We start from the raw sequence: 71,625 nt of genomic DNA, 5'->3' as shown, positions 1-71,625 counted from the left end.
AATTACATGCAAATCCTATAAGTGTCGACCCAAATAAGATAAACATATAAAAGTTTTCTGTAAAGCAAATTTAATCGAACAAACTCACATAAGCAACTTAGAATCACAATTATAGAATTCGAAAACTTTATTTAAACATAGAAATTGGGCTTAAACTTTGCCCTAAACGTTAGGTTAACAAGAAACAAGTTCATACGAAATCAAACAAGGAAACCAAAAAGGTTACAAGGAAAAGGAACGAATTACACCGTGAGTGGAGATGGAGATGGAGAACTAGATGGTTGGATCTTGAATCTTGGAAGCAAGCCTTCAAGGTGGATGATGGAGGATATGATCTTCACGGCTCCTTCTTCTTCTTCCTCTCCTTGCTTGAAAATGCAGAACTTTGCAACTAGAAAATGGAGAAGGAAAATGGAAAGGAAATGGAGAGACAAAGAAGATGAGATGGATGAAGGAATTGGTGACTAAGGAAAATGGAGAGGAAATGGTGAGACAAGAAGATGAAATGGATGAAGGAATTGGTATAGGAAATGGTGACTAAGGAAAATGGAGAGGAAATGGTGAGACAAGGAAGATGGAATGGATGAAGGAATTGGTGATTGAGAGTGAGAGGAGAAGGTGTTTAAATAGGGAAGAAAAAGAAGAGTGAAATGATGAGATGAAGAAAAATAATGAAAGTGGAGTATGAGAATGGTTTGTAAAATATGTAAAAGATGAGGTAATGATGAAAGCAAAGCATGAAGGTGAAGAAATGTGGAAGTGATGATGATCTTTTAGGGTAGAAAAATTGTATCCAAGGAAAAAGAAATGCTTTCTTCATATGGGTGGGAAACATGAATATGTGGTGTTGAGTTGTTTTCAGGTCAGTTTCTTCCCCTTTATTCCTTCAATTATTTCTCCATCAAAACTTCAGAATGAGCCTTCGACTTCTTCATAAAAAATGTTCCACTATGAGTGTATATCATCCTCACAAATTTTCAGAGCTTTATTCCATGTGGTTGGGCCGGAAATGCTGCTGGACCTCTTACAGGTCCAGTTTTCCGGTTTTGCTTCTGTAGAAAATTGGGCTGATTGTTTGAAGGCCTTCCACTCATATTTTTCTCTGGCACTCTTCATAAGAAATGATCCTTTGGGTGTCTAGAATGGATCTGGAAGGTTTCAGCTCATTTGAAGTTCATTTGGTCAGGCGGCCGCTCCTTCTTCCTTGCTTGGCTCTGATTCTCCTAGCCGGAGTAAGAAAATATTTAAGGTTGACTTTTTAGTGCATTTTCATTCTTCTCCATCATTTCTAGGTAATTATGGACCTAACGCTCATTTCACCTTCATTTACTCCAATGTACCTAAAAATAGAAATTGAATTAAAATCGATTCAGTTAAGGAATTAACTAAGCAAAATGTGAGGAATTAACTATTAAAATATCACATTAAAATGCTCCTATCAATTTTCTTATAAAAGGTTTTGCCAACGAAACATTCTAAAAGATGTGTTTTTTTTTTTTAAATCTAATTTTCTTATGGGAGGTTCTTCCTGAAGATTAATTCGTCGGCAACTCATGTCTGTTGAAGGATATCGACATAATGTGTGCCTCTACAAACTAGGGTTTAGAGTTGTAATAGGAATGTGTTATAGGTATTCAATTGTAATCAGATTCTATTACCTTTTTGGGTACCTTGTAACTCCCTATTTAAAGGGCTCATATTATCAATAATAAACACAATTCCATTCTCCTACAACACATTATCAGCACGAGCCCTAACCCTAGCTTTTGAAAAAAAAAAACTTTTCTCTCTGCCTCACAACACCAGCCGGTCGAACCAGTCGCACCTCCCTACTACCCAGCAACGATCTGCCGCAAGCCTCACCACAGTTACTGCCCAGCAGCCCTCCGCATAGCCCGCGCACCAGCCCAACACTGCAGCCTACCGTCCTACAGCCTCTGCACACCGCAGCAGCCCACCTGCCAGCCCCCTCTGCACACTGCAGCCCTCCTGCCGCTCCCTGCTCCCAAGCCGCCAGCAGCCTAGGCCGCGAACAACCCAGCACTAGCACCTCCGATCCCAGCAGCCTCCCTCCCACCGGCGAACTGCAGCAACCTCCCTCCCACCTACTTAACAGTTGATCGCTGCAGGAGGAAGAACAAAGGAAAGAAGGAAGAAGAAGACCGAAGGAAAAGAAAGAAAAAAAAGAAAAAAGAGAAGGAACTAGGCCCAAGAAAAAAGAAAAGAAGAGGGGACCCGGCCGGCCCAGAAAAAAAAAAAAAAGAGAAAGAAAGAAGAAAAAAAAGGAGAAAGAAATAAGAAAAAAAAAAGGAAAGCCCAAAGAACAGACGACCCAGAAAGAAAAAAAAACACCCCTGCTCCAACACGCGCGTGTCCTCAAGCCAAGAACCATCACGTAAGTTTTTGTGAATTAAGGTTGTTGTTTTTATGTATTTTACATTCTTTTATTTTCTGCAAATATTGGAATATATGTTGCCAAATGGTTTTTAGTATTTAACAAAGCGGAATTGTGGGGATTCACGCTTAACGAACTAAGAGTGTTCGTATGAATTAAGAGTGTTCATAATTAAACGAACTGAGAGCGTTCGTATGAACTAAGAGTGTTCATAATGCTTGGACTAAGAGCGTCCAGTAGCATCAAATTGTGACCATATTAAAACATCATCGTTTGGTCTAATCCAAAAGAGATTCTTGGAAATTGATTTCTTGGTAGCATAGCTCGGAAATTTTATTGTTTTTAGTTTTCGTGGAAGTTTAACTCCGAAACTAATATATCTTCTCTTCTTATTTTTAGGATGTCGAATGAACCTATACTCGACTTTCCCATGCTTGACTCAACAGGCTCGGATTACCACAGTTGGGTAACCGATGTTGAGAACCATCTCACTTCAAAGGGAATATTACCCATGATCCAAGCACCTAACTCGGATCTTGTGTTCGTGCGAACACCTACAAAGCATGCTCAAGCAGTTATCTTGATGCGACGCCATATGGACAAGGCACTCAGATTGGAGTATATGTCGATTAAGAAAGCAAGAGAGCTATGGGTAGCGCTAGAAGAGCGCTTTGGCAATGTCCAAGATTCCCTCCTCCCTGACTTGAAGGTTCAATGGAACAACCTGCGCTTTGCTGATTTCAAGTCTGTTGCTGAATATAATTCAGAAGCTCTTCGCATACAGTCCATGTTGAGGTTTTGTGGACAATCTGTCACAGAGCAAGAGCTAATTGAGAAAACTCTTTCCACTTTCCCCGTTTCAGCCATTGTGGTATCAAAGCAATACCATACTGAAGTCAATGCTGGACGGATCACGAGGTTTCATCAGCTTATCAATGTTATATCTGTAGCAGAGAAACATGATAACATACTCCTGAGGAATTATAATTCAAGGCCCATTGAAACTAAGAGCGTTCATGAGGCGAATTATAATGCACCCAAAGGAGGGCGCAAGGAGCGGTACCCTAAGAATGGGGGACATGAGGGACGTATGGGCCCATATAACCTCCCTAACCAGGAAGGAAACCGCAAGTTTGATGTGGATACACGTGGTGGTAATGCCACACATAAGAGAGGGGGTCGTGGTATCCCTAGCCGTAATGGTGGCGCCATGGGTCGTGGTGGTGGCACCAACCCTCCTAGGAAATGCCCGCAACGTGCACCTCAATTAAAGGGAGGCAACCACAATGATGAGTGTCATCGATGTGGATCAATTGAGCATTGGTTCAAGAAATGCAAGGCAAGCGAAGAACTAGCTGAAAGATACAGGGCATATAGGGACCTGAGAGAGCAAGAAGTGTACCTTGCAGAAGAAGAAGAAGATGGTGGAGATGTCAATCTCACCATAGAGGACTTCAAAGCTGAAGATAAAGTGCACAAGGATGCAGCAGACTTTAATTAGATTAGTCCTTTTATTTTACCAAGAACTTTTGTAATGGCAATTTGCCTTAGTCAATAAATGACAATTGTATTAACTCTTTCTTATGTGGCGGACCCAATAAAATGTGATGTCTAGGAAAGTCGTTGAGATTATTGGTACTTAAGAGAGCCTCGCTCCACCAACATCTCTCTCTACTTTCCTGGTCATATTTGATTGGAGTTACCAAACGGATAGAGTGACTACAATGTGTCTTACTTTGATTTTATTTTGGATTAGATTTTGGAAACTTTGATGTAATCATTGGCTATTAATAAAGTGTCAATTCTTTTACTTAATATCTTGGACATACCTTAATTCGAAATTTATTATATAAGAGCCAATGGTTTTCATGTGGAAACACATTATGAGAATGGAAAGAGTCCCTTTGCATGACCTCTAATGACTACGGACATAAACGAGTATTAGAGAAACTTATGTGTCGCTCTAGTGGGTTGTATGCAACCACTATTTGAGTTATTGAATCCAACTATGTCATGAGAGACGACTCATGGAATTTTGACACATATAGGCTTTGACATGATGATCCGTGTATTAAAGACTTTACACAGACATCCATTTTCAGAACGAAGAAAAGTAAGAACTAAGAATTGGTTCGAGGAGCTGCACATGCACCTCATGGAGCCATGATTGTGCAAAGACAGGTCATACATGGCCGGCGTCGCCTACCCCCTGCTGCAAATACATGGCATTGACGCCATAAACTCCTCTCTCTACTTCTCAAGTCTATTATGACATTATGGCTTAACCAAAACCTTCATTGGTTGATTATAAAGCCCATGTTTCGTTCTGTAAAGCCTGTTATTTAGGATTTAGACCATCCTATGCAAAGGAGATTGAGGAAATAATTCCATTCTTACAAAGAATCTAAGGGAATTCTATGGCTTTGATCAACCAACTTGCGGACCATATAGATGTTTTATGGTGTTGGTTGATACGCAAACACGCTGGTCACGTGTTGTGCCATTATCCACTCGTAATACTGCTTATACTACACTCCTAGCACATAACATATGGCTATGGGCTCACTACCCAGATCATCCCATTTAGTCAATTTGACTTGATAATGCTAGAGAGTTTACATCGACAATTTTCGATGACTATTACATATCATTGGGTATTGATATCAAGTATCATATTCCCATGTAATGCGCACCAATATTTCCGCTTGGGTTATGCAATATCGCATGCAGCTATGCTAATTCATCTACGACTCATAGCAGCCACTCAACTTTTATTTGCGTTACAGCTAGTGACTGTGTTCGAGTCTAATATCTCGTTTTTATGCATATTTGAGTGTGCGGTTCATGTGCCAATTACGCCGCCACAGCACATCAACATGAGTCATTGCAACGAATTCATATATATATTTGTTGGACATGAGTCTCCAACTATAATTCCGCTATGTAGAACCCTATTTCGCTGGATTTGCGAATTGTCACTTTGATGAGATAGTATCGTTAGGGGGAGATTAGAACGTCAATGTTCAACAGGAACGACATGAATTGTCGTGGTCAGTCCCCACTCTGTCTCATCTTGATCCCCTAAAAGTGACGAGATCACATATACCTGCTGCAAACATGCATGCAAGGATTGATGTCCCCACAAGAAGACATGGTGCCACCCAGAGAAGATGGGTATGGCAACACCACCATGGATGGTGGTATGGTGACGCCACAAAGGTGGCATAATGGCATCCTAGGCCATGGGTTCCGCTAGAGAGAGTAGGACACCCATAGGTTCGATGGATTCTCGCCCTAAGAAGAGAGTGAGTTTGGCACAACTTGATCCATTGATCATTGATACTCAAAATCCGTCTCATGAGCATATTTTGGATTGTGGTTATGTCCAATAGACATCGTTGGGGGACGCCTCAATGTTAGAACCAATCCTGAGAATATAGATATCTCTACGAACTACACTAGTGTACTGTGTACATGAGGACGTGGAGTTGTTGAGACCAATGACATCGAACCTTACTCCATTGAAGAATGCCAACGTAGAGAAAATTGGCCTAAATAGAAAGATGCGATCCAGGTTGAATTGGATTCACTAACGAAGAGGAAGGATTTCGGGCCTGAACCTCCTAACATAAAACCTATTGACATTAATAGGTCTTCGTTAGATAGTGTGATGAGAAAAAGAAATGGTAATCTCGCCTTATGGCGCAAGGTTTCTCACAACGCCCTGGAATCGACTACGAGAAGACATATTCTCTTGTAATGGATGTCATTGCACTCCACTACCTTGTCAGTTTGGTAGTTTCCAAATAACTGAACATGCAGCTTACGAATGTGGTCACTACTTATCTCTATGGGGATCTAGATACGGAATATAATGAAGGTTCTTGTGGACTTCATTTACCTAAGTCAAGTGGCTCTAGACCACGGAGCGTATTTGCAACGAGGTTGAAATGCTCACTAAAATGACTACTTGATTGGGAAGAGATATGATGAACTATGCCCATGCGTTTCCATGACAAGTTCCGGATTTGCAATCTTCGCGGTTTATGTTGATAAACATAATTGGAAGTTTGGAACCCTTGAGAGTTAAGGGAAACCGCTGAACACCTGAAATCCGAGTTTGAGAGGAAGGACCTTGGGAGAACACGGTTTTGTCTAGATTCAAAACTTGTATACCGTGTCAATAGATGCTTAGGCATTTTGATAAAGTCAAAAATGCACTCCCATGGTCATCTGTAGTCTTGGCCCTAAAAGGGATCCGTTTCGTTCCAGGGATGATGACGAAGACGTGTTAATAACGGAAGTTCTTACTTATGTACAATAGATGCATTATTGTACTTAGCACAATACAAGACCGGACACCTAAATTATTATGAACTTGTTGGCTAGACATAGCCCCACGCCAACGCAACGCCATTAGATTGGTATAAAGACAATCTTTCGATATTTGAGAGGTACGATTGATATGGGCTTGTTCTATCCCTATAGAGAAAAGAGATGACGGAAGTGTGGGATCAGACCCCACAAGGCAAAATGCCACCTTCCGTGCTCCTCCTCCCCTCCATCAAAATGACAACAAGCACTTCTAAATACTGAAGTGAACCAAATCCGATAAGAGGATAATGTAGCGGACTTATTTACTAAGTCGTTACCAAAATCCACCTTCGAGAAACATGTGAAGAGCATCGGATTGAGAAAGTTATCCGAACTCCCATGATTGTAGCAATCAAGGGGAGATATTGACATCAGGGGGAGGCATGATGTCTATATGTTCGATCTCGAAGAGTGAAGGACGTGTTGTGCTCTTTTTGTCCTTTGACCAGGGTTATTTTTGTCCCACAGGGTTTTTGTTACCTGGCAAGGTTTTTAACGAGGCAACAATCAAAGCGTCATCACCAAGTTTGAGCGGCACAAGAGGGAGTGTTGAAGGATATCGACATAATGTGTGCCTCTACAAACTAGGGTTTAGAGTTGTAATAGGAATGTGTTCTAGGTATTCAATTGTAATCAGATTCTATTACCTTTTTAGGTACCTTGTAACTCCTTATTTAAAGGGCTCATATTATCAATAATAAACACAATTCCATTCTCCTACAACAATGTCCTTTTTATGAGAGTCTTTAGTGCTTTAGCAACAATTTTTTTTTTTTAATTTTATAGGAAGCTATCTCGACAAATTATTGGTTGGAAACTGTGTATTTTTTGGGAGGATCTTGTTGACGATTACACGAGGAACTCAACCAAAAAACTTGGATTTAAATCAAGAAAGTTTGTACAGTGTAAACAGCAGCTAACAACTAGAATCCAAGACTATGGCCGAAGCTCTAGGAATTAAGCCATTTCAAGGTTGAGGCCGTGGCCGTGATACTTTCAACCACACCCATCAAGCTACTGCTAGGGAGAGCTCAGCAAGGGAATTGCCTATAGTCCTATGGAAGTGTATGTACATATAGAGTTCCTAGTCTCAGTCTTATACTAATATAGAGTTCCTTGACCATGAGCACTAGCTAGAATTCATTCTACACACTTTACTTCTGCAAATTTTTTCGGTGTTTGCCTGGGCATAGAGTATCGGAATCAACAATCATAGTATTCAAATTGTAGCCTTATGTTAATGCGGTCATTGTAATTGCATTAATATAAATGGCAAGGACCGCCAGCAGAAACTAGCTACTGTAATGATCAAACAGATCGAGCAACCTTAAAGGTCCTACTTAACTTTCAATCTCGAGCACCACCACAAAGTCACAGAGTTTAATTTTCATAATTACGCTCACTACAGGCCTTGAAGACTGTAAAAGCAAGAAAAATATTGCAGAGATGACAAAGTGAACAATCAAGTGGACAAGTGATCACCTTGTGTGGGTTTAATTAATGATGATTAAGATTCTTCTTACTCAAAAAAGGCTGAGCAACATTGTTTTGGCATCAATGATTTGAAAATGATGACTGGTGGGAGTATAAAAACCAGATCAGACACACATTCTTACATATTAAGATGATAGGCTCTGAACTAGAACTGCAGGTTTTAAGTAGAAAATGCCTGAGAATATGAATGTGCAATCCTAATTCATAATCCGGCAACATAACATGCTAGAGTGACTAGCAAAATACCATTACTCTACAAAGAACTAAAGAGACTGAAGTAAACGTCCCATAAATTAAAAGTCCTTAACATGACATAAAAACTATTAGATCGTTAGTAATGTGACCGCTCTGTGTATGATCACTAGTCCGATCGAGCATTAGGCTTTCTTGCTCGCCCTGCTTCGCTTATTAGATAGTTGCTAAGTAGACTGTCTGTATCCATTGTAGATCATCTGTATACATTCAAAAACCACAATTTTTCACTCAAGACCACTCTTTTTCCACGAGTGTCTTGATTAATGTCTAACTTAAAAAGAATCTAGATTGACTGTGCCTTTTGTTAAAATGGGAAATCCAATTGTATCAAGTTATCTACCACTCAAATTTGCAATAACAATTTCCTTTCTCTGTTTTGTTGTAATGATCAGATGTAGTACTTAATAGGTAGAAATTGTTATTGCGCGCTTCTCAAAATACAACAACTCAACTTATCTAACATAGGTTGCATAGAACTCCTTACATAGTGAAAACTCAAATGCTTCCACAAGTTATACTACCAGCCATGGCCACAAAGTTTTAATCGCAAGTCAGTAACTCAGTATACATACTCTCATTCAATGAGTTTTTGTTAAACTGTTGTAGCTACTTTATCTTCAGCTGCTTCTGAATCTGGTTGTGGAAGAAGATCCTTACTTTTACCCCAGAGGACCATATACAGGCCAATTATTATAACCATTGCTCCCATTACCCTGCGTACAAAATCAAAAGCAATATCTCTGTTACTCCTTTGAACTAATAACTCAAAGATATTCCAAATACTGCAATTAGTAAGATTTAAAGAGAGATGCAAACCTTCCCAAGTACAGTATTTCGGACAAGGTGATGGAGCTCAAAATGGCTGCAATGACCATGCATAGGGGATTAAATGCAGTCACAAAAACAGGTCCTCTTTCCTTCATTACCATCCCCTGAATATAATAAGTCACTCCAGAACATATTACTCCCTGCAATACCAAAACAAATCCAGTCCTTAAATACAATTGCATGTGATATACATAGCCCTTAAATACTGCAACTCATAACCAGAAAACTTGCATAGAAATTAAGAACTTCTTACACCGTAAACAGCAGCTAACAACTTAGAATCCAAGTGTATGGCCCAAGCTGCAGGGTTATGCCACTCAAAAGCTAGAGCTGCCACGGTACCTTCCAACGCACCCATCAAACATATCCAAGCTGTAAGGGAGAGCTCAGCAGGGTATACTTTTAGAGTAATTGCCTACAAAAACATCGATTAGTGCTTCAGTCATTACAAGATCAATTAAGTCTCTAAAAGATATATACAGAGGAAGGACATATACAAGTACACATATAAAAAAGATTGGGCCGGGGTGTTAAGTACTTGAAGAATGAAGAAACTAGCCCAGCAGAAACATCCAGCTGCAATCATGAGAGCACCCTTTATGGGATCTTGGCTATCTGTGGAACTTGTAGTTTGATGATGGCTACTGCTTCTTGTCCATGGAAGAGTCAACATGGGTCCATTGACCAGAGTCATAAGCATAGCTCCTCCCACAGTCACTACGGTCCCCAATATCTTTGCCTGGCTGTGAAGTCTTCTAATATCAACCTTCTCAAGCCTACAAAAAGTAAACCAGTACTCGAATTGAGTCACTAATTCCACACATTTGTAGAATATATAGTAAGAATAAATGAATGAATAGAGATCAATACCTGAAAATCCAAGCCATTATGAATGCAAAGGCAGGAAGAACATTGCACATGGCCATTGTAAATGTTGCTGTTGTCAGCTTCATCCCAGTATAGAATAAGTTCCCGTCGATTACAGGCCTGATAGTAATCAGAAAGACAACTTGATTAGTACTTAATAAACCAAAAAAAAGGAAATAGCAATATAAACAGAAGCTTACTCTAATAGGCCGAGTAACACAATCTTGACAAAGACTGAAAGGCTCATCTTTGGCCTTATTTTCCTGCATGATCATTGTCTCATTGGATTAGTGTTTCCTTCTTATCATCTCAACAGGTCAAATGCGAAGTAAAAAATAATAAGACATAAAAAGAGAAATTAAGGAGGGAGAGAAGAAATAATGATTATATGTATATACCTATCAAAGAAAAGGGCAAAAGGAGTTATAAAAACAAAGGCAACAGCATGCCTATAGACAACTAATACATGTTGGCTCATCCCTTGGTTTAGAGCAAATTTTGTAATTATGGACATTCCTGCTAACCCAAATTGCATCAGAATCACAGCCACAAATGGCTTTGCTTGAGTGAGCATCCGAGAAACTGACTCCTTAGGCATACTTAACTATTGTTCTAATTACTCTATAACACTTGCTTAGTTTCACTGTTTAGATATATCTGGATATTGTGAAAAGATATCTAGCTACTGATGATGTGAAAAATGAATGAGGACCTGTGCGCACTACTTATAGGCATAGTAAGCTTGTAAAGTAAGTAGCAATCTTAGATATTCTAGGGACTCCACTAGCCACTAAGTAAGTGAAGAGCCAGCTGAAATTCCAATCCACAAAGAAAGAACCCATTGCACCAAATGAAGCATCAAAACCGGAAAGTATTTTTCCGGATCAATATAAACTATTATGAGCTAATATGATTCACATCTGACTAGAAGTAAAGTCACTGCACAAAGACAATATGTCAATTTTCCAAATGGTAGCTTGAATTCCATTACATCATGTGTGTGTGTGTGTACATATATGAAGAAAAAAAGAGTTTCAGTAAATTAAAGGAGAAGGAAAACTTTTGTTTTTTGTATTTTTCGTATTTTACTTTGACAACTTCTGTTTTGTTCATGCACAATTTTGTTATGCACATTAAGGAGCTAAGTAATCATTGAATAAAACTAAATGGATCATCCTTTCCATGGTCCATTTTGGGAAAGATAAGTAACCCAAGGGAAACAATTACTTTCATTTAGAAACAAAGGAGATTTTTCAATACACATGTATAGATTGCAAAATCTTATATTTGCTTTTAGTAGTAGTCCTTTAGATATATTTATGTACGAGTTCTTTATTCAATTATAGTTATTGCTTCCTTTTATGTGTAGGACCATTCTAAATAACTTCAGGAACAAAACAGAAGTAGTCGGAGTTAGATCATACGCATGCGTGTAGAGAATATTACTTCGTCACGAAATTGAGCAGAATCTGTCAATCAAACTCTCATTATCAATTTGCGAAGATGGAAGAAGGAATCCCATGACCATATTAACAGATGGTATCAAATATGCTCTGATTCTAAGCAGGCCGGGTACATACATCATCCACACACTACATGTTCTAGGTAGACTCGTGTATCACAGGGTAACCAAATGCAGCAATTCATCGCCTCAAATTTTACGTGAATGTATATACATAATCAGAAGTCTTATATTATAGTTTTTCAAACTCTCAAAATCTCAAAATATGGAGGATATAGCCAGTAGAAATGTATTAGTTGACTGAGATAATGGGATTTTGAGTTCAATTATTTAAAAAGGAGAAATTCCACCGATTGCAAACAGTTAGACCTTGTCCAAGGAATTAGTGGCTCTAGATTAAAGTAGCGAAGGGTAATTAATTAACAAATTTTTTTTTAAAAGGGAACTATTTTTTCTTATGTTTATGCTAATTGCTAATTAATTATCTAAAAATGCCGTCCATGTCAGCCTTCCACGGTCGAATTTTTCGTGTTCGTTTGGATCACTATATAATTCAGTATGTAGGGTACCGAACTAATTGTCAGTTATTAGGAATGGTACATGAACCAATGTCTCATTGCACACAGTTAAGTTATATTGGAAATTCTCGAGTGCGTTTCAATTATCGTGCTTTATAAAATTAGCTAATCCATGTCATGCTGCATATTAGATCTTGCTCTAATTTGATTAGCTTACTTTTAAATTTTAATTAATTCCTAATTGAGAAACTAATCTAGTTTCTGAAGCAAACCTTGCATGGTTTTGATAGCTCACAGTTTACGAATCTGGCTAATTGAGATTTATGGAAAACACCTGGAAGTACATTCATCTTTGTCGGATTAGGAAACCCTTAAAGGTTGCTTTTGCCGGTTTGCCCTATATATTGTATATGCGATTCTTGCTATGGAGTCTTAGCCTTCTTCCCGGGATAAATATTTAAGTTGAAGCAACTGTTTAACAAGGTAGTGAACTAGTGCACGTAGTCTGCATCTAATTTAATTTAATTTGATACCTGAATTCTTTGCCAACTCCACTAGCTAGTAGTTGCCGGTTAAGAATGCAAGTACTGCTCTATGTCTTATCGATACAGTTTTTCTGAGTCGTGCTTGCCATTATTATAACCTTCAAAATTAGAGGGTTATCAACGTATAAAACGCATGGCGTACAATATTGACACGGCCAAATAGATGCTTAATTTACTAATGAAGAGTTTCTAATGCAGGGCTTATATATGATTGTATTTTACTAATTAATATGATTGTAACCTGGGGAGCGACGCCGCCTCCAGAATCCAGATCACCACACCGAAGGGACGGCAGGCACGATGGCTTGGAGCGGTTGTGAAAGAGAGAGCAGCCACCGAAGCCGCACAGTGCATGTTGTTGTTTTCCATGATTATTTTATTTGAACTTTTCTTAATTTTAACATTTGAAGTTAAAGACAACATCAAATTCAAGCTCGACCACAACACAATCAAGATAATGCAAGAGGAGCATATATCTAGGAAAAAAATATCAATCAAGCCGAGTCAAATTTGCGCTTAAAAAAGCATAAGATGTGAAAAAAAAAAAAGAGCAGAAGAAATGGATACTTATTGTAGAGAATTTGATAATTGTATTATATTCATCTCACCATGAGGTTTATATAGGATTACATCATGTATACAAAATGCAATATATAATAGCTATACATCCTTCCACACTCCCCCTTGTGCCGCTCAAACTCGGTGATGACGTTTTGATCGTTGTCTCACTAAAAACCTTGTCAGGTAACAAAAACCCTGTGAGACAAAAATAACCCTGGTCGAAGGGCAAAAAGAGCACAACACGTCCTTCACTCTTCGAGATCTAACATGTAGACATCATACCTCCCCTTGATGCATGTCAAGGTCTCCCCCTAATTTCTACAATTATGGGAATTCGGATAACTTTCTTAATCCGATGCTCTTCACATGTTTCTAGAAGGTGGATTTAGGTAACGACTTAGTAAACAAGTCCGCTACATTATCCTCTGAACGGATTTGATTCACTTCAATATTTAGAAGTGTTTGTTGTTGCTGATTGTAAAAGAACTTAGGCGATATATGCTTGGTATTGTCGCCCTTGATGAAACCTAACTTCATTTGCTCAATACAAGCTGCATTATCTTCATAAATGCATGTAGGTTCATCTGTGGTAGACTTCAAACCACAAGTTCCTCGAATGTGTCTAATTACAGACCTTAACCATATGCATTCTCGCACGGCTTCATGTAGAGCGATAATCTCTGTATGATTTGAGGAAGTAGCAACAAGGGTCTGCTTTGTAGACATCCAAGATATCGCAGTGCTTCGCATGGTAAAGACATAACCCGTTTGGGAGTGACCTTTGTGAGGGTCAGAGAGATATCCTGTATCAGCAAAACCCATCAAGACATCGTTGTCATTTTGATAAAAAGGAGGAGGAGCACAGAAGGTGGCGTTTTGCCTTGTGGAGTCTGATCCCACACTTCAGTTATTTCTTTTCTCTCTGTAGGGATAGAACAAGCCCATATCAATCGTACCTCTCAAGTATCGGAAGATTGTCTTTATGCCAATCCAATGGCGGCGTGTTGGCACAGAACTGTGTTGAGCTAATAAGTTCATTGCTAATGAGATGTCTGGTGTTGTGCATTGAGCTAAGTACAATAATGCGCATATTGCACTTAGATAGGGCATTTCAGCCTCTAATAAGTCTTCGTCCTCATCCCTTGGATGAAACGGATCTTTTTCAGGTTCAAGACTACGATCGATCATGGGAGTACTCACAGGCTTTGCTTTATCTTCATTAAAGCACCTTAATAATTTTTGAGTATATGCTGACTGATGGATCATAATCCCATCACTACAATGCTCGAGTTCTTGTCCAAGGCAAAACCGTGTTTTCCCAAGATCTTTCATCTCAAATTCGGATTTCAAGTACTTAGCAATTTCTTTTAGCTCATCTAGAGTTCCAATTAGGTTCATGTCATCGACATAAACTACTACAATTGCAAATCCGGAACTTGTCATCTTTATAAACACGCATGGGCATATTTCATTGTTGACATATCCTTTCCCAATCAAGTAGTCACTTAAATGGTTATACATCCGTCCGGATTGTTTCAATCCATATAGTGAGCGTCTCAATCTTATTGAAAAAGCGCTCCGTGGTTTAAAGCCATTTGACTTGGGTAATTGAAGTCTATCTAGAACGTTCATATATATCTCTGAATCTAGATCCCCATAGAGATATGCTGTAACCACATCCATAAGCTGCATGTCAAGTTTTTCGGAAACTACCAAACTGACAAGGTAGCGGAACATTATAACGTCCATTACAGGAGAATATGTCTCTTCGTAGTCGATTCCAGGGCGTTGTGAGAAACCTTGCGCCACAAGGCGGACTTTGTATCTAACAACCTCATTTTTCTCATTATGCTTTCTAACAAAGACCCATTTATGGCCAACAGGCTTTATACTTAGGGGTGTCAGCGTTATAGGCCCAAATACCTGTCTCTTTGTTAGTGAATCCAATTCAACTTGGATCGCATCTTTCCATTTAGGCCAGTCTGCTCTTCGTTGACATTCCTCAACGGAGCGAGGTTCGATATCATCGTGTTCTATAATTCCTTGAGCAATGGAATATGCAAACACATCATCAAGGATAATAGAATCTCAATTCAACTTCTCATGTACACTAGTGTAATTCATGGAGATCTCCCTATTCCCTGAAATTGGTTCTAACATTGGAGAGTCCACCAATGATGTCTCTTGGACATAACCATAATCCGAAATATCTTCATGAGACGGATTATTTATGTCGATGATTAATGGATCTTTCTGTGCCAAACTCGCTTTCTTTCTCGGGCGAGAATCCATCTAACCTTTGGGCCTCCCACGTTTCCTTGCTAGGAGCCCGGCCTGAGCCACATTGCCATCACTATTAGTGGTGGAGGCTCCATGCCCAATACCCCTAGGGGTGGCGCCATGTCCATGATTTTTAGGGACATCAATCCTTGCAGGCACGTTTGCAGCAGGTATATGTGATCTTGTTACTTTAGAGATATCAGAAAACGCATCAGGCATAGAGTCTGCTACGTTCCGAAGAACAAGAATTCTCTACACTTCAATTTCAGACTGTACGGTTCGGGGATCAAGATGAGACAAAGTGGGGACAGACCACGACAATTCATGTCGTTCCTGTTGAACATTATTGTTCCTATCTCCCCCTAACGACTGGAAGACTGTCTCATCAAAGTGACAATCCGCAATTCTAGCGGTAAATAGATCGCCTGTCAAGGGTTCTAAGTAGCGGATAATGGTTGGAGAGTCATAACCAACATAAATGCCTAATCGTCTTTGAGGACCCATTTTGGTGCGCTGTGGCGACGCAATTGGCACATAAACTGTATACCCAAATATGCATAAGTGTGAGACATCAGGCTCATATCCAGTAACCATCTGGGACTCAGAAAAGGGTTGAGTGGCAGTAGGCCTCAGAAGAATGAGCACAGCTGCATGCAATATTGCATAGCTCCAAGCAGAAACAGGGAGATTGGTGCGCATAACCAATGCTCTAGCGACCATTTGAAGTCTTTTAATGGCAGCTTCTGCCAGACCATTTTGGGTGTGAACATGAGGAACAGGGTGTTCAACCTCAATCCCAATGGACATGCAATATTCATCAAACATTTTTGATGTAAACTCTCCAGCATTGTCAAGACGAATTAACTTAATGGGATGATCAGGGTGGTGAGCCCTTAATTTAATGATTTGTGCTAGGAGTTTAGCAAATGCAGCATTTCTTGTGGACAATAGCATGACATGTGACCATCATGTCGATGCATCAACCAACACCATAAAATATCTAAATGGTTCGCAAGTTGGTTGAATATGTCCACAAATATCACCTTGGATTCTTTGTAAGAATGGAATATTTTCTTTAGTGTTCTTTGCATAGGATGGTCTAGATCCTAATTTCGCTAAAGAGCAGGCTTTGTAAAATGAAAGATGGGCTTTAGAAGCAACCAGGGAAGTATCCGATTGAGCCACGAAGTCACAATTGACTTTAGAAGTAAAAAAAGGAACCAAGGAGGTATTGGTGGCGTCAATACCACTTTTGGGCCACAGGGGGTACGCGGCGCCTGCCCTACCTTGGATTGAATTTTGGTTATGATTTCTTTTCATTTTGAAAAATGGATGTCCGTGTGAAGTCTTTAATATACAGATCATCATATCACCACCTGGGTGTCCCAAACGGTCATGCCAAAGCCTATATGTGTCAGAATCCCATAAGTCATCTCTCATGACATGGTTGGATTCAATAATTCGAATAGTGGTTGCATACAACCCACTAGATAGACACATAAGTTTCTCTAATACTCGTTTATGTCTGTAGTCATTAGAGGTGATGCAAAGGAACTCTTGTCCATTCTCACAATGTGTTTCGACATGAAAACCATTGGCTCTTATATGTTTAAAACTCAATAGGGTCCTTCCAGCCCTACGCGCATATAAAGCTTTGGTGACATTAATACTTGTGCCATTTGGCAACATAAATTGAGCTGGTCCTCGACCATGAATCAATTGTGATGGTCCAGCCATCGTAGTCACAGAAGGTCGACTAGGCGTCATCCATAGAAATAGTTGCCTATGTCGCAATATAGTATGTGTGGTGCCACTATCAACAAGACATTCCAACTCTCCAGGAAACATACTGAAAAATAATAAAGTTCGGAATTAAAACATGTCCATGACATCGAATAATAATATGATACTTTATTAATAAAGATAGCCAATGATTACATCAAAGGTCCTAAAAAGTCTAATCCAAAATAAAATCAAACTAAGACATATTGTAGTCACTCTATCCATTTGGTAACTCCAATCAAATATGACCAGGAAAGTAGAGAGAGATATTAGTAGAGCGAGGCTCTCTTAAGTACTATTAATCTCAATGACTTTCCTAGACATCATATTTCATTGGGTGCACCACATAAGAAAGAGTTTAATACAATTGTCATTTATTGACTAAGGCATATTGCCATTACAAAAATTCTTGGAAAATAAAAGGACTATTCTAATCAAAGTCTGCAGCATCCTTGTGCACTTCATCTTCAGCTTTGAAGTCCTCTATGGTGAGATTAACATCTCCACCATCTTCTTCTTCTTCTTCTAGAAGGTACACTTCTTGCTCCCTCAGGTCCCTGTATGCCCTGTATCTTAAAGCTAGTTGCTCGCTTGCCTTGCATTGCTTGAACCAATGCTCACTTGATCCACATCGATGACACATGTCATTGTGGTTGCCTCCCTTTAATTGAGGTGCAAGTTGTGCATGTTGTTGGCGTTCCCTAGGAGGGTTGGCGCCACCACCACGACCCATGACACCTCCACCACGAGCCATGGTGCCACCAACACGACCAGGGATACCACGACCACCTCTCCCACTTGTGGCATTGCCACCAAGTGTATTTGCACCAAACCTGTGGTTTCCTTCCTTGTTAGGGCGGTTATATGGACCCATACATCCCTCATATCCCTTATTCTTAGGGTTCCGCTCCTTGCGCCATCTTTTGGGGGCATTATAATTCACCTCATGAACGCTCTTAGTTCCAATGGGTCTTGAATTATGACTTCGTTCATAAACTCTTCGCAAGCGTACGAATCGTTGTCAAGTAAGGGAAGTAATTGGACCTTAGTTTATCGTACCTCGGGGATTAGGTGTTGGACCTAACCAAGATAATTGGCGGTAGGATACTAAAAGCACACAAGAAAAAATAAAAAGTAAAATAAGACTATAAACAATCAAGGCACCAAGCCTTGGCAATGCTCGGCTTAGCTCACACCAAGCCTATTCAAAGCCACTAACTTGTAGCCTCAAGATGGGAATACACAAATGAGTTGATGGATTTAATGTTTTAGAGTGGATTTGAACTTAACAAAAAGTAATAAAATGTAAAGCGATTAATAAAAATGCAAGGAAATTAAACTAGAAAAGTGTGAACAATATAATGGGAATGTCGGGTGCTATGGAGGTTCCTTCACCCAAATCTCATGTGTCGGAAACTAATCTAATGTAGATGCAAATTTCCTACTTTGGCGGTAGTTGTATCCAAGGCGGTTCAAGGCTCAAGGACCGAAATTCCCTTTCATGGTATTCCTACTCCGGTTCAAAGGTCGTAGGAACTCACTTGGCATGAATTAGAGCCGGTTCAAGGGTCTCTAATTCACATCAAGAGGCCTAAATATTGAAGAATTAGACTACAAAGCGACCCGCCCGCGCATTCACGCAACGGGTGTAAATCACCATGCTTATAACCCCTCGAATACGAAATTGAAGGTTTCTAGCTTAGGAATTAGAGGGGGTCAAGCCTCTACCTCCATCCTAGACATGCTCAAAATACACACCCTAGAGTTGACATGCATTTTAACCCAACAAAAATAGATATAAGCATCCATCATATGAAAATTGCATCATTACATTAAAATAAACATATTTTACACAAGATTTGGACTAGGGCACACAACCCTAGCCCCCAACAACAAAACTACTCACTACCCATCATTAAACAAACATCAATATACATAATTTAAAGAGGAACAAAGTGAAGAGAAGTAGGAGTAACAAGAACAAGTCACAAATTACTATAAAGCAATTATGGCTAGCCTTGAATTATGGCTCCCCACTTTTACCCAAATTTGATTTGATGAAGATTTTGATGCTTGGGCTTCCCTTTGAATCTTGTGAAATTGATGATAATTAGTGGTGGAGTAGTAAAGAAATTATAGAAAATGGGTTGGTGGTGATGAGTTTTGGTGGGAAGAAGAAGAGATGAATATGGGGTGGTTGGTTTGGTGTTAGAAAAAAAAACGGGATGGGTGCGGCCACTGTTGGTTTTCTAGGGTTCTCTTATGCGTGAGAATAGGATGAATATATATAGTCCGACGTGGGTGGCTGTTTTGTGGTCAAGAGGAAAGATCATGAGTAAGGATACGTGGCTGCTGGAGATGAGAGGAAAAGGAAAATTGAATCAATTGATAATGGAACACGTGCTGCACCTTTCATCTGATGGCAATAATTCAATTAACCAAATGGTTAACCGAGAAGGGGGTCACACGTGCTACATAATGAGCAAATGCATTGCTAACAATTTATATAATTAACTAATCAATCAGAGATTGATTAATCAATTAGCCTCTATTCTCTTTTTTTTTTCCTTTTTCTTTTCTTTGTTAGTGTTGACCACACTTGACCGCTACGATAATTTCGTCATTTTGTAGAAAACTCTTAGTTGCTCCAATTTCCCACCATTTTCTCTTGTTTCCGCAATTCCGCTTATTTCCTACACAATAAATAAAAATAAATTAATTACATAATAATTGGCTTGAGGACTAACTTATTTCTAGTTTTTTTAGATATAATTACACGCATATAAATGCGTATAATCATATTATAATTCCTCACGAGTATGTTATCATGTTTCTCAGCTACAGATATGAGATTGATAAGTTGATGAAACCTTGTGATCTGTCCAGCATTGAATTCAGTGCGGTATTGCATTGATACCACAATTGCTAAAACGGGGCAGGTGGAGAGAGTTTTCTCAATTAGCTCTTGCTCTGTGACAGGTTGTCTACAAAACCTCAACATGGACTGTAGGCGAAGAGCTTCTAAATTATATTAAGCAACAGACTTGAAATCAGCAAAGCGCAGATTGTTCCATTGAACCTTCAAGTCAGGGAGGAGGGAATCTTGGATCCTTGATCGACATATACTTCAATCTGAGTGCCTTGTCCATATGGCGTCGCATCAAGATAACTGCTTGAGCATGCGTTGTAGGTGTTCGCACGAACACACGATCCGGGTTAGGTGCCTGGATTATGGGTAATATTCCCTTTGAAGTGAGGTAGTTCTCAACATCGGTTGCCCAACTGTGGTAATCCGAGCCTATTGAGTCAAGCATGCATGGGAAAGTCGAGTCTAGGTTCATTCGACATCCTGAAAATAAGAAGAGAAGATATATTAGTTTCGGAGCTAAACTTCCACGAAAACTAAAATAATAAGATTTCCGAGCTATGCTACGTACCAAGAAAACAATTTCCAAGAATCTCTTTTGGATTAGATCAAACAATAATGTTTTAATATGGTCACAATTTGATGCTTACGGATGCTCTTAGTCTGAGTATTATGAACACTCTTAGTTCGTTATGCGTGAATCCCCACAATTCCGCTTTATTAAATAATCGAACTCATGTTTGTATATGGAAAATCCTGCAGAAAATAAAGGAATTTAAAAGACAAGAAAGCAGGAACTTTAATATTTAAAACTTGGGCTAAATACTGATTATTACCCTGTAGTTTGGGTCCAAAATCAATTCAGTCCCTGAACTTCTAATTTCATCAAGAACACCCCTGCACTTTCAATTTTGATTTAATAGGTCCAATTTGTTAGTCTTACAACAATTGAGTCATTTAACTTCTTGACGTGACTCATATATGGTCTATGTTTTATGATGTGGGGTTGAGGTGGCCTGCATAGTCAATTTTGGAGGGAGTCCCACTATTAGAAATCTATCAAATGAATAGTTTTTTCAACAAATAATTTAACTATAACTTGAACCCATAACAGAATATTAACGAATTGGACCTATTAGATCAAAATTGAAAGTACAGGGGTATTTTTGATGAAATTAGAAGTTCAGGGACTGAATTGGTTTTAGTCCTAAACCACAGGGTAGTAACCAGTATTTAGCCCTTAAAACTTACTTGTTGAAATTAGGAGCAGATTCACTTCTGAACAGCTCCCACTTTGAATGGTGTATAGATCTCAAAACGACTCCAATAGGGCTGAAATTTGGAGGTCAGATAGAAGAGGCAGAGACGAACAACTTTGATGAAGAATGGATTTTGATCTGAGGTCCAGATCAAGAAGTTTCGGGGAATGAAAACAAGCTGATCTGCACAGGAATTAGCGTGCTGCTGTGCTGCAGGGGGCAGCAGGCGTGCGACTATGCTGCAGGGACAGTAGAAGGCACACGGATGCTTAAGGGCTGCAGGAGCATCGCACGGTATGGCTAGTAAGGGCTAGGACCTTGCGGCAGTTTTTTGTGAAAGAAATTTCGGGTGTTAGGCTTTTTTTCCGGCTAGGGCTTGGGTTAGAGTATAGTGCTGATAACGTGTTGTAGAGAATTGGAAAAATGTATTGTATTCATCTCACTATGAGGTTTATATAGGGTTACATCATGTATACAAAAGGCAATACATAATAGCTATACTAATCAATCGCACATTACAAGTATGTCAATCGCATGCATTGCGAGTCTGTCAATCGCATATATTACGAGTCTGTCAATCGCATACATTAAGCAATACCTATTGCATGAATAGTCATTATCATTCACAACAAGAGCTATTTTCTCCCATCTTGCTTAGAAAGGAAGTGTGAAGTCGGTTGAGCAGCAAGGCATATAAAAATTGAAAAAGAACAGCTGGTGGTAGCTTGGCTTTACACAGCTCTCTGTAAATTACATGTCTAGGGTCCAGAGTACAGGGGTTTCATAATTTAATTTTGGGACCTAGGGCAAAGGCTTAGCTTGATTAATGTACAGACAATGATAGAACAAATAAGAAGAGCACAAAGCCACAGAGATATACGAAGGAATTCAAAACATAAGTAGTCAAGTCGGCAAGAATAAAAAAAGTCAAGAAACTCAATACCCAGAATCACAGCAGCAACTCCAATTCTCCAAATCAAACTATCCCATGCAGCAGCAAGCCAGCAACCACCAGCAAGTCAGTCACTAACCTTCATCGAAACGCACAAATAAAAATTTAGAGTACATTCATGTGATTTCCCCAAATAGGCAAGAATTAAAGATAAAGATAAGAGTATCTGTACCTGTGAAGTTGGGATCCCTAAATCGGACTTCAACTAATCAAGCAGTGCTAGTCACTTACCTACTGAGTAGTGAGCTGCTGTGGGAGTATGTGACCTACAGATAATTTTTTTTCTTTGGGCTAGATGGGCTGAAGGTATATATATATATATACACACACACACACACACACACACACACACACACACACACACACACACACACACACATATACTTAGGGGTTTTTGGCCCAAAAATATTGTTTAAGCTGCAGCCCATAGAGCCTACCACTTGCTTCCGCCACTGGGGGAGTCTTAGCTAAATACATAATTAAACATCTTAATGCACCTTGAGAGCATATGTGATGTTGGTCCGAGACCAATAAACCAAAAGAAAATGAATCCACAAATTTTATGAAAACACTGATTATGTTGAAGAGCAAAGATCTCACATTAGGAAAGTGACAAATAAAATATAACTTATAAGTGGGTGAATCACACTCAATTGTACCGAGACCTTTTGTGATTAAAAGCAAACACTTAACGGGTAGTTAAGTTGGGACAATATCGGTACAATGGTGGGCCACAAGATACGTTTGTCGCTGTTTAACATGGTATCAGAGCGGATTATCACACTGTGCATGCCTCGCGGCCACACGAACTCCATGTCACCCAATATAAGTTTTCCACGTGTATGGCTTGAAAATTCGCCACACTTGCGGGAATGTGTTAAGAATATACAGATCCCACATGAGAAAAATGGGACTTTGCCTATAGGTTTATAAGGGTTTGGGCCACTCCATCCATTGCCAATTGGTTTTAGATGTGAACCCCAGATTACTTTATCATTTTTTTTAACAGAAGAATCACTGGCAAAAGCAGTGAAGCAGCCTGTAGAGGAGCTGTGACACATTCTGACCCGTTCCACTTAAGTTACAAACAACAAGAGTATACAGCAAATGGTGGAGAATAGCACAATAAGGATGTGACATACATCATATACTAAAAAAAAAAAGCATATACAAACCTGTATAAAATGTGAACTTACGCCTTCATGGTAACCACGAAAATTTTCACCTAAGATAATGAAAAGAAAAAGGGAAAAAAATGTATCTGATATCTGTAACCTGACAAGGGCAGTTATGCCCTCATTAGTAAACCGATCCAATTACTTCTTCCTATTCTTGCCGTGATTAACCCTCACAATACTTCTATTAGACTTATCAGCGGCACCCAATGAGAAGCTATTGGAGGTCAAACCTAGGCTATATTGAAATGGTGCAGGGTTTTGCAAGTTGGCTAAACTATTGGAACCCTGAAATGGTGGAGGGTTCTGTGAGTTGGATTGGTTTGGTTGGCTCTGAAACTGGAAGCCATTGGAGGAACCTCCAAATACAAAGGGGGCTTGTGGGGTTGACACAGGCTGCTGGCCAAACACTAGGAATGTTGGTGTAAACTGCGTGGTTGAGGAAGGCTGTTGACCAAAGACTGCAACTGTAGGCGGAGGTGCAGCCATGCTGTCTTCCATATTCATTTGATCATTATTACCCGAGGGAGCTGTAGGGAAGCCAAATATAGAGTTGGAGTTACCAAATGCAGGCTGTGATGGGGTAGTAGTAGTTGTAGATGATGTAAAGGGGAACATGCCGGTTGATGATGCACCATTGGACAATCCAAACACCGATGCGTTGTTGGTACTTGGAGAAGAAACTGTGGATGCTCCAAACAAAGTAGGCAAACTGTTGGACGTAGGAGCAGAAGCGGAGGGCATTCCAAATATTGTGGCTGCACTGTTAGAAGTAGTAGCAGAAATCAAGGATGCTCCAAATGAAGTAGATGTAGTGTTGGTTGCAGCAGAGGCTGAGGATGTATCGAATTGAAACGCATGTGAGAAAGATGTAGAGTTTAATGTGGAAGCAAATTTAGAAGATATAGCAGGTTTCCACCCGCTACTGAATATAGTACTTGTAGCATTACTGGAGCTGCTAGGGTTGGCTTCAGAAGAGGGGGTAGAAGAACCGAGTGCACAGCTCCCAGAAGAGAAAGTTGTATTTCCTGCAAAATTAAATACAGAAATGAAAGCTGTATTTCCTGCAAAATTAAATACCGAACCGAAAGCTGATGAACCAGGTTTAATCATTTAAGAATTCCAAGGAAGAACTTCTTGGCGTTACTGCAAGTTGAAGCAGTTGAGGGTTCAAATTTGAAGCACAATCCAGGTACCATGTTAAACAGCGACCAGCGTGGTTGAGACCCACTATTGTACTAATGCTGTCTCAACTTAACCACTAGTTAGGTGTTGGGTTTTCATCACAAAAAGTCTCGGTACAATTGAGTAAGAGCCACCCACTCATAAGTTATATTTTCTTTTGTCACTTTTCCAATGTGAGATCTTTTCTCTCCAACACGCCCCCTCACGTGCAACCTAACTCTAGGTCTACACGTGAAATCAATTAACAAATCTAATTCCTACATTGAAAAATGATTTTGGATGTAAACCTCATATTACTTTAACATGATATTAGACTCTCCAATTGTCATGTGCCCGAATTTCTTATATTGCCATCGGAAAATTCCGATTGAATTGTTACCATGTGTCTGATGTAGGTCTTGGATTGTTATACTAACCAAGTTGCCGATATGAGACTTGTGTCCCAATTTCCAATGTGGGAATTGGATTGTTAATTGATTTCACGTGCAGAACTAGAGTTAGGTTACACGTGAGAGGAGGCGTGTTAGAGAGCAAAGATCTCATATTAGAAAAGTGACAAATAAAATATAACTTTTAAGTGGGTGGATCACACCCAATTGTACCGATGGATTTTGTGATTAAAACTCAACACCTAACGGGTGGTTAAGTTGGGACAATATCGATACAATAGTAGGCCACATGCCACGTTTGTCGTTGTTTAACAGATTAAAGATAGCCACATAGTTATATTAGAACATTCAACTAGCACACTGCTTAAAAAGCATATTACATAAGAAAATTTTCATTCAAAGTCTAAACATTCGACTCCCATAAAAAAGTTATGAAATCGAAAAGCATGATCATTAAAACCCACCTTTATGTAGTAGTTGCTCCAAGATATCAATGCCAATCCCAGTTTTCTTCCCAAGGAAGACATTTGTGAGGATCGATTTGGACAACAAAGACTCCTTCAACAGCTCCACACCCTACCAAAGCAAAACAAATTACTAACCAATCACTAGTATCAATATATATATATATATATATATATATATATATATATATATATATATGCTCGTTCTAGAGGACCTCCTTACTTTTAGAATTTGAGGATTCTCACTATTTTACACTAGTATGTGATCTCAACCGTTGATCATTTAGGGGGGTGTATTGTATATGGAATTAGTGGAACTTTTAAAGAAATCTATGGAATTTAAAAGTCTTGGTGTATTTAATATAGACTTTTAATAGTCCATTAAAGTCTTGAGGTATTCAATTAGGATTTTTAAAAACTTCATGAATTCCACCAAAATCTAGGGGTATTCAATTAGGACTTTTAAAAATGAATAAAAGTACAGAGGTATTCAAAATATCATTCATACTTATGGAATTAGAAAATCATGGATAATCAAGGACTTTGTAGTGTTAACTATACATACCAAACTCTAATAATTTTCCAACCTCCAGACCAAAGATTTCAAAAAGTCTATCAAAGTTTCCTCTTCAAAAAAAAAAAAAAGGTTTATCAAAGTTCTTCTCTCTACGCACAGAAGAAGTTTGTCTTTCATCATCTCTCTCTTAATTTTTTGTCTTTTCTCTAATCTTTTATGATATCAACCTTTTTTGATACCCAACAAGTTCATTGTAGTTGTTGAATGTGATTTTTTTTTTCTTTTTCAATTGTGATACTTCGAACCCTAATAGCAATAAAAATGATTTATGAAACCCTAAAACTCAAATATTGTGGTCTAACCCTAAGACCTTGAACCATACTAAATTTTATTTTATTAATTAATTATTCTCATTAATTTGAATTTATATTATGGTTCAAAAAAAGGTTGAACAATTGAATTTAAATTGATTGATTATAGATCAAGACATTGACCAATATTGCTACAATATATGTTAATCGGCGAAAACAAAATTGATGAGAATAATTAACCATAAACATCAAGTGATCTATATTGTATATTTATGTTGTTGGGAGATTAGGAATGAGAACAAACTCACTAGACAGACTAACAATCATTTATTTGAGTAATTTCTATTAGAAGATATTGGAACATTGAAGAGACAACAAGTTATTATTTTGTTTTGTGTTTGGGCTGCATTTGTTTTATTTTTTTTATTTTGTTTTTTGTTTTTGTTTTTTGTTTTTGTTTTGTACATCCTAGGAAATCTGTAGAAGTCATTCATAATAAAGTATATGGAAATTATTCTACGCACCGACGGTGCAAGTGACCCAACCCTTATAAAATAATCTCAACCCTTGATATTTTTTATCAACTTTATTTTTAATAAACAAAAAATGTATTTAATGCAATCTAACCATTTATTTGTGTTGGTGCAAGTGCACGGCGGTGCTCTGAATACTCCCTCGTAAGTATATAGATTTTCATGAATCAATAAAAGTCTGTTGCTAAAATCAATGGTTTTAAGAAATCCATAACAGTCTATCAACTTTTTAAAGAGTCTGTGGACTTTTCAAAAAGTCTATCATTTAAAAAAAATCTACACAAATCCAAATACAATACACCCCCCTTAGATTCCTACGCAAGAATTGTGTCTACAAAAAATCAACAAAATTCATAATCATTTGGTTATTCAAAATTGTGTAAACAAATGTGGTGCGTTAGATAAAATTAAAATGAACATTGTGGTAATCAAATGGTTGAACTTTTTTCGATTTGGCTAAGTTTTTGTGGGATTCATATGTATGTGTGTAACTAGAGGATGAATGGTTTAGATTATTAAACTACAAGCTAAAAATAAAAACATCATTTTCAAATTTAAGGAGATCCTCTCTAGATCCTCCCTATATATACTAGATCGCCCTACACACTATGTGTGTGAAATTTTTTTTTTTTTTTTAATAGGGAGTGAGTAGTTTTTTATGGAAGTGGGTAGTTTTTTTTACAGATAGTTATCTGTTTCTCACTTTTACCATTTATTTTTCTTTTTTCTATTTTCTGTCTATTTTATAATTTGACTATGTTACCCCTATCTATTTTATGAGTTGTAAAAAAATTTAATATTTCAAGGTAATTTTGGTACATTTTTTTATATTTTGGCTAACAAAACCTATTATCTTAATAATTAATTGTGTGTGTGTAATAGTGAATGATTTGATCAATGAATATTTAATTTTTTCTTCAATTTTGATTTTGAATCAATTCACAAAATTCTTACACAGGATATATATATATATATATATATATATATATAGAGAGAGAGAGAGAGAGAGAGAGAGAGAGAGAGAGCGACATTACCACAACTATGTCTTCACATAGAAATTTTTACCTTATCCATGGCAAGTTCAACAACCTTCTCTTCAAGAGCCTCAACATCCTTGATATTCAACCTGTTGAGCATAGTGATGCTTGAAATGGTGGACATGGGCTTCACCTCCAGATCATCCATTATCATGTATGTCACAACGCCTTTCACATATCCAGTAGCGACGGCACCAGAAGTTCCTGCCGTTGTAGTCGGCTGACCGACATAAGTAGTTTGGAGGTCCATGGTGCGTGTACACGATGGACATTCCTCGTTGGGATTTTCAGTTACGTACGGGTGGGCCTGGGTTCCGTCATAAAATGCAGGACACAAGTAGAGCACCTTTGGAGCACTTGATTCAACGTTGTTGGCCAACTTGAGGATATTAGGTCCAGTAACTAGTGCCCTGGGTTGAAGCACGATATCCTTGTTTAGTTCGGGTTGCATATATGTATCATCAAGGTTTTCAACCCTCTCATACGGTTTACCAAAGCTACCAACCATCTCACCCTTGGAGAGAAGCCTAATGACAGTACCAACAGGCAAAGAGAGAAGAGTGAAAAGAAAATCCACAAAATCCTTACCGGCTTCAGCAAAGAGAACCTTTTGATTCTTTCTATCAATCAGGAGTTTCAGGCTAACAGCACCGGAATTAGAGGTCGCCATTGATATTAACTTGGAGGAATATTAATAGGGTTGTCAAAGCAAAAGCTAACAAAAGAACAGAATTCAAAACATGGTTTTCATTTCATATCCCACAAAACAGCTTCAGCTTACAATTTAAAGTTCGTAAAAGTAGTCAAAAAAAAAAAAGTTCGTAAAAGTAGATTCCTACACTATGGATTGCGGCCAAGTGGCTAAATCCTACAAATCCTTATCTTGAAGTTGTACTATATATAGCAGTATTGCTAGGAATTGAATTTACTGACCACCGTTGTAACCAGAAAAAAAAAAAAAAATTTACCGACCACCGACACTTCGGTGATACCACCACCAGTCCACCACTTAATTAAAGCTGTCATGTCTTATAGAATATAATTAATTATAGTCAACCATAATTTAGTTATCTTATATTTCAATATTTTATTGCTTATCAATTTAACTATGTTAAGTTGTTTCGTCTTCAGCTTCACTTTCCAACACCCATCTCCAAAACTAATTCATTCACCATTCTCACCATCTTTTCTGGGCTTTTTGTTGGTTCACTTTAGAAAAATTGAAGAAAGGAAAGCAGAGGGTTTGAAAAACCAAAAACATGACTAGGTCCGTCAGTCCGTCAGTCCGTCACCAACCTGCGAAACTGACCGGCTGACTCGATCGTTTCACCAATTGCCGGCCACCGTTTCCGGTGGCTATACATCGGTCTTGACTAACTCGATCCAGTAATTAACTTCTCAACTCAGTCGAGAAAGTTTCTGTGGTATCATTAATTTGGTTTGAACCCACTAAAGAGGAATGGGAATCTCGTTGGGTTCCCTTCTTCCTCTAGTGAAAGTGAAACAAAAATTTGAAGCAGGCAATTATATTAATTCTTCACAGTTCGTTAAGATAAATTAATATAGGGATTCAAACCTTGTCAATATCCATGTCTAGAGGAACCACCCTCTCTTCAAGGTACCAACATCCTTAACGTTGAAGTAGTTGAGCACAGTTATACTTGAAATGGTGGCATGGACATAGGCTTTACTTCCAAATCATCCATTATCATGTCCGTAACAATGCCTCTCACATATATAGCCTCCAACATGGGCCATGGCTGGCCCTTTCTCCGGTAGTCGCTGGTGGAGCAACATACCTTGTCGGGTTGGACATGGGGCCCTGACCCTTCGGACAAATGGCTTTAGGGTCATCGGACACAGTTGTAGGGGTATGGTCAGCTTGACTGCTTACACCCGTAAAACTTCTTAGCACCTGATTCATTATTGGTCAACAAAGGAAGAAAAACATTATAGAACCACCAACTGGTGCCCTAGGTTTTAGAAGGACATCCTTGTTGAGATTTGGCTGCATGTACGTGTGGTTGAGATTTTCGACGTCGTAAAGTTTCCCTAAACAACCAACCATTCCATCCTCATAGAGAGGAGCCCAATGACAGTGCCAACAGGCAAAAACAGAAGAGTGAAGAGAAAATCCACAAAATCCTTGCCTGCTTCAGCAAACAAGACTTTTTTGCGCTCGATAATGAGCATTCCAACTGCCTTATTGTTTTTCCCCGTTGAATCTAAATTCAATAATAGCTTAGCACAACTGACGACCTAAACTGGACCATGTGGAATTACGCACTTGTTTTCTCTATTGGTTTTTTGCTTCGTGGACGAAGGACCCTGCTGGATTTTTAGAAGTGGGTTTTCCTGTGGCTGACTCTTGATCTGATCGAATAGAATTCGTATTACATTTTAACTCCTAGGTAATATAGGATAAGGATAGCACTCCTAGATAATATAGGATAAGGATAGCTTATCTATAAAAGTATGAGACCTGCTACCAAAACTTTCCAACCCATACAATTTAGAAAGTGTCATATTTTCTTAGAGCCTTCAACACCAAGGAGATTGGAGTCCTGATCGAGTTGGTCATTAGTTTGAACAAAACAAGATAAGAATTGAATCAAAGAAATCTGTGAAACGATCCCAATCTTTGATTTCTTCCTAGCTAGCTAGAAAGACTTTCCACAATGGAGAGAAACAACAACAACATGAAGCATGATCATAATCGGTATTATGATCATGATGAATCTCCTCCTCCAGTTGCTGTTGCTACAGTCAGTGATGATAGCAAATATTCCGAGCTTTTGGAGCTGATGGTGAAATTTGGAAAGAAGGAGATGAAAGACGTCGAAGAAGAAACTGGACGAATGATCAGTTTAATAGATTGGCTAGAAAAGTCTCACAAATTGGAGAGTTTGAGAGCAATGAGGGCTCGAGTAGTTGACCAGCTTAAGAGTAGAGTCCCTCGTCATCTTCTTAGTTTCTGGTTTTTGATAACACTCATGTACTCAGAGGACAAACAAGTTATCGCTGCAAAATATCGACAATTCATGTCTTTGAAAGTTCAGGTATCATTTCAAAAGTCCTCGAAGAGTTCAGACACTGTTGAAGTAAAAACCCTAATCTAAAGGCGGCATGGCTATAAGTTGCAAATTACGCTCACATTCAGGACTTCAAGTTTAATTTGATTCTACCCCATGTTATGGTGATTAAGGATGTTATGTGAATCACCCTTTCCCAGTTTCCGTGGCCTGCTTGCAAAAAAAAAAAAGGCTAGGAACTTGTTCTTTGTCGTATTTCTAATGTCCTAGAATCAAACTATTGTTTATTCATATTATCAAGATTGGTGAATCATAGAGGGCACTAGATGCGGTAAAGGATTTCTCTGGTTCACCCAGTGTTGCTTGTTAAACAGCGACAACCGTGGCCCGTGGCCCACCATTGTACAGATACTGTCACAACTTAACCACCCGATAGGTGTTGGGTTTTAATTACAAAAGGCCTTGGTACAATTGGATGAGATCCACCCACTTATAAGTTATTTTTATTTTTCAGTTTTCCAATGTGTGATCTTTCCTCTCCAACACGCCCCCTCACGTGCAACCTAACTCTAGGTCTGCAAGTGAAATTAATTAATCCAATTTCTACATTGGAAATTGGGACACAAGACTTGGTCAATACAATTCAATGCCCACATTGGACACTTGGTAATTTCGATGGCAATACAAGGAACCTCAATTTAGGCTCATGATACGTGCCTACGTGGAGACGCAATTGGAGAAGGACCCGCTCTGATACCATGTTAAACAACGACAAGCATGGCCTGTGGCCCACCATTGTACCGATACTGTCCCAACTTAACCACCCGATAGGTGTTGGGTTTTAATTACAAAATGCCTTAATACAATTGGGTGAGATCCACCCACTTAGAAGTTATATTTTATTTCTCACCTTTTCAATGTGAGATATTTCCTATCCAACATTGCTTGCCTCGTACGGCGGTGCCCCATTTCTGGCGCTACCCACTGGCCTCGCTGGTTGTTGGCAAAGACTGCCGAACGAGCGATGTCTGGGTTCTGGTGGAGAAGTGTGGTGGTAGATGTAGCTGCAGTGGTCTCTCTTCTCTCTTCCTCTCCTCCAGGGTGTCGACAACATTGCCTTGAATAGATGATGCTCTGACCTGGACCTTGTGGCTAGGGGTGCGACCATGGCGTCACTTTCTTGGTCGAGGTGTGTCGCCGTTTAGGTTTAGGGCTTAGGGTCAGAGTAATGCCCGAGTGGTCGGCGTTTGGTTGAGATCTGAGCAACGCATGACGGTCGGGAAGGCGGGATATGGTTTCTCGTGTGTTGGGTCTGGTTCTGGGATGCAGATGGTGCATGGTGGTGGCTTTCGGCTGGGTCTCTAGCTAGGCCTCTGGTGGTTGTTGGAGGGTGGGGTGCTGGGCTGTTGGAAGTGCAGCAAGAAGGCTGGTCTTGACCTCTGGCGGAGGCGTCTAGGCTGGCAGTGGTGGATAATGAACGGTAGGCTGGGATGGTGGGTAAGGTTAGGAGGTGATTTGGCGATGACGTCAGATGCATTACAGTCTTTGCAGACCATATATAGTTGATGTGGGAGGTTTGATTTTGCTTGTACCATTCCGGCGGCGAGCTCATGGGAGACCTGATGGTGGAGGCTTGGAGATTGTATAGTGTCGTGGCAGTTTTCTCTTGTTGTCTAGGGTTTTCGTTTTGGTTATTGGTTTTTTGGTCGGTTCTACTCGGTTACTAGCTACTTATTTGAGTTAGGATTGAGTCAAGTTGGCATGTCTTGATTGTGATGTCATCTCCGGTGACAAACCTCTTGTCGAACAATCGTTGCATGTGGTTTATACATTTTTGGACACAATGTGGAAGAGGGCACTATTTGAGACTCTATTTTCTAATAAGTCCCCACTCATTTGAGTTAGATTTGAGTCAAGTTGGCATGTCATGGTTGTGATGTCTTTTCCGGGGATGAATGGATATATTTTTAATTTACTCATCTAACAAGCCTTGCGTGTTTGTGGTTTCTTACATTTCTGGACACGATTTAGAGCATAGCACTGCCTTTAGTATGATCAAGACTATTTCACTATAACATTCTGCTTTAGTAACTCACTGTGAGACTTTCTCACTTCTTCCTTTGTTTTGCAATCCATTACTCTTCGATTTCTCTATTTAATATCTTGTTAACCCAACCAAATATCATCGTTTCTTTTCCCTTCAGTAGGGAAAAAAAAAAAAATTGGTTTTGAACCCTAGTTTGGGAAACCTCCATCCAATTAATTCCACTAAAGTTTCTGAACCTTTGTGTGTGTGTGAGAGAGAATTAAATGAATCTTGTTCGCAAGACTAAAATGGATGAAAACATCTCTAAAAAAAAAAATTAGTTGACATGAAAGAGAATCAATAAAACTTAGGTACCAAAATGATAATTTACAATATTGAGGTACCAAGTGTTGAATGACTTAACCTTGAAAAGGCCTCCGAATTTTTTGGAGCTACCTCGGTTTACGAAACCTAGGTTTCGTGTTGCTGGCGGAGGTGAAACTTTGCTCCCCAGGTCAGGCAAGGCTGCGGCGCACTCTCGTGTGCGATTACGGTGTGGAGGTGGTGCGACGTTGGGTTGGATCATGTCTGGTTCGGCGGCGGCAGATTGGTTCTGGGTTTATTCCAATCGGGTTTTGTGGGTTGGTTCTCTTCGGACATGCAGTCGATTGTGGTGGTGTTTCCGGTGTAGGGCATGGCGGCAGTCCTTGCAGGTTGAGAGGCGAGGGTTGCGGCGTAGCGTGCTTTTTTTTGGGCCGTGAACTGATCGTGTTTGGTTAGGCAGTTGGGTCTCGGAGTTGCAGACAGATTTCGGATCTGCAAGGGGATCTGTTGCAGGGTAGCAGGCAGAGCCTTCGGTGGGCTTTACTTGAGATGGGATGGCACGTTTGGAGAAGTCGGCCGCCAGAGCTACGAGGAGTCGCTGGAGTACAGACCGGCGGTGGCGGGGTGCACAGGGATGCTCCTCCTTTGTCGGCTCGGGTTTGGGCCTGGGTTCAACCTTGGGCTGATGGGGCAGGGGCTTATTCCAAATAGGCAGGAGTTGACTTGGGCTTGGGCTTACGGGCTTGGGCTCAAATCCAGGCAATCTGGACCCTAATGTATTTGAGGGTGAATTCACTTCTATGAGTCTTCTATGACGTTTCTAGTCTCTTGTTTGTACCACAATTGCGTGATTGGCAAGTGAGGGCTAGTTGAATGATTCTTTTTCGTAGGAGGTGAGGTTTTTTTCATTTTTGTATAGGCCCGCTTAAATGTGAGCGTCCCAGTGATCTTTAAAGGTTTGCTTTAGCTTAGGTAGGTTACTCCGAATTTTCTTGTCGGATTTCTTATATAAATTTTGGCAGACTTCAGCTTTTTTGCTGTCGATCTAATGAATTCAATTTCTATTTCAAAAAAAAAAAAAAAAAATGTTGAATGAATTAAAATTAGGAAATTGTTTGATATTTTTTCTCCAAAATATTTATGAACTTTCCTCTCTAAAAAAAAATTATTTCAAAAAAAAAACAATAAAAATAAAAAGGTGAAATCACCTTTTCTGTTGCATATGTGACGGTAAAAGTGGAATTTTGCTTCTGTGTTCAAAACCCGCACTTATTTTCACTCGGAAACAATAGCAAACAGAAAAAACGAGCAATGATCAAATCACACCATTAGCTTAACTTCTCTTAACTACGAGTGCGCGTTGGGTTGAACAGTCTCAGAACTTCAGAAGGCGACCAAAGTAGCAAGAAATATCAGTTCTTGAAGTAAACTTTCCTGGCTCATGATCATCATCATATTGACGGGTCTCAGAGGTACGTACTCTCCATTCCAATCATCGTTTCTCTTCTTTCTTGAAGAAGCCCAAGACCCTTTTTGTCTTTCTGTTATATCTACATTCTTCTACCCTTTGAGTTGAGTTCTGGGCTCTTCGTCGTTCTTTTCTGGGCATTTCTTGAATAAGCGTACTGTTTTCTTCGTTCCGATCATCGTTCTTCTTCTTTCTTGAAGAAGCCCAAGACCATTTTTATCTTTCTGTTATATCTACATTCTTCTCCTCTTTTCTTTGAGTTATGGGCTCTTTGTCGTTCTTTTCTGGGCATTTCTTGAATAAGCGTACCGTTTTCTCAGCGTTCTTGAACCAAAGCCCAGTGTCAGATACTCAGATATGGATAGGAGTGTTAGAATAAGAGAACGATATGAAAATAGAGAAGAATTATTGGAACTGAATTGCATTCATTGATTGAGCGTACAAAACAAACTAAGCAAAAAATCTGGAACAACTACCCATGACTAACATGAACTGACTAACAACTCCTAAGTTCATGGGATTTCCCTAAAGACTTGGTAAACAAAACAAACTCCTAGTAGACTAGGAATTTTACTTATTCAAAGCTAATTCAAAACAGAAAACACTTAATAATTGCCCCCTTAAACTGATAGTCATCAAGACATCAGTTTAACTAAGAAACTCCAGCAAGTCAATCCATGTGCACCAGTAATATCATTAGTAACTTCTTTCAAGGAACACATGCATACCAAGTAGTCCTCGCAGCCTCATAAATGTAGCAACCTTGAGAGGCTTTGTTAGGATATCAGCAATCTGATCTTCACTTTTACAATGAACCAACTCAATGATGCCATCCTTTGTCAAATCACGAAGGAAATGGTACCTTACATCAATGTGTTTGCTCCTGCCATGTAATACCGGATTCTTTGACAACTGGATGGTAGAACTATTGTCACAATAAACTGCAGTAGCTTCCACTTGAGGAACATTTATTTCTCCAAGCATTCTCCTTAACCATACTGCTTGACAGGCACATGATCCTCCGACAATGAACTCGGCTTCAGTTGTTGACAAAGAGACAACTTGCTGCTTCTTTGATGACCAAGAAACAGCCTCACTACCCATCATAAACACATAACCAGAAGTACTCCTTCTATCATTTACATCCCCAGCATAATCACTATCAGTAAACGCAACAAGTTCTGACATTTCTCCCTTCTTATAAAAGATACCAAAATCAATTGTACCTTTCAAGTAGCGTAACACCTTTTTTGCAGCAAGGATGCGTTGCTCAGTTGGATGCTCCATAAACCTGCTAATAAGGCTTACTGCAAACATTATATCAGGCCTTGTGGCTGTGAGGTATATCAGACTACCAACAATTTGTTTGAAGAACGTGCTGTCAACCTTCTTGCTTTTAGGATCGTTAGCCAACTTCGATCCTAGTTTATGATTTTTAACCAACTTCAATCCTGGTTCTGCTGGGATTGCAACAGAATTGCAGTTCTTCATCTCAAACTTCTCCAACACCTCCAGTGCGTACTTCTTTTGTGTAATGAAGATTCCAGCTGCTGATTGTACTACCTCAATGCCAAGGAAGTAATGCATCATTCCCAGGTCTGTCATATCAAACTCCTCCATCATAGACTTCTTGAAATCATGAAACATCAGCTCATCATTTCCGGTGTAGATTAGATCATCTACATACAAGCAAACAATCAAGTACTTCCTTGCAGCTCCACATTTGATGTACAAAGTATGCTCATAAGGACACTTTTTGAACCCAGGTCCAGCAAAGTAGGCATCTATACAGCTATACCAAGCTCTAGGTGCTTGTTTAAGCCCGTAAAGAGCCTTTTTCAGCTTATAGACTTTCTTCTCACTACCTTTTTGCACATAACCAGTGGGTTGATCAACATACACCTGCTCTTGCAACTCTCCATGCAAAAACGCAGATTTAACATTTAACTGAAAGATAGGCCAAGCATTTTGTGCTGCAACTGAGATCACCAACCTGATTGTGTCAAGCCTCACCACTGGAGCGAAAACTTCCCTATAATCAACACCATACTCTTGCTTGTATCCCTTTGCTACCAACCGAGCTTTGTGCTTCTCCACTTCTCCTTTTTCATTCAACTTGGTCTTAAAGACCCATTTCACTCCTATAGTCTTCTGCCCCTTTGGAAGATCAGTAAGCTCCCAAGTGTCATTTTTCTCTATTGCTCTTATCTCTGCATCCATAGCATTCTGCCATTTCTTTTCTTTGACCGCATCCTCAAAAGTTAAAGGATCACAGTCTGCAAATAAAATCAAATGAGAAAATTGATAATCATCAGAAAGTTCATCTCCACTTACATAGTCAATCATCCATGCAGGTCTCTTCCTGTTTGTTCTTTGAGATTCTGAGCTTGGAGCTGCTGCTTGAGCTTCATGTATTGGCTGCTCATTTGTCATGTCTTCGGTAGGAGAGATTTGCAGCTGCACTCCTACTGTAGGAGGGATTTGTTGCTGCACTCTTAATTGTTCTTCATCAAAGCTCACAGGTACTTGCTTTCGTTGGGTGCTCTTGTCTGCCCAATTTCATGTGCTCTCCTCATCAAAAACAACATCTCGGCTGATCACAATCTTCTTCATGATGGGATTATACAATTTGTAGGCTTTGGATTGCTCACTCACTCCAAGAAATATGCATTTTTCACCCTTGTCATCAAGATTCTTTCTTTTTTGATCTGGAATGTGAGCATAAGCAATGCAGCCAAATATTTTGAAGTGATCAACAACAGGTTTACCTCCATTCCAAGCCTCTTGTGGAGTCATATTTTGAACAGCAAATGTAGGGCTTCTATTCAATATATGAATGCTCCAATTTACTGCTTCCGACCAAAAAGACTTCCCAATTCCTCCTCTTGCAAGCATGCTTCGTACCATATTTACAATAGTATGATTCTTCCTTTCACATACACCATTTTGCTGCGGTGCATGTATAGGTTGTAGTAAGCTGCTTCCGAATTCCATGCAAAGCACAAAAACTCACAAACTCCTGTGAGTTGTACTCACCACCACGATTAGTCCTCAGGATCTTAATAGGTATGCCAACCTCCTTCTCAACTAGAACTTTAAAGCTTCTAAATGTAGCAAGAGCTTCTGATTTTTCTAACAAAAAATAAACCCATATTTTCCGGCTATAATCATCTACAAAAGAAATAAAGTACTTCTTTTTACCATTAGATTCCAGAGAGATGGGTTCACATATGTCAGAATGAACTAGCTCAAGTGGTGCACGAGCTCTCCAGGCTTTTCCTTTTGGGAATGACTCACGATGCTGCTTGCCAACACAACAATCTTCACATACTTTGTTGGAGGGAGCACAGATTTGAGGAAGACCAGTAACCATCTTCTTCTGATATAGAGTCTGCAATCCATTAAAATTCAAATGACCATAGCGAAAATGCCATAGCCATGTTGAATCTTTTATCTCAGTCAAATGGCATGAATGAGCACTCTTGATTCGCAGCGGAAATAGTCTGTTTGGCGTCATCTTTACATGAGCAATTAGACCTCTTTGAGGATCATAAACTTCATAAGCACCTTCCCTGATTGTAGACACATATCCCTTCTCTTGAAGCTGACCAATACTCAACAGGTTACTCTTCAAATCAGGAACATAGAACACATTGGAGATTGTTTCAATATGATCAGCTTTAGTTCTAATTCGAATATCACCCTTGCCCATAACATTTACAGTAGAATTATCACCAAACCTTACAACATTGCGAAATGCTTCATCCAAAACAGAGAAAGATGATTTACTACCGCACATGTGATTGCTACACCCGGAGTCTAAGTACCATGTGTTTGCTTCAGGCTCCTCTTTCACATGCAATGCCATCAGAAGTGTCTCTTCTTCCTCTTCCTTTTTCTCTGCAAAATTGGACTGCTCCCCATTCTTTTGCTTTTCTTTGTGAAGCTTCGCATAACACTCCGAACGAAAGTGACCAAGCCCATGACATCTGAAGCATTCAACCTTGGACTTATCAAAATGCCCCCTGCCTCTACCTTGGGAATTTGAGGGCTGATGATCGTAGGAGTGAAGATCATGTTTGGTCCTATCATAGGATTGAAGATCATGTTTGGTCCTATCATAGGATTGAAGATCATGTTTGGTCCTATCGTAGGATTGAAGATCATGTCGGGTCCTACTGCCGCTGCCATCTCGAAAGCCTCTGTCTCTACCTCTCCAAGTCCCACGACCTCTTCCTCTTGTTGGAAAACCACCATTTGTTGCTACTTTCAAGGCTGCTTGCTCCTCTCCATTATTTCGATTGAGTTTTTGCTCATGTACGAGCAACGAACTCTGCAGCTCATCCACTAATAACTTATCAATGTCTTTGGATTCTTCAATGGAGCAGTCTATGTAGTTGAACTTGTCAGTCAAGGAGCGAAGTATCTTCTCCACCACAGTAACATCTTGCATCTGTTTCGTCATGGGTTCGCATCCTATTTGCCACTGACATAACTCTTGAGAAATAATCCGAAACAGACTCACCAACCTTCATCTCAAGGGTCTCAAACTCTCGACGTAGTGCTTAGAGCTGAGAGCGTTTCACTCTTGCATTTCCTTCATACTTCTTTTTCAGCGAGTCCCATATCTGCTTCGCTGTGTCCTTTTGGAGAATGGTCTCCAAAATTGCGCGGTCAATTGCCTGAAAGAGGTAATTCTTTACCTTGAGATCTTTCAGCTTCAACTCATCCAATGTCCTTCTCTGTGCAGCCGTCATCCCCTCTCCAGTGGCAAGCTCAGTAAAGCCTGTCTCAATGAGGCTCCAATACTCCTTCGACCTCAGGAAGTTCTCCATTAGCATGCTCCAATGGTCATAGTGACCATCAAAGCGTGGTATTGAAGGCTGCACGTAATTGTTCTCTGTTGCCATAACCCTTGCTGCTGCAAGACACACAAAGCTGCTGCTTTTCACCTCAGGCCCAGTGGGGGCTCTGATACCAGATTGTTAGAATAAGAGAACGATATGAAAATAGAGAAGGATTATTGGAACTGAATTGCATTCATTGATTGAGAGTGGCTCTGTATAAATAGAGCGTACAAAACAAACTAAGCAAAAAATCTGGAACAACTACCCATGACTAACAACTCCTAAGTTCATGGGATTTCCCTAAAGACTTGGTAAACAAAACAAACTCCTAGTAGACTAGGACTTTTACTTATTCAAAGCTAATTCAAAACAGAAAACACTTAACAAGGAGGAGCCGGATATCCTTCCTCAACAGCTATATGAATAAGACAGAGGAGTTTTTGAGTGCCCTCCAGCAGAGATATAAAGCGCAACGCACTGCTGCACTGACTTCGGCGACCCACAATATCCAGAAAGCAAGAACAGAGATACAGCGAGAGTTGAATGAGATTTATCCATCTCCGGTACTGAGAATATGGAAGTGGACAACGATAAGGAGCAGAGTCTTGCTTCTGAAAAGAAGCAGGCGACGTCGACTGTGGATCATGCTCGGGTGACCAAGAAAAAAAGGTCACATGGGAAATGATCGGAGGAGACTCGGCTTATCTTGGTCATTTAGATCCTGGGTTAAGTGTTGGTGAAGAGCTAGAAAAAATGCTGAGCCGGCTCTCAAATGGAGAAGGAAAGAGCGTCCTGGAGTGGATTATAGATGGAATGGGCGGAGCTGGTATCCTAGAGGCTTTGGAAGCAATGGTGAAAATGGTTGGGAAGCGGCTTTCTACGGCTTTGGCTGAGCTGTTTTACCTCATGCATCATGGGAAGCAATGCATAGGGATACTGAAAAGCTTTGTCCTAGAAATCAAAACTGAAAATGCTGCAGAGAATAATATCGTCAGGATCTCTTTACTGTTGCAGAGCACTACGTGATACAGCAGAATGTGGATGGGATAGTTCCCGAACAGCACGACGTAATCTTCAAAGATGTAATGGAAGGGGACTACTTGACCAGTGCGGGGTTGTAATCATGCAGACTGAGTCACTTTTAACGTTACAGAAGCTACCTGAGTCAGCGGTTCTGGCAAGAGCCGTCTGACATCAATTGTGGAACAGTTGCGGGAAATGGAGGAGATATACAAAATTGAAATCAAGCTGATGGATTGGAAAAGTGTCTTTAGTGCTTACAACAGCGTAGCTTTGATGAAAATGGATAACTTTGTTGGTAGAATCGAAGACAGCCTCGACTTCTTGTGGGGTGTTTTGAAGGGAAATCCCAAGAGGTCAAGGCTTTGAATTTCAGGGTATGTAGTATTAGCAAGCCAAGAAATAAATAAAAAACCAATTTCAGAGTTACCAAGCCAACCGTTATTACAAAAGCAGCTAGACATTATTCTCAATATATAAGAATGAAAAATCAAAACTAGACGTGCTATTAACTTGCATTGGATACCAAGGCGGCTAGATGCTGGAAATTTTGCAAAAACAATTGTTTTGACTCGACAGATTCAGGACATTCATATAGTATCCATGCAAGTACGTCCTTGTATGTTTTCCAACAGTTATGAACCAGCTTCAATCAATTTAATCGATTGGCTCAGGCTGCAGTGCTTTGTGAACAATGTCTGCTTGTTCCTTGAGGTGAACTTGATAGAAACCAGTGGCTGTGGCAGCAGATGGAGCGCGGCCAATATATTTGATGTCGTCAATAGTTCCTCTGCTCAGCGACTTCATGGCAGTGCATAGGCGAGGTTGAATGTAGCTATAGCCACCCATGTTCATTGGCTCTTCCTGGCACCAAACTATCTCAGCATCTGAAGGAATCAAACAACGATATTTGTTAATATCATGTTATCAGCAGCTCCACGAACCCAACACTAAACCCAATCAAACCACAACTTGTAATTTTCTTTCAAACATAAAATGATTTGAAACAAAAACAAAACAAAATTCTTGGTAAATACATTTATACCCCCTGCTTGTATCTACTTTTAGAGTAGATCAATGACTAAACCCAATCAAACCACAACTTGTAATTTTCTTTCAAACATAAAATGATTTGAAACAAAAACAAAACAAAATTCTTGGTAAATACATTTATACCCCCTGCTTGTATCTACTTTTAGAGTAGATCAATGACTAGTCTATCACCTTTCTAAATCCTCATACTTATCCAATCCATTGAATTACTGCACCCGCCATTCTTTCTACCAAAGAAGATGTAAGGCTGGAACAATTGGTAATACGAATAACCACACTCAATTTTTAGAAACAAAGCACAAGCTACTTTAATTTAGAAACAGACTTGGCATGCCCCGTAGTACATCCCCCCATGGTAGGTGAATTTTCACAAGATACGGTAACACAACATATGGTGTATGCACAAGGCTTCTAAATAACGATTACGATGTAACTACTGGAATAGAATTAAGTTTTTTTTTTTTTTTTAATGCTAAAAAGGTCATAAAATGAAATCAATGGAGAAAATGGCTTGTTTCTAGAGCTCTAGACAAAGAGCAGAGAGATAATGGCTAATAGTAGTAGTTGCTGTCATAATGCAGCTCGTAAGTACTTACTAGGATATCGCTTCAGCTCTCGCTGGATGAGGTCATATGGGAAGGGGCAAAGCTGTTCCACTCTACATATTGCAACATCCTTTGCACTGGTCTTTCTTCGCACTTCATCAAGCTCATAATAAATCTGAATGCAGAGAAAACTTAGAATGCAGACCAGCCCACAAGATCTAATAAAGTTTTAATTGTGTGTGTTAAGGTAAAATTTATACTTCTGTTAGTTAGCATAGTTTATAAATCTGTTTATCAGAAGCTTAGTGGCCCCTTTTTTCTTTTTCTTTTTCTTTTTTTTTTGCCAAAAAGAATGCCTATTGATTACTTTATGCAAGGAGAAATGAAGGTACATAATACCTTCCCAGAGCAAAGAACAAGCCGTCTGATACCCTCCTCCAGATCAGAGTGGTCATTTTGATCTTTAATGAGGCGCTTAAATCTGGTTCCCTGCTTGTCAAACCCTGGGTGGCCTTGAACATCATCAAACTCAGATAAATTTGATTTGCAGTCCTTGTGCCGAAGCAAGTTTTTAGGAGCCATGACAACAAGAGGTTTGCGGAAGTCCCTGTTTATCTACGTAATGAGCCAAAGAAAAAAGGCATAAGAACATGGATGCAGAAACTCAATGCTGAGCAATGGACAAAACCGATATAGTTTCACTCACCTGACGACGCAGGACATGGAAATAATTAGCAGGAGTGGTCACATTCACAATCTGCCAATTGCATTCCTGAATTTGCTTCCGGAGTGTAGGATCCATCTCAGGTATGACATAAGGATTGTCATCACTCATCTGTCATGCCATTAGTATAAACTTGATTAGCTGAGGATCAATGAAATGCCAAACACTATTGTCCAAAGGGAAAAGAGGGAGCGAATATGGAAAACCTGAAGAAATCGCTCCAATCTTGCACTAGAATGTTCAGGTCCCTGACCATCATAACCATGTGGAAGCAGTAAAACAAGCCCAGTTTGGCGAAGCCACTTTGACTCCCCGCTGCTCAAAAACTGATCAAATATAACTTGAGCCCCATTGGCAAAATCACCAAATTGAGCTTCCCAAATCACCAATGCATTTGGATTCTCCATTGAGTAACCCAATTCAAATCCAAGAACACCGAACTCCGAAAGTGAGCTGCATACAAAATCACAATCAGCTAATGCAGAGAGATACTAAACACGAACACCAACTCTATCAAGCACTATTTAGTAGTCATATGCACCCATTTTATCAGGTCCACTTTATTTTGACCTAGCCATCCAAAATCTCTCATATCTATAGTCCAAACTGATTTAGACCCAAGTATTATCCCTCAAAATGCATATATTCTAGATAACAAGGGAGACATGGTCTACACTAGTACAGATTAAACTGAAAAGGGATATTAAAATAGAATATTGTGCACTGGAATAGAGATTTAATGAAGCTTTCCTGGCCCAGAATCATCATTTCTTCTCAGATTAACAAACTATAAAGGAATATTAACTTATCTTACTATGACTTCTTGGGTATTATATTAAAGCACAACACAACTTGCTACCAAAGGGCATATAACAAAGGATCATTGCAATGAATTTTTCAAAATGGACCATATGATCCAGAGAGCAATACAATCATAGAGCAATATTCTGACGATACTTAAAGAAGAGAACACAAGAGAAATTAATCAGTCATTACCTGTTGCTAACTGTAAACATCTCCTCATCTTGGTTCGCTATAACATGATCCAGAGGGCAATACCTTTCCCCTGTTTCCTGGTCGTGAAGTACAGCATGTCGATGACTAAATGTACCTCTTTCAACATCCTGTCCACTCAATCTTACATGGTTACCCTCTACTAGCAGTGTAGCAAAGGCAAGTGCTTCTCCAACAGCCCAGTCGATGCCTTCACCAGTCTCAATCATTTGTGCACGTTCTCCATATACCTTCTTTACTGCTCTGTGAGGCTTAAAATTTTCAGGTAGGGCTGTGATCGCTTTGCCAACATTCTTCAAAATATCTGGTTTTACACTGATAATAGCATAGGGAATTCATCAATATAAAATAAATAAGAAAATTAAAAGTGTAGATGAAACAGATAGACAAAGTGCTATACCCAGTATTACGGATACGAGAAAGCTGTTCAGGTGACTTGAACCCAGACCAATGAGATGAAAGCCAGTCCCTTCTTTGAGGAACATAATCTTTGCTAGCTAAGAACTCTTCGTTTAGAATCGTATTAACCTTGCTCTGTATCCTCTCAATATCATCTTTGGTCACTTGTCCAGATTCTAAAAGTTTGTTCTTGTAAATAGTTAGAGGATTTGGATGACTCCTAATAACCTGTAACCAACCAATAATGTCGAACAAAAAACAAATAGTCAGGAGTCTGCTTTATCCATACCAAGAGCTGCACAATAGTACTCCAGTATTAAAACCAGGAAGCAAAACAGGGAGGATGGTTCAAGATTTATCATTAGAAAAGGAAAAAAGTATCATATCAAGTTCTAACATATAGGAAGGCATACCTTGTACATTTTGGGCTGCGTAAATGACGGCTCATCAATCTCATTATGCCCAAATCGACGATAACAAACTAAATCAACTACAACATCAGAATGGAAAGTCTGGCGCCACTCAGCTGCAAGCTCACAGACATGAACGACTGCCTCCATATCATCAGCATTTACGTGGAAGATAGGGGCATTCAAGGCTTTAGCAACATCAGTGCAGTACTCTGAAGATCTACCAGACATTGGGTCAGTCGTGAAGGCAACTTGGTTGTTCACCACAATGTGTATGGTCCCGCCAGTGGTGTAATTAGGAAGAGCACTAAGATGCAGAGTCTCGTAGACCACACCTTGTCCAGCAAAGCTACCATCTCCATGGATCAAAACCCCCATATTCTTGGTTCTGTCCACATCATTTGAATAATACTGCTTTGCTCTAGTTTTTCCAACAACAACTGGATCCACAGCTTCCAAGTGACTTGGATTTGCAACCAAAGATAGATGAATTCTCTTCCCACCTCTAGTGGGTCGATCATAAGAAGTTCCCAAGTGATACTTGACATCACCAGTCCCTGTGTAAAGCCCAACTTCATCTACAGGCTTTGTGCCGCCACTGAATTCACTAAATATCTGACGCAAAGGCTTTCGGACCACATTACCCAATACATTCAATCTTCCTCTGTGAGGCATTCCAATAACTATGCTCTCAACCCCAAGATCTGCTGCCCTATCAAACATCTCCTTCATACCAGGAATGAGAGTTTCACAACCTTCAAGCCCAAACCTCTTTGCTGTTGTCCACTTAGTGGCCAAGAAGTTCTCAAACTGTGTACTCCAAATAAGCCTGTCAAGAATAACCTCACGGCGCTGCCTGTTGTATTGCATCGTCGTCGGGGTCTCAATCTTATCTCTCAACCAGTTACATTTGTTTCGATCGGCAATATGCATATACTCATACCCAATGCTCCCACAGTAGGCCTGCTCAAGCCGGGTCAATATGGACCTAAGGGTCTGCACTGGACGATTCTCAGAAAGAAACCCAGCCATCTTCCAAACCCCTAAAAAGAACTCCCTGTCAAGATCAGCCTCAGTGAACCCATACAGCGCAGGGTCCAAATCATCTGGGATTTCTCTCTCCTCCAAGCCCAAAGGATCAAGTTTAGCTTTCATGTGACCATTAACCTGGTAAGCCCTCACGAGCAACAACAAACGCATACTCTCTTGGATGGTTTGCCCCGAAATCCCAGGCGACGTAGAGGCCTGACCCACAAAATTCCTAAAGAAATTATCCCACGACTCATCAACGCTATCGGGGTCAGCTTCCCAGGCCCTCTGAAGCCCTTCCAAATACACACTGCTGGTTCCATCCAAGAAACTATCAGTGAGCCTAGAAAGTGGCACCGGACGAGGAACCGGCGCAGCTTCTGCCTTCGACTTGCATATTGTTGTGTGCAAGTACCGATTCTGCGACGGAATAACCCGCCTTGTCACAGTGTATGATCCACTGGTCGATACTGATCTCCTAATGGCAAGCTTTGCCACACCAGACCCTGCTCTAAACCACCTCATAGCTACCAACCCCCTACCAATCTACCACAATTTTCACCAATAAACCAGAAAAATTTTCACCTCCTGATGGTCAAAACTGAATCATAATCATCAAAAAACCTGTTCAAATTCACACGCAGAAAAGTAAAAAAAAAAAAAAATCAAAGCCTAAAACACTCACACATACACAGTAAGATTCTCAGCTTATGGACTTAGACTGGACACAAAATCATGAGAAATAAGATCACAGACTTCAATTTCAAAATAACAAACAACTACAAAAGCTGATCGATGAGAAACTTTGATGAAATCAGAGAAAGGAAAGTGTTCCGTGAATAAATGAAATGGCGAAAATGAGAGATGGAAATCGATGGAGATGAGGAGTAGCGGGAGTACCTTAAAGTGAGAGTGAAGGCGAAGGCCGGAGAGAGAGAAGACGGCAACCCTAATGGCTTTGGATGGCAATGGTGGGCAAGTCGGTGACTTTGTGAAGCTTCTATACGACTGTTCCCAACCAAAATTTTTTCTTTCTTTCTTTATCTTTTTGTTTGGTCAATTGTCTGAAAACCAATCTTACTAGCTCTTTAAATAGGCTTTTGATGAATGGGCCAATATCTCAACCCTAATCCAAAATCTAAACCTCATATTAGGGTTGAGCGGGCCCAGATTTACCATTTTAATATTTATCGAAAGTGGGTGCTATAGACTTAATTTGGGTAAACAATATCTATGTATGGAGTCATGGAGACACAGTATTTTTTTCATAAAGAATAGTGTTCTCGTGATCAATTGGTAACAAAAGAAATAAGTATATGATACTATTTATTTTGATCTGAATTTGATTATGGGGAATGATTTACTTTACGAGTAGGGTAAGTAAAAATCATCCAGTACCATTTAGTTGAATAGCACTTGTCTCTTCTTCGTATGTAGGAGTCGTATAGCATTAGTTTTTTCTTTGTACGTAGGAGGTCGTGACTTTATATATAGCAATGCAAGAAATATCCTAATTTAACATTAGTCTCTTATTCGAGACAAAGCTCCCGCATAAACCCTAGTAAATATCTTCCTCAAAATCTTGTTTTAACAACGGTAAAACAAAAGTGAAAGAAAAAAAATCTCTTTTTTTTATTCTCCACCAAAATTGGATGAAGCGGGCAAGCCCCAGAGTTTATTCCTTTCTTCTTTTTTCGGCTTTTTGCCTAATGTTCCTTTCTTGTTCTAGTTTGCCTTTTCTCAAGCTACTTCTCCTTTCACTGATAATATTCGGAAGGGGGAAGGAAGTTTTTTCTTCGCAACTATAAAGTAATAAAACAAACTTCGACTTTTCAAGCTAAAATAACATGTGCGGATGTGGACATGTAGCTTGAAGAAAATTCATGAATCGAACGGCCGCTAAGAATTGTGCTAAAAGACTAAATCCCGCAAAATTTAGTAAATTAGTCTTGGATATAAATATTATAGGTTCAAATCTAGTGACATAATGGAATCGATGGCGTGGGAAATAAAAATAAAAGAAGAGCGTGGTAGTAGTCAATGACTGAACCATTCATTGTATTGTCAACATGACCTGTTTTTTTTTCTTTTTTTCTTTTCCGATCATCACATGACCTGTTTATTATTAAGAACATGGAGAAGCAATAATCAACATATTATGAGCTATATAATGGGTTGAATATAGACGTGCTATAGTTTATGATATCATTTAGATTAGGCAAAGGAAACACCTAAGCTATTTCTTGACATAGAAACAAGCCTGATTATCTATCTTCGCCAAGACAAGCAACACAGCAAGATGACTTGTGTGCAGCTAGCTCCAGCTAGACCACTGCCTCCATTATCGAGTTTGTTCAATCATCCGAGTGTTTGAGGCCGAGACCATTACAGAAAAGAGGAGTAATATTGTCCATCAACATTTGAGAGAACAGTTGTGGTTCCACTTTGGATGGCGTAGGACTACTGACTTTGAAAATGCCCCTGGAATCAAATTCTGCAATCTCTGCTTCTTTTCAACCCTCCTCCTCCACATTCATGTTTGTCTTTGCACTCTGGGACATATTCTTTCGATCTAAACAGATCCCAAGTACTTGTATAGACATATAAATCTAGGGTATATATTGCTACTTACAGTTTCTTAGAAGATATATATGGCCAGCCTAAAGGCTATTACAGCTAGCGATTTGTATACCTCGTGAATAATCACAACCAACGTACACCTGTTTAAGCTACTACTCTGAATGCATGCATCACCTAAATTAGTTCAATCCATTACAAGTCGTACTTGTTCAAGAACTTTTTAAGTACAAGAGCATGATTGGCCATACTAAACCTATATTTAGGGGATGAAAGTGAAAAATTATCCAAATTAGGTACCAAAATCTCAATTTAGTTGAACCAAAGTAAAGAAAGTTTAAAGCCACTAGGTAGAACCGTAGAAGATTACATTGTTTTCTTTGTCTGTTTCTCAACCAAAACGACATCGTAGGAGGGGGAAAATCGGGGGTAATTATAGTATAGATGCTCGTGCTCCTACGGGTAATTATATGATGGCCTATATTGTCTCGCCACTTCGTTTCACTCCCACCCTTTCTCATCTCTCAAGCACCCGAGTTCGATTCGGGCCAAAACCTTCACCCACCGCCCCGAGTCGACTCGGATTCAACTCAATGTCTCAACCGGCCTCGGAAGCCAATCCGGACACCTCGAAACCCGAGACCCCCGACGTCCTCGTTCAGTACGTGGTGCTCCGGCGAGACCTAATCGACACGTGGCCGTTGGGCAGTGTAGTAACACAGGGCTGCCATGCCTCCGTCTCCGCCATCTGGTCCCACAAAGACGACCCACACACGCTCCAGTATTGTAGCCCTGAAAATATCGATTCTATGCATAAGGTAAAAAGTTCAACCTCGCTTTGTATCCATTTGCGGTCAATCTCGGCGGCGTCACTGGACAGAGTTTTAGTTTCTTGGCCAATGCGATGCTTGAAAGTTTGAATCGTACAAATGTTAGTTGATGTTTTTGGTCCAATTACATGTTTGGTAGTTTTCCTATTACACGAGACAATTACATAGCTAGATATGCAATCTGTAGCTACGTGTTTGGTTAATATGAGGTTGTGTAGTTTCAAACTATTCCTTATTGAGATTTAGACCGAAATCTTGAGCATGATTGTAGATTATAAGCTGCTTATAGTTTGTAATTTGTTTGGATTTGTATTGTTGATCAGTTAATTGGGATTGCAAAGTTGTCATTTATTGACTGCCGGAACTATTAGCATTGTCGATGAAAATGTATATGTTAGTGGTTAATATGCTGTGTTCTTAACTTCTTGTGCAGGTTACTCTTGAGGTGAAGGGAGAACCTCAAATATTGAACTTGTCTGAGAAGCTCAAAGCTGGTGGCATAGAGCACAAACTGTGGATTGAGCAACCTGAGAATTTCCCAACTTGTCTCGCTACGAAACCTTACCCCAAATCCATGGTATCTTCGTATTTTAAAAAATTGAAGCTCTGTAAGTGATGTGATACTCTGTCCTCGTCTGTTCGCTTGGCAATTTAGTTGATTGAATGTGACAGATAATGCGCTCCTTAGAGGAATAGACTATAAACTTTTGCAGTTTTGCTTTCCCATTGTGTCGAAAGTGTTAACAAGTCTCCATGTGAACGGTGTGATATTGTGCCGCCTTCATGTCTTCTATGGCAAGAACTGTGTTGGTTTGACAAAATGAATATCAGGTGCATTGTTGGTTTTACTGTGACACCCTCCCAATTTGACCTTATAACCTAGCAATTGAAAACTATTGAGGAAACCAACTTCTCTACCGTATAGTTCTTCTGAGCTTTGATATTCACCTGTTATCCCTGAACATTCAGCAATTTGTACATGTACTTATCTCTGGTCTTGTTGATTAGGAGAAGTGGCCCAATTAGAAATCATGAAACTCTTTTGGTAGTGAATTGTGGGTTGGCAAGTACAAATTAGTGGACATCCAAGGGAGAGTGTTGTAAATACTATATATATGTGGTTGTTCACTGTAAATACTCATTAGTTATGTCCTTAAGATGTAAACACTTGTCCTGCATGGTCTATACAGTGCGACACCACACTCTTAGCTTCTGTTTATGGGGTAGTAAGACTTTTTTTGTTATATAACTGAACTTGGTTAATACTAACACCAGAACAGATTTGAACATTTTTACTTTTAATTTCATGCAGGGAATACCCTCAGGGGTTGCTTATTTTGTTATAGGAATTGTAGTGAAGGAAAGGGTGCCTGTCTTTTACTCGGCTTTCAATCCCTTAGGCACTGTAATGGTTACAATTTTAGGGTCGTTTGTATTAGCTGAGCAATTGTACCTTAGGAGGTATGCACATTGATTTCGGGTATTGCCTGCAGTATGAAAATATTAGTACAGAGTTCAACAAACTGGATTTCAGGATTAATTTCAAACATGCAGGTATTGGGATGGCCAAATAGGCCAACTGGTATAAGAAGCCAGACTCACATTCTGGCTCTCCAGCAAGCCGGTCGATTCAAATCCCACTTCTAACATCATTGTAATTTGTGAAACAATATATAACCGAGTTCATTATAGTACAGATTTTTATCAATTTAAACATGCAGTTGAAAATTTTTGGATTACTAACCCAATGCCGCTAAAAGTTTGATGTTCAATTGTATGGACCCCCTTTCAACTACAAAAGACAGTAGTGCGGTAGTGCCCCTTCCACCATACCCCAAAAGCAAATCATTGCTGTGAGAGAGAGCTGACAATGGTAGGAACTTAAGGTAATCGCCTGTGTAAACAAAATCCAAATTCACCATCATAATTCTGTTTTGGTTTTTGTCTTGCTGTAATTAAAATCAAATCATTAGAAGTTGAGGACTGCCTCCGAATAACTAGTATAACTATAATTTGGGCTTTGATAGTTCTGTGAAGTGCCAGGTTGACTTGAGAAGAGTTGGAATTCCATTGCTGCTTGGAATTTGTAAGGGCGTCTATATTTCTCTACTAAATGCAGTATTTGGAATTGTCATTTCTGGTTAGAATTTGAATTTCCAATGTGGAGCAAATGGAACAAAATCCATGCAAGCGAAAACTACAGACAAGCCTCTAATGTATCTTAACTTCTTAAGACGAATAAAACTAATGTCCCGGTTTCATAGTTGCTATTGTTTCAATGTCAAGGCCTTGGCTCCTTGCATGAGTGAATATACTTCCTGTTCTAGTTAAGGTAACACTCTAAGTTTCTCATTTCAGCACTAGGGAAGAATTTCTCATTTCTACTTCGGAAGTTTTGTTGGTTGTGTGTCTTTGAGAAGAAAAAGCTTTGTTGAATCTTCTAAAATTTCATTACAAAATTGCGTGGGGAAAACAAACAGTAATGTTGCATGGATCAATAGGGTGAGTGTGTAATTTGGATTACTTGCCCTGAACCTTTTCTGGCAAGAAAAGGATGCTGAACGTTTTCTGGCCAGAATGCTGAGCATTTCAATTTTCAGTCATATAGATATATAAATTGGATTACTGGTCACTTGCAATGCACCATTATCACGAGCTGACATTATCAGAGTCCCAAACTTCAATTCATTCACTAATCTACCAAACACTTTTGGTTTGGAAAGAACTGCAACACTACAAGGACGATTAGTTAAAACAAGCATATCAAGCTAATAATGACCTTTTTTAGCAACAGTTCTGAATCAGGAGCCACCTCAGGTACTGAGCTTTGAGCTCCGTTAAGCAAGACCAACTATTTAGGCCACTTGAATATCTGAAAAATGTAAAGTTAAAATCACTGCACAGTATACAGCTTATAGTGACTTATAGGCTGCGTTTGGTACAGCTTTTAACCTCCTGTGCTTATAAGCAATGTCCCATTTGGTGTTTGGTAAATCGGCTTCACGCGGGCTTCTTTTGGAAGCCAGAGCTTATAAGCTGGAAAAGCAGAAGTCAGGAGACCCTTGCTTTTAGAAGCCAGAAGCCGCGGCTACTGTAGCGAAGGTTTAATGAATCTTTCGAAATACCAATGGGTACCCTCATGGCTTGGAAGTAATTACGGCCCAATACCATTCATGAAAATGCTGCTGCTCTTCCAACTCTTCCATTCGCTTCTTCTCCCTCATCTCTACCGCTCTCCTTCATAGACGTCGATCGAAACCCAGGTAAAATTCCACAAGAATTCATCGAATTTTACATTTTGCACAGCTATTACGTGCTTTGAATATTTCTGTAAAATTTGATTTGTGACAGTATGATTGAGTGAGATTTTACCTGCAATAGATGCTTAAATGTGGAAAGTTGGTGAGCTCACAATTCGACCTAACAGCAGACGCTTTTTCTTCTTTTCTGGGTTAGATGTGCAGCAGCAGTAGTGATAATGGTTCCAGTGGGTATTTTTTAGATTATGGGTGTTGAATTTTTCTGGGTAATAGGTTTGGGGTAAGTAAGTTGTTCTAGTTTTCTGGCTCTGGGTATAAATTTAGGTTTGGGTAATTGGGTTAAATATTTGTCTTTGTTTATTTCTTTCAATACATACATAGATTAGGCCTACACAGGTATAGGTGTTGAAAGAGCTTGTATCTTGTAGAGTTTATTGTATTGTATGTGCAAGTCTTTTATATTATTGTCAAGTTATTAATAAAATCTTCGTTCTAATTTATACTCCTGTAGACATATGTTTGTGATTTAAGTTTTGCCAGGGGAAGGTTGTGTGAAATCATTGAACTCTAATTTCTGGGTAATCGATGAGCTTTATAGTTTCTGGTGGTTGGTTGATCAATGAACTTGATGAACCGGTTAAAATCGATGAACTTGGTACTAAAATTTTCATATTGGGTGTTTGTTCATTACAGAGCTTGGTAAAGGAAAACTATAATTGCTTGAACCTTAACAAGTGACTTTATTGGCCTCGGACCCCTTGCCTCTTTGGCCACAGAACATAATTGTGTTCTATCACCAAATTTGTATGTTGTAAGCAATTTTTCTCTATTCTTCTGTTGTGGTTATATAGCTGAAATCTGCCTGCAATTTGGTTAAATTGGTTTCATGATGCACGATCTTGGATCGTAGTACAAGAGTTGAAGTTTTGGTTGGCAGTAAACCAATCACTTTTATATTATAATTTTGAAACTAGTTTGATAATCATGAAGCCACTGCGAGCTCATCTATGATGGGTATCGTGGTGATGGTTCTCAGCATGACTTGCGTCACATAGCAGTGGTTTTCTGAATGTGTGAAAACCAGAAAAATGAGTGGGTGTCTATTAATCTTAGCAAGAAAGTCCATTTTAGCGTGATAACGTGAACATTTGATGTGAACTAGAAACTATGATTTATAATAATATAGTCACCATGATTTATAATCATATTGTCCAATATTAATCAAATAGTCACCATGCTTTATAAAAATTCAAAGTTAACAAAAATTAATACGGACATAATAAAGATTAAAAATAATAACAAGATCATTTGAACAATATTGTTTTATATACAATTAATTAAGCAAAACAATCTCTCATGTCCAATTCGGTCATTCCACAAATAAAAAGCACAAGCCAGTTTGATTTACCAAACACTTTGCCACTGCTTCTGCCACTGACAGCCCTTATAAAAAGCCAGTTTACCAAACACTCAGCAGCTTTGCTTTTCAGCCACTTATTCTCAGAAATAAGCAGAAGCCAGCTTTTTCTCAAGGAACAGCCATACCAAACATAGCCATAATCTCTCTGAAGAAGACAAGGTAGTCCAACTAGGTAGTCAAAAGTAATGAAAAACTAAGAAAACTGAAGCTGATAAGGCATAATCTGCCTTGTCTTGCTAAACAAACTCCAAACTTAAACTTTGCAATCGTGCATTGCTGGGGTCCCAGTTGGTTCTCCCACATGTGGCCTTCCTTGAATTTGAGGGAGGCTGATCCCTTGCTTTTCCCCAAAGAACAAGATAGAGGCCTCCCACTAGCTCCCACGATGGTTACAGCTCCGATGAGACTACAAACATAAGTAGCTGTTAGCCAACACTGTAAAATATTATTTGGACCTAATATTATTTACATTAAGTAAATAACAAACTGATTAAACTTATTACAATAAATGAGAAATATATGAATTATCTACCTAGACACCTAATGGGCTTTGGTATGACACTCACATGGTTAGGAATCCATTTTGATAAAGATAAATATCTAATTAGTTGATATGATAATTATAACATCTTTCATAAAGAACTCATTGGCTAGAATCAAGAATTCTTTTATGAGAAGACCTATCTAGCTTGTATATATAGGTGCTTGAAGTCTCTATTCACTATGTGACAAAACATTCCGTTATACCCCATAGAGAGGAGTTAAACACATAGTTGAGTAGAAGATTTATTACGTGTGGCTGCTTGAAATTTTGGAGCTCGGATTATTTGTGTTGAATAGCTGTGTTGCTGCTACTGCTTTTGAAGGAATGACTGTTGTGCATGAAGCAGGTGATGTATCTCCTCTTGTTGTATTCTAGTTCATATTGTATTGATCATTTGATTGTGTTTATGCATTTTGTGAAACGATCTTGGTTTGAATAGTGAGATACAAAACCGCCTATGCACTTGGGCGCTCCTCCCCAGCCCACCGCCCGACTAACACCTAGCGATTTTTAGAACCTTGAATACATCAAAGTCAAAAGAAAGACGAAATTGGCTAAATCTTTACAACATGCATAAAACATTGCAATCTTCTTATCCAACGGTCGGTTTCTCAAGTTTCATGTCTCGTAGGATTACCCCTTGAGGAATCTAATATATAAATACACGGTTGCAAAGGTAACCACAGTTGATCAAGGGGATCTAAGTTGAAACAAAGACAAATTTAGCTGAATTTTTTTTATAACATGCATAAAATATTTATTTCTCTCATCTAACTGTCAATTTCAATAATACAATTTCATATGTCAACAACACCATAGACTTTGAGAAATATATATATATATATATATATATATTTATAAGGTTATGAAAATAACTATATATATATACATATATATTTATAAGGTTATGAAAATAACTATGATTGATTAAGTAGATCGAAATTGAAACAAAGATGAAATTAGCTTAATTTTTCACAAAAGGCATAAAACATTGCAAATTAGGAATGTTAGGTTAATAGGTTTGACCCTAGCCTTGTGCCTTGTAATTATTGTGTGACAACATGTACCATGTGAAGTAACTTGCTCCTATACTTTGTATGACTAAGCTCAGTTTATCCATGTAAAAATATTAAATTTGATGGCTCATCGTCATTTAATTTCTCTTAAAAAGCTATAAATAAAATGCAAGAGGTAAAGATGCCCAACCTTAAGTACCATTACAAGACTTTGAGATAGAACGAGGACTCATCAATAGTTCAAACCTAAAACTTACGATTAATTGACAATTACTGTTTATGTGATTATCATTATCTATAAAATATATATATATATATATATCTAAAAAAAACAAATAAAAATCATTTATATTTATTTTTCTTATAAAAAAAAAGGTTCTTGACTTATAGCACCAAAATTGGCCAAACTTATCTCACTCACCCCAGTGACAAATTTTTATTCTCACTCCCCGATTAAAATAAAATGACATTTTCGCCCTTGATTTAATTAATAAACTACACTTTATCCTCTCTCTCCCTCCCCCAGCATGATTCTCTCTCTCTCTCTCTCCGATCTCCGATCTCCAACTCTATCCCTGCGTCGAACTCCGGCATCACGATCGTGGACGACATGGCGTCGATAGTCCACACCTGAAGCTCCGGTCGGAGCTACCAGAGTCTAACTCTGTCTCGATATAGAGCCTCGCGGTGGAGCTTGCCGACGGCGCGTCGAAGCTGCTGCAACTCGTCATCGGCGTTGGAAAGTCCGTCAAAGGCGGCGAATTTGACAATCCGACTTCGCAATCCGTAAAAAACCAGAGTTCGGTCATCACTGTCGATCTTTCAAGATGCAAGCTTCGTGACCCCTAAACAATTTTCACTACTTCATTTCCGTCTTCGACAAAGATCCGGCCGAGCCCAGCAGGAAAAGAAAGCTCCGGGAGGATTATTACATCTCTGGGATGTGATGAGAACCTGCTACTGCTTCGACGATCCCACCAGGGCGATCGTTGATCTCGATCTCGAAACCGCCACTTTTCGCAATCTGGAATATCGGCTCTTCACCATCATCGACTACGACATTGGCGTCGTAGACAACATGATAACGGGCATTGGGCGTTGTTTATGGAAGCGTGCCTTTTGATGAGGTTAATGAGATGGTGCACCGAATACGGCGTGTCGTCAATGAAGCTTTTCGGTCTGGGCGACCAAAGGAGAAGCTGGATGTAACGATGACGGTGAAAAAGGTTCTATTGGGGCAAAGGACGTCGGTTGAAGGGTCTATTGGGGAGCAATAGACGTTTTAAATTGATGTAATTTTCTCATTTTTTTTATTTAATCAAAGTTTATTTGTCTAAATTTAAAGATATTAGTTCCTATTCCGGCTACTGAATGTTCTGTTGGGGGTAATAAATATTCCGGCGACCAGTGACTGGAATCCGGCGACTGGTGGACGGAATTCGGGGAAAGTTTGCCCGAATCCAGCGGCCGGTGACAGGATTCTGGTGGCCGGTAACAGGCTCCGGCGAAGTCTCTCTCTCTCTCTCTCTCTCTCTCTCTCTCTCTCTCTCTCTCTCTCTCTCTCTCTCTCTCTCTCTCTCTCTCTCTCTCTCTCTCTCTCTCTCTCTCTCTCTCTCTCTCTCTCTAACAAAGGAGTGAGAGTAAAATGATATTAAAAATAAATAATAATAAAAAATCTTAATGGGGTATTAGGGAAGATCTCCTTAGAGTGTTTTGGGTAAAAATGAATTAAAAAAACTTAATGGGGTAAGTGGGAAATAAATCCCCTAGAAATAGGGTAAATGGACAAAAACCAAAAAAAAAAATCTCTCTCACACACACAAGAAAGCTCTAAGAAAGGACTGGAGCTCAATTCAACATGCCGCGTTCATCGGCTCAGAAAATTTCAAGTTTCCCGCTTGTGCAATTTCATTTACCTCCGATTCCATTCACCCACGAATTTATTTCATCTCTTCCCATTACCACGGTCCTCCCACCTTCAACCTCCAATTCTTTGAATCAAAATTAACTTCATCAATTGGGGCTAGGATTGCTGGTTTGGCCTACCTTCCAATGCTTAAATCAGTAAATAAAGCTCCAATATTCACTCGGCCTCCTAGACGAAACGGTGGCATTTTCATTCTGAGCCATGACTTCCACGGGCTCCCAAATGCATCAACGTAAGCAGTGCTCTTGTCTTGCATACATGGGTCAAGAAGACCTTATAATTCAGACCTATTTATAGCAATAGAAACTCCTAAATTTAGAACAGAACCTATTTCAGAAGTTGTAGGTTCAAAGGTTATCTTAGGCCGGTGCATGGATCAAGAGGGTAAGTGCATGCATGAATGTGTCCAGCAATCCTAACTTCATCAATTCTTTGACTCCATTCATACTGGATGTTAAATTCTTCATAATTGTTCTGGTTTTAAGGTGGAGAAATGGTTGAAGGTATCAATGAAGTCAAACTCAGTTCTTACCGATCTTTTCCTTGGGAAGAAAGCAACCTAAAGTTAGGCCTTAGGTCGGATTCACGTTGTGGTAGGGTGCTTAGATTTGCACGAGATCTTTGCTTAGATTGATTCCTCTTCTCTTACTAAAATTGTTATTCAGGATATCATCAACAAGATGACCATTTTAGCATTTCATTATTTGTTTTTCAACTATTATAATGAGTAGCCCAATCTTAGGTCTTCGTTTGCAATGTTTCTTTGTTAAGCATGCATGGCAAAAGAAAACTTCAATAGTCATCATTACAAACAAAATAAAGCAAGATACCAAGTAACTATATAAATCACCACTAAAGAAATTGACCGTCACGATGGAAAGGTCATCAAAAGCTTCCTGCTCTATCCTATTAATTACCATCACTCAATTGGGTTCCTTATATTGTCATCGGAAAATTCTGATTGAATTTTTACTAAGTAACTGATGTGGGCCTTAGATTATTATATTGACAAGTTGTCGATATGAGACTTGTGTCCCAATTTCCAATATGAGAATTGGATTGTTAATTGATTTGAAGTGCAGACCTAGAATTAAGTTGCACGTGAGGGAACGTGTTAGAGAGCAAAGATCTCACATTAGAAAAGTGAGAAATAAAGCATAACTTATAAGTGGGTGAGTCACACTCGATTATACCTAGGCTTTTTTTGATTAAAACTCAACACCTAACGGATGGTTAAGTTGAGCCAATACTGGTATAATAGTAGGCATAGACCACGTTTATCGTTGTCTAACAGATTAAAGATAGCCACGTAGTTAGAACATTCAACTAGCACACTGCTTAAAAAGCATATTACATAAGAAAGTTTTCATCCAGTCTAAACATTCGACTAGCATGAAAAAGTACAAAATCCAGCTTTCTTCTCAAGGAAGACATTTGTTAGGACAGATTTGGACTGCAGAGACTCCTTCAACAGCTTCACACCCTACCAAAGCAAAACAAATTACTGATCAGTCACTAGTATCAATCTATAGATTTTTTATTTTATTTTATTTTTTTATTAATTTTTTTTTATCAATCACTAGTATATATCAATCTACACACACATATTATAGACACAAACACACGGATATACCACAACCTCGTCTTCACATAGAAATGTTTACCTCATCCATGCCAAGTTCAACAACCTTCTCTTCAAGGGCCCCAACATCCTTGATATTGAATCTGTTAAGCATAGTGATGCTTGAAATGGTGGACATGGGCTTCACCTCCAGATCATCCATTATCATGTATGTCACAACGCCTTTGACATATCCAGAAGTTGCTTCCGTGGTAGTCGGCTGACCGACATAAGTAGTTCGGAGGTTCATGGGGAATGAACACGATGGACATTTTTCATTGGGGTTTTCAGTCACGTACGGGTGGGATTTAGAGTAATTATTTGGATAACTACACAAATAGAGCTCCTTTCGAGCACTTGATTCAACATTGTTCGTCAACTTGAGGATATTAGGTCCATCAACTGGTGCCTTGGGTTTGAGCAGGATATCCTTGTTTAGTGTGGGTTGGATATATGTATAATCAAGATTTTCAATACTCTCATACAGTTTACCAAAGCTACCAACCATCCCACCCTTGGAGAGAAGCCTAATGACAGTACCAATAGGCAAAGAGAGAAGAGTGAAAAGAAAATCCACAAAATTCTTACCGGCTTCAGCAAAGAGAACCTTTTGACGCTTCACATCGATGAGGAGCTTCAGACTAACGGTATCGCCCAACTCCATTGCTGCCATTATATTAACTTTGAAAGTTGAAGAAGATGTACTGAAAAATTATGAGAACTTAAATTCCTAAAAGAATTAAAAGACCTATTTATAGACTTGTCGCTTCCTTATAATTGAAGTAAAAGACCTATTTATAGACCTGACTTTGATATTCAAAAGATTTGGACCAGCTCTTGTGGTTCTTCTCTTTTTCTTCAAGAGATGACTAGGTATGTGTTTCTTTTCTCTTGCCGAAAGGATTTTATCTATTCTTTACAGCTATAGTTTTTTCCACCTTTGAAAAGCTAGTCTTGGTCTTACTAGGTCTTTGATTAAGTCCTCACTCAAATTAGAGCTCCAGGCTCGCACTCAGATCTCAAACCTTAAAAGTTTGATCATAAAGTAATGTAGTGGGATTCTTTAGACTGATCATACTGATGATCAAATGGTTAAAATACTGATCAATTGTACATTATAACATAAAGTGATGCCTACTTAGATTCAATGGCATTTCAGTATTAGAGGCAGGGGTAAAAAAGTCTTGGGAGTCTCAGCTAAATACATAAACATCTTAGTGCACCTTAAGAGCATATGTGATGTTGGTCCGAGACCAATAAACAAATTGAAAATGAATCCACAAATTTTATGAAAACACTGATTAATCTTTGTTATTAGAACATTCAACAAGCACACTACCGAAAAAGCATATTACATAAGAAAGTGTTCATTCAGAGTCCAAACATTCGACTCCCATGAAAAAGTAACGAAATCCAAAAGCATGATCATAAAAACCCTTTACGTAGTTGCTCCAAGATATCAATGCCAATCCCAGCTTTCTTCCCAAGGAAGACATTTGTTAGGACAGATTTGGACTGCAGAGACTCCTTCAACATAGCTTCACACCCTACCAAAGCAAAATAACTTACTGATCAGTCATAAATAATTATGCATCATTCTCATACCGGTGGCAGCTTCGAATAGATCATATACTAATTCTCTCTCTGAAAATAGGGCCCTTCTAGTGAGAGATTCATTTTTTGGTCTTTTATAGGGATAGGGCATTAGACCAATTTTTGGATCATATTTTAGAATCTCAACCGTTCAGTTTTTAGGTCATAATATGTAAATGACTTATAAAAATTTTCAACCAAATTGATTGTCGTTAAGACATTCAAAATGACGATTTAAGATTATAAGTATGAACGGTTCACGTTTGACAGATTTGATTCGTCCATTGATTTAATCTAGTTTGATACCTTAACGATTACCAATTTGGCTGAAAATTTGCACAAATGATCTACACATTATGATCTAAAAATTGAACGGTTGAGATGCCGAAATGTGATCTAAAAAAGTTGGTCTAATGCCATATCCCTAGAAAAGACCAAAAAAAGGAATCTCTTAGTGGAAGGACCCTTATATATATATATATATATATATATACACACAAAACACACGGATATACCACAACCTCGTCTTCGCATAGAAATTTTTACCTCATCCATGCCAAGTTCAACAACCTTCTCTTCAAGGGCCCTAACATCCTTGATATTGAATCTGTTAAGGCGTTAAGCATAGTGATTCTTGAAATGGTGGACATGGGCTTCATCTCCAGATCATCCATTATCATGTATGTCACAACGCCTTTGACATATCCAGCAGCGCCGGCACTAGAAGTTGCTTCCGTGGTAGTTGGTTGACCGACATAAGTAGTCGGAGGTTCATGGCTTGTGAACACGATGGACATTTTTCACTGGGATTTCAGTCACGTACGGGTGGGATTTATTGTAATTATTTGAACAAGTACACAAGTAGAGCTCCTTCGAGCATTTGATTCAACGTTGTTGGCCAACTTGAGGATATTAGGTCCAGCATGGTGCCTTGGGTTTGAGCAGGATATCCTTGTTTAGTGTGGATTAGATATATGTAGGGCTGTCACTCGGTCGATTTGTTATCAACTTCAAAATCAAAATTTTCGGTTTCAAAATTGAGTTACCAATTACCAATCAAAATTTTCGGTTTTTAATTATATATACCAAATTTGGTATTACCAACTTTTGAACACCTAATTCTTTAGAATATAAATTAGAATAAACAATACTAGGTTTTTCAATCTTATAGTCGTAAACTTTGTATATATTCATCTACTTATTATAGCCCTTTTTGTATATATTATATCAAATTTTAGTCATTTTCAATAAAAAAAAATAGGTTTTTAACCATCTTTGACCAGGTTACCAAAGATAGATGTACTATTAATGTAGTATATGTAGTAATTTTCATACTATTATGAAAATTTTTATTTTTATTTCTTAATATACATGTATGTGTATTGAAAACTATAGTGTATATAGATAATCGGTAGATTTTGTATTTATCAAAAATCAAACTAACTTTTTTGGTAATTTTTTATTTCAGTTTTATCTGTCTCGGTTGCCAAAAAATCGATTTACCAAATCTAAAACATCGGTTGGTATTCGGTCGGTTTGATAATTACCAAACCAAGTGACAGCTTTAGATATATGTATAAGGGTTAAATATTGTTTACTTCCTAAACTTTTACCCAAAAAACACTTTAGTCCCTCACCTTTTCATTTCACACGTTTACTCCTCGTACTCTCAATTTTGGACCAATAGGTCCATTCTGTTACTCTCCGTCAAAAAACCCCGTTAACTAGATGACGTGGCAATCCCTACCCTATTAAAATGTCTATTATACCCTCAGTTCATTGTTTTTCTTTTTCTTAATTTTTTTTTCTTTGTTTCTTTTTCTGTTTATCTCTTATTCTTCCACTAGTAACACGCAAACCCAATAAACATCGACCTTGGCACCTCTCTCTCCTTCTTCACAGACTCAATCTTCCTCACTTCCTCACTCTTTTCTTAAACCCCTATCCTCAATTTCTCTTCCTTTCTCTTGCTACAGGTTTTCCGATGGCGAGGAGATCGTAGCCCTAGATCGGGTGGATGACGACGTTGGGTTGTCGTGACTGGTGAGAAATAGCTGCAGATCTGCAACCAAAATTGATGTAGAGACTAAATCAAAATTGATGCAGAGACAGAGGATCCACACCACCCAGGCTTCTCCAGCTCTTCCAACGTCACTTTGGATCCACGCCTTAATCCCGACCCCCATCACTGGCACCACTGCTTCGCCGCCCAAAACCCTTCTCCCTATCGTTGCTGATCTTCGCGAGTGTTCTCGATCTGGGTTTCAAGAAAAATGAGTATCTCTTGTGAGAAACATGTCAGATTTGTGAAAACTTTGATCTTTTCTGCTATGTTGGTCTGGTTTTTAGTGTTTGTTTAGTTTTTGCTTTGTGGGTTTTCTGTAAGGAGGTTTGTGGTGGAGTTCAACGACTGAGGTGTAGAAGTGGAGGAAATCGACTGCGGAGGTGTAGAAGTGGAGTAAATCGACGACGGACGTGGAGGTGGAGAAGGGGAGTGTGGTGATTGGATAGAGGAGAGAGAGAAGGGTTTGGGTGAGAGATTTCGACCTTGGAGTTGTCGAGGGTTGGCTTCTTGGGGATGGCTCCAGGGAGGAGGAGGTGGATAAGGGGACTGTGGTGATTGAATAGATGAGAGAGAAGGTTCTGGGTGCGAGATTATGGCCTTGGAGTTGCGGGGTTTCAAAGAGTCCACCGGCGTCGGATCGCATGGGGGAGAAGTAGCAGAGGGGCGAGTCGGTGGTCCGGTCGTTGAAGTTGATGGAGGAGGATTTATGGGCTTCCATTTTGGTGCTCTTGAAAAAAAAAAAAACAAACAAACAAAAAAATAATTGAAAAAAAGAGAGAGAGGAAGGCAGGGCTATAATAGGTATTTTCGTCTGAAATGGGACCCACAAAACTGAGTTAACATCAAAGGATTAGCCACTTAATTGACAATTTAATTGTAAGTTAACGGATTGGACCTATTCAGTGAGAAATTGAAAGATGAAGGAGTAAACGTGTGAAATTAAAAAGCAATGGACTGAAGTGTTTTTTAGGTAAAAATTCAGGGAATAAACAGTATTTAACCCCATGTATAATCAAGATTTTCAACACTTTACTAAGGCTACCGACCATCCCACCCTTGGAAAGAATCCTAATGACAGTACCAACTGGCAAAGAGAGAAGAGTGAAAATAAAATCCACAAAATCCTTACCGGCTTCAGCAAAGAGAACCTTTTGACACTATGAATCAATCAGGAGCTTCAGGCTAACAACACCGGAGTTAGAGGTAGCCATTGACTTAGTGAGTGGATATTAACTCGTAGGCCGAAATATGAAGCGAGTGACACTAAGCACTTGGTTCTTTAAATAGTCTTTAATTATAGACTGAGCTAATAATACGTCCAGCAAATCGAATTAGTGGATCTCAAACTATGTGACCCTGATTTGCAGCGACAAGATGCCAGATGGAGACGAAGGTAATGATGGCAGCAGCAAGTGGTATGAATTAGTATATAGCTTCAACCGCCATAAGTTTAAGGCAATGGGTTTCTTCATAATGATATTACAGGCCTAGCCTCTATTTATGTGTTAATTGGCCACCTAGCTAGTTCTTTGCATCTTATATTTCAAGAAGAAAAATAGTCCTTGCTGTAACTGACATTTGTCTTCTTATAAATTTTGGTAACTTACATTTTAAAAATATCAATACAGTATCTGAGATTCTCAACACGACTAAAGATACGTACCTAGAGCCGTTAGCTTCATTACGGTGTCTGCTAATTAACAATTTTTAAGGGTATTTTAGTCCTTTCATACCTTTTTTAAGGGTATTCTCAATCCCCAAGCTTGAACTACAAGAATCAAGATCGAATTTTTTGTTCTTGGTTACAATACAATTGAATTAGGTCACGTTAGTTGTTGGGGCACACATTTGATTGGAATTGGCTATGGTATGGATTAGAATGAAGAAAGTGTTAGAATTCTGGTGGTGCTGGAGACGACGGAGGTGCCAGCTGCTTAGTTCTTTGTTCTCTCAAGCTCTTACTTTCATAGCGCCCGAAAAATTTATTCCTTTTGTGGTTTTGGCATGTAGGTGGCTTTTGATCACCACCACAACCATTCTTGAAGAAAACCCATAAGCAAAAGCCCTTATTTCCTTCAAAATTGAGCTTGAAATTAAAACCCAGAAATTCTGAGCTCATGGAGGGAATCCACCCCACTCTGCAACAGGGTCGGTGTCTCATGCCAACTCGGCCGAGTCAACTCACTCTTGTTACCCAATTTGGGCCTCAGAGGCCCATTGCCTCCTTCTCTCTTCTCTCTCCCGGGCCTCGCCGTCCTTGTATAGAATCAAAACCCAAACCAAACTCATGCCTCTCACAACTTTCATCAAACAAGTTCTCTACACCACCATATATGCTCATCAAAGCCTTCTTCCTCCACATTCTTCTCCTCAACTTTTAGATTTGATTTTCTAGAAATTTTATGAAATTAGTATGATGATTACTTTTGTTTCTAGGTTTTGATTGATTTCAGTTCTGAATTATTTTTGTTTCTCAAAATTGCATCTTGATATCAAATTTGCATAGGTTAGAAGAATTATACATGCAAGGATTTTGGAACTTTAGGGGGGTATGTTCGGGGAGAAGGAGAACATGGATGCAGAATGTATCCCAAAATATGTGGAGTTCAATCCGAATTGGGTTGAGTTTGATATACGTATCGGCACAAACGAGAAGATGGTCATAAGTCAATATCCTTGAAGCTTCACACCATCAGTCGCTTACCTGACTGGTTTTTTAATACGGTGATTGTCACGCCCCGATTTTCAAACACAATTAATAAACAAATACAAATACATAAGGCGTGACGGTTCAGACATCAACAATAAATATCTGTAAAAATTTCAACTTAAAAAAACAAGTACATGATAATGTCTAGAACCTACAATGTCAATACATACTCATTTTTTAGAGTCATATATTACATTACACAAACTTTACAAATTAAGTTGCGTTAACAGAATTATAAGTAAATGCTCCCTCAGAGCTTACTACGAAACGGAAGTCTAAAGAAACTTAAGCAACAAAATTAGCTTCTGAACACCTACAGTTACGACCGCACAAACCCTACTTCAGCCACGGTTCCCTGACCTGCAGGATCAACCCCTACACCATTGAATAATGCACCGGGTTGCAACAACAAACCCGGTAAGCTTATGGCAGCTTGTATGAGTAAACTCCAACAACAAAATAAAAGACCAGAATACTGAAATCAAACAAAATAGTAACCCCTGCATATGATTTAGTTCAAGTAATTACATGAAGACAAACAATGATAATCCTTGCATAAAATTTAGTTCAGGAGATTATATGCAATTAAAACAATACAGAATAATGGTAATCTCTGCGTATGATTTTAGTTCAGGAGTTTACATGCACATGGAATTGCCTAAATAACACATAACCTAATTTACCCAACAATCTACTGCAAATACTTAAGGAAATATGAATTACTATAAATCTCATCGAAATCATCAATAGCATCATCACCAATCCGCAATATCAATCATAATCACCACCTTCGTTATCACCACTTTGGTTATACTATACGAAACCACACACATTAATAAGAAAATCACTATCATAACCCATACCAATTCCACACCAAATCTCCATTCTTCATAACATAAACGCATCATTTAATTTATATAATTATGTAGTCATCCACTTAGGAATGCCACTATTACCAACTATAGTTCACAATCACAAAACTCGAGAAACTCATTTTTATGCTTAAAAACTCATTTTCCATACCTGTGAACCGCAGTCTTATAAACCGTAGACGCCGATCAAGTTCATATCATTTAAAACGTTCATACCTCCCAGTATACAATTGTTCTGCCAGAATAAATGCCCCCAAAATCACCACAAACAGAGTGGCCAAGGGGTTAAAGGCCGAGTAGAAGACTAGTCCCTTCTTCTTCACAACCAGTCCCATGACATAATATGCAGCCCCCGATAGAAGAGCCTGCAAATTATGTCAAACTCATGTAAAAATTTATGAAGTGTAGCATAAGAAAAAAAAGACCATTAAAAATTTTCCTCACCCCATAAACAGCTGCGAGCAACTTGAAGTCCAAGAGTATAGACCATGCTTCCGAACTCCCCCTTTCAACCACAACAGCCTGTTAAATTTGATAATGTATTTGCTATATTCAAGCACACTTACAACTGAGTTACAATCCTGTTCTTATAGAGCTTCTATAAGATTATAATATCAACATCATAGCTGGAAAGCCTAACACCTACATGTGTGATCCAGCTGATGTGAGGCTGGAAAGGTTAGTGGGCTACAGCTCACTTAACACTCCCCCTCAAGTTGGGGAATAAATGTCTCGCATACCCAACTTGTCTAGTGAGCTGTGGAACACTTTTCCAGAAACAGCTTTGGTCAGGATATCTGCAAGTTGATCTTCAGTACGCACATATGGCATGTTAATGGTTTCTGACTCCAACTTCTCCTTGATGAAATGTCGATCCACTTCAACATGTTTTGTTCTATCATGTTGAACTGGATTGTGTGCTATATCAATGGCTGCTTTATTGTCACAATACAAATTCATAGCATACTTGGGTTTGAACCCCAAGTCTTTCATCAAATGACGAAGCCATAGCATTTCACATACTCCATGAGCCATTCCTCTGTACTCAGCTTCTGCACTGGATCTAGCAACCACTTTTTGCTTCTTGCTTCTCCACGTGACCAAGTTACCTCCCACAAAAGTAAAGTAACCTGAAGTAGACCTTCTATCAGTGATAGAACCAGCCCAATCTGCATATGTGTATCCAGCTATGTCTGTGTGGTTATTCTTGGAAAACATGATCCCTTTACCGGGATTTGTTTTCAAATACCTCAGAATTCTATGTACCGGGTGCATGTGATCTTCACTTGGTGCATGCATGAATTGACTTACAACGCTTACAGCATATGCAATATCAGGTCGTGTATATGAGAGATAAATGAGCTTGCCTACTAACCTTTGATATCTCTCTTTGTTAGTAGGCACTTGGTCTGGATATTCTGCTAATTTGTGATTTTGCTCCATCGGTGTATCTGCTGGTTGACATGCAAGTAAACCAGTCTCTATGAGTAAGTCAACCACATATTTCCTTTGAGATAGGGAAATGCCTTCTTTTGATCTAGCCACCTCAATGCCCAAGAAGTATTTCAATCCTCCAAGATCTTTCATCTCAAAAACAGATGATAGATGTGCTTCTAGTTTCTTGACTTCTTCTGGGTCATTACCTGTCACAATCATATCATTAACATAAATGATAAGTGCAGTAAGTTTATCTTTTCTGTGTTTCAGAAACAGTGTATGGTCAGAGTTGCTTTGTTTATAACCAAACTGTTTCATAGATTGGCTGAATCTCCCAAACCATGCCCTGGGAGACTGTTTTAGTCCATAAAGGGGTTTTTTCAACTTGCACACCATTCCTGCTTGTGAAGGTAGAGAATAGCCAGGAGGTAGATCCATGTAGACTTCTTCTTTCAAGTCTCCATGTAGGAAGGCATTTTTTACATCAAATTGCTTCAGAGGCCAGTCAAGGTTAGCCGCTAATGACAGTAGTACTCGAACAGTATTCATCTTGGCCACCGGTGCAAAAGTCTCTTGATAGTCAATACCATATGTCTGAGTATACCCTTTAGCAACCAACCTGGCTTTATATCTATCCAATGTACCATCAGCTGCGTACTTCAAAGTATAGATCCATCTGCACCCTACTATTCTTTTCCTTGCTGGTTTTGGCACTAGTTCCCATGTTTGACTTTTTTGCAAGGCTTCCATTTCATCTTCCATAGCTTTAGTCCACTTACGATCTGCTAGAGCATCCTGTACTTTATTTGGAATGATAATAGCAGATAAATGAAATACAAAGGACGCATATGACTTGGATAACCTATGGGATGACATGTAATTGCTTATGGGATATTTGGCCTTGGCTTTAGGATCTGGTTCATATTGAGCCTTTGGTTGACCTTTATTTTTCGAAATGGCAATTTATGACTTGGTTCCATTTCAGTGTTAGGCTCAGAATTTATATTATCATGAAATTCAAACACAGGGTTATTAATTACCTCTGGATCATCCTCAGGGAGCATTGGTGTTGATGGGATAGTAGAAGGGGAAGAAACCTCTCTTACTGGTGATTCTGGAGTTGGCAGCTGATTTCCATTTTCAACGATTCTAGAGTATGCTTCTGATGTTGGTAACTGATAGGAGCATTTTAATGCGACGTTTTAACTGCATTTCCCTACATTTCTTACGTTATTTCCTTATTAAAATCCTGTTTAGGAAAGTTTCCATTCTTTGATTGGGAAAGTTCCTATTTGTAGAAAGTTTATATTTTTGTAGTTTCTATTTATCATTTTTAGTAAGTTGCCATTTTTCATTTTAGGAAAGTTTCTATTTTTCTTATTATTTTCTATTTTTAGGACCTCCAAGCAAGTGGAAAATCTTGAGGAGGAAAATCAAAGTTGCAACCAAGTGGAAAATCTTGAGGAGGAAAATCAAAGTTGCAACCAAGTGGAAAATCTTGAGGAGGAAAATCAAAGTTGCAACCAAGTGGAAAATCTTGAGGAGGAAAATCAATTCAAGTTGAACAAGTGATAAACAAATGGGAAGATATTTTTTACAAATTTGTCTAACATATCTAGCCCTTCATTTATGTTCATCTCCACCCTCCATTCATCATTTTTTGGGCTATAAATACACTTCTCCTCTCACTCTCAAAATACATTCCTTCATCCATTCCATCTCCTTGTCTCTCCATTTCCTCTCCATATTTCTTTTTCATTCTCTAGTTTTCTTGTTCCATTCTCTAGTTGCAAAGTTCTGCGTTTTCAAGCAAGGAGAGGAAGAAGAAGAAGGAGCCGTGAAGATCATATCCTCCATCATCCACCTTGAAGGCTTGCTTCCAAGATTCAAGATCCAACCATCTAGCTCTCCATCTCCATCTCCCCTCACGGTGTAATTCATTCTTTTTCCTTGTAATGATCTTTTGTTTTCCTTGTTTGATTTCGTATGAACTTGTTTCTAGTTAACAATAATGTTTAGGGCAAAGTTTAAGCCCAATTTCTATGTTTAAATAAAGTTTTCGAATTCTATAATTGTGATTCTAAGTTGCTTATGTGAGTTTGTTCGATTAAATTTGCTTTACAGAAAACTTTTATATGTTTATCTTATTTGGGTCGACACTTATAGGATTTGCATGTAATTGGTGCTAGGTTTAAGAACATGAAATCGACTTTTCGTTTTGTGTAACTTGAATCAAAAGAAGTAAAGGTTCTGGACAAGAATCGAATTTAATTGAAGAGGATTGCAATTAGGTGGACTTTTCCATAACTAAGTTGTACACTTGAGTTGATAGCCTTTCTCTATGTCTAATGCGTTGAACATGTCATGATTGACTAGCTTTCTAGGGCTTGATTGCATGTTTGATAGGATTAATCTAGGTGCTTTCACTTAGGTTAATTAGCATTGAAAAGTAAAATATGGGAAATCATTTGCTTTCGAATGTTTCACATGATCAACTCCTCTCTCATGACTTGGAAGAACAATTAGAGGGTTTGAATCGAATTTGATTACATAGAATTGGTTTTGATCTTTGTTCCTTGCGTTCCACCCTTGTATATATGTTTTTACATTTCTTTATTTTATTTATTTTAATTTTAATTTTAAGAATCCTAATCCCCCCCTTATTTGTGTTTACTTGTATATATTTATTCTTTATTTTATTTTTGTAAATAATACTTTATTATTTTAATTCTTTATTTGTTTATACAATTGTATATATTTATATTCTTTATTTTATTTTTGTAAATAATACTTTTCTTTATTTGTTTCACAATTACAAGTGTACCCTCAATCCCCGGAATAGAACGATCCCTATTTGCTTATACTACTAACGATATTTCAGGGTTAAATTATGCGCTTGCTTTGAGCGCATCAGTAACTGGCTGCTCCTTTCAGTATTTCCATGCTCAATTCTTGTTTCTCCAGTATTTCCATGCTCTTGGATGTCCATGGGTTCCAAGGGTGGACACAAGCAATCCCTCGAAGACTGCTCTTCCTCAATATCATTCTCCCCCTGAAGAGTAGTCTTCGGGGAAAAATGTAGATCATGTTCATGGAATGTAACATCCATGGAAACATAGGTACGTTTAGTGGTTGGACTATAACACCGATATCCCTTTTGAGTGGAAGCATAGCCAATAAAGATACACTTTTCAGCACAAGCATCCAACTTAGTCCTCTGGTTTCGATGGATATGTACATAAGCTACACAACCAAAAATCTTTGGATCAAGGGCATGGGTAGGTGGTAAAGGTAAATGACTGGCAAGAGCTTGAATTGGTGTTTGTGGTGGTGGACTGGTTTCCTTAGATGTAGACTGAAGGGCTTGAGTAGGAAGTCTATTTATGAGGTAAACAGTAGTTAGGATGGCATCCCCCCAAAAAGATTCTGGCATATGAGCTCCGATCAACATGGAGCGAGCAACTTCAAGAATGTGGCGGTTCTTTCTTTCCGCCACACCATTTTGTTGAGGAGTTTGAGGACATGTGGTTTGATGAATGATGCCATGGGTAGCTAGATACTGGTGAAAGAGATGGTTCACATATTCTCCACCATTATCTGAACGAAGGACTTTAATAGGTGTTTGGAACTGAGTTCGGATCATGGCATGAAAAGTCTGAAAAACAGGGAAAACATCACTTTTATTTTTCAGCAAGTAGATCCAACTCATCCGGGTGCAATCATCGACAAATAAAACAAACCATTTAATTCCAGAGGGCGTTGGTGGACAAGGTCCCCAGACATCAGAGTGAACAAGATCAAAAGGGGCAATAC

General features: G+C 39.0%; 5 protein-coding genes across 9 annotated transcripts; 1 reads left to right on the top strand and 4 right to left on the bottom strand.

Annotated features, from left to right (window-relative positions):
* Window positions 1–8,948: 8,948 nt before the first annotated feature.
* Window positions 8,949–10,874, bottom strand: LOC112182745 (WAT1-related protein At2g39510). The gene is made up of 7 exons (XM_024321283.2): window positions 10,612–10,874; window positions 10,414–10,476; window positions 10,217–10,333; window positions 9,885–10,122; window positions 9,600–9,761; window positions 9,335–9,486; window positions 8,949–9,231 (listed from the first exon to the last, which is right to left on the bottom strand). Exons 1-7 carry the CDS (start codon window positions 10,809–10,811, stop codon window positions 9,111–9,113), a joined length of 1,053 nt encoding a protein of 350 aa, XP_024177051.1. The 5' UTR covers window positions 10,812–10,874; the 3' UTR covers window positions 8,949–9,110.
* Window positions 10,875–22,045: 11,171 nt separating this feature from the next.
* On the bottom strand, window positions 22,046–28,866 carry LOC112187510 (uncharacterized serine-rich protein C215.13). 4 transcript variants are annotated; one of them, XM_040513417.1, is made up of 4 exons: window positions 28,078–28,866; window positions 25,652–25,763; window positions 24,552–24,641; window positions 22,046–24,446 (listed from the first exon to the last, which is right to left on the bottom strand). In XM_040513417.1, exons 1-4 carry the CDS (start codon window positions 28,717–28,719, stop codon window positions 23,755–23,757), a joined length of 1,536 nt encoding a protein of 511 aa, XP_040369351.1. In that variant the 5' UTR covers window positions 28,720–28,866; the 3' UTR covers window positions 22,046–23,754. The 4 variants fall into 4 exon arrangements, 3 of the variants coding, with proteins under 3 accessions (XP_040369351.1, XP_040369352.1, XP_024182113.1); XM_040513418.1 differs by having other exon boundaries at window positions 24,564–24,641; XR_005805401.1 differs by having other exon boundaries at window positions 22,048–22,517; window positions 22,611–24,641; window positions 28,078–28,865.
* A 12,287-nt stretch (window positions 28,867–41,153) lies between these two features.
* Window positions 41,154–46,999, bottom strand: LOC112182630 (2-oxoglutarate dehydrogenase, mitochondrial). 2 transcript variants are annotated; one of them, XM_024321140.2, is made up of 9 exons: window positions 46,839–46,999; window positions 44,915–46,563; window positions 44,503–44,729; window positions 44,085–44,417; window positions 43,295–43,541; window positions 43,071–43,199; window positions 42,764–42,979; window positions 42,416–42,539; window positions 41,154–41,653 (listed from the first exon to the last, which is right to left on the bottom strand). In XM_024321140.2, exons 2-9 carry the CDS (start codon window positions 46,463–46,465, stop codon window positions 41,424–41,426), a joined length of 3,057 nt encoding a protein of 1,018 aa, XP_024176908.1. In that variant the 5' UTR covers window positions 46,466–46,563; window positions 46,839–46,999; the 3' UTR covers window positions 41,154–41,423. The 2 variants fall into 2 exon arrangements, with proteins under 2 accessions (XP_024176908.1, XP_024176909.1); XM_024321141.2 differs by having other exon boundaries at window positions 44,915–46,541; window positions 46,841–46,999.
* Window positions 47,000–48,965: 1,966 nt separating this feature from the next.
* On the top strand, window positions 48,966–51,041 carry LOC112182629 (putative peptidyl-tRNA hydrolase PTRHD1). Its single transcript, XM_024321138.2, has 2 exons — window positions 48,966–49,335; window positions 49,781–51,041. Exons 1-2 carry the CDS (start codon window positions 48,988–48,990, stop codon window positions 49,961–49,963), a joined length of 531 nt encoding a protein of 176 aa, XP_024176906.1. The 5' UTR covers window positions 48,966–48,987; the 3' UTR covers window positions 49,964–51,041.
* Window positions 51,042–58,713: 7,672 nt separating this feature from the next.
* Window positions 58,714–59,881, bottom strand: LOC112182628. Its single transcript, XM_024321137.2, has 2 exons — window positions 59,179–59,881; window positions 58,714–58,997 (listed from the first exon to the last, which is right to left on the bottom strand). Exons 1-2 carry the CDS (start codon window positions 59,806–59,808, stop codon window positions 58,902–58,904), a joined length of 726 nt encoding a protein of 241 aa, XP_024176905.1. The 5' UTR covers window positions 59,809–59,881; the 3' UTR covers window positions 58,714–58,901.
* Window positions 59,882–71,625: the final 11,744 nt, after the last annotated feature.

The sequence above is a fragment of the Rosa chinensis genome, chromosome 1 (genome assembly GCF_002994745.2).
Source record: "Rosa chinensis cultivar Old Blush chromosome 1, RchiOBHm-V2, whole genome shotgun sequence".
In the NCBI taxonomy this organism is placed as follows: Eukaryota; Viridiplantae; Streptophyta; class Magnoliopsida; order Rosales; family Rosaceae; genus Rosa; species Rosa chinensis.
The sequence above is the reverse complement of the archived record's forward strand: the minus strand, read 5'-3'. Positions and strand labels throughout refer to the sequence as shown.

Bases quoted from the DNA above. Each gene is read 5' to 3' on its own strand.
- LOC112182745 (XM_024321283.2), bottom strand. From the start codon at position 10,811: ATGCCTAAGGAGTCAGTTTCTCGGATGCTCACTCAAGCAAAGCCATTT. The intron at 10,477-10,611 runs GTATATACATAT...ATGATCATGCAG, and splicing joins TTTGCCCTTTTCTTTGATAG to GAAAATAAGGCCAAAGATGA. The intron at 10,334-10,413 runs GTAAGCTTCTGT...GATTACTATCAG, and splicing joins GTGTTACTCGGCCTATTAGA to GCCTGTAATCGACGGGAACT.
- LOC112187510 (XM_024326345.2), bottom strand. From the start codon at position 28,719: ATGGCGACCTCTAATTCCGGTGCTGTTAGCCTGAAACTCCTGATTGAT. The intron at 25,764-28,077 runs GTAAAAATTTCT...TTGCTTTGGTAG, and splicing joins TTGAACTTGCCATGGATAAG to GGTGTGGAGCTGTTGAAGGA. The intron at 24,642-25,651 runs GTGGGTTTTAAT...TTAATTTTGCAG, and splicing joins GGAGCAACTACTACATAAAG to GAAATACAACTTTCTCTTCT.
- LOC112182630 (XM_024321140.2), bottom strand. From the start codon at position 46,465: ATGAGGTGGTTTAGAGCAGGGTCTGGTGTGGCAAAGCTTGCCATTAGG. The intron at 44,730-44,914 runs GTATGCCTTCCT...GGTTGGTTACAG, and splicing joins CGCAGCCCAAAATGTACAAG to GTTATTAGGAGTCATCCAAA. The intron at 41,654-42,415 runs GTAAGTACTTAC...TGATTCCTTCAG, and splicing joins AGAGCTGAAGCGATATCCTA to ATGCTGAGATAGTTTGGTGC.
- LOC112182629 (XM_024321138.2), top strand. From the start codon at position 48,988: ATGATGGCCTATATTGTCTCGCCACTTCGTTTCACTCCCACCCTTTCT. The intron at 49,336-49,780 runs GTAAAAAGTTCA...CTTCTTGTGCAG, and splicing joins ATATCGATTCTATGCATAAG to GTTACTCTTGAGGTGAAGGG.
- LOC112182628 (XM_024321137.2), bottom strand. From the start codon at position 59,808: ATGGCAGCAATGGAGTTGGGCGATACCGTTAGTCTGAAGCTCCTCATC. The intron at 58,998-59,178 runs GTAAACATTTCT...TTGCTTTGGTAG, and splicing joins TTGAACTTGGCATGGATGAG to GGTGTGAAGCTGTTGAAGGA.